At 41.1% G+C, this 72,089-nt stretch overlaps 1 protein-coding gene and 1 pseudogene across 1 annotated transcript; both read right to left on the bottom strand.

The window, feature by feature from the left end:
• Positions 1-23,529: 23,529 nt before the first annotated feature.
• On the bottom strand, positions 23,530-25,719 carry LOC145003849 (pseudouridine synthase and archaeosine transglycosylase (PUA) domain-containing protein). The gene is made up of 8 exons (XM_078962755.1): positions 25,558-25,719; positions 24,943-25,024; positions 24,787-24,854; positions 24,617-24,714; positions 24,412-24,548; positions 24,226-24,293; positions 23,930-23,993; positions 23,530-23,757 (listed from the first exon to the last, which is right to left on the bottom strand). Exons 1-8 carry the CDS (start codon positions 25,566-25,568, stop codon positions 23,740-23,742), a joined length of 546 nt encoding a protein of 181 aa, XP_078818881.1. The 5' UTR covers positions 25,569-25,719; the 3' UTR covers positions 23,530-23,739.
• A 3,088-nt stretch (positions 25,720-28,807) lies between these two features.
• On the bottom strand, positions 28,808-31,954 carry LOC145007162 (uncharacterized; annotated as a pseudogene).
• Positions 31,955-72,089: the final 40,135 nt, after the last annotated feature.

Here is a 72,089-nt window from a genome sequence, read left to right as displayed (position 1 = left end):
TAAGGTTGCCCAGAAGGACGAGTAAATGTCCTACCATTCAAAAAGGCCTAGTCGCGTAAACAAAACCCACATACTTCCTACCGAGCTACAAGAGTTGTCAGGTCAAACCTGTCGAACTACTCTATCACAACTGGAAATTTTGTGTTATGTAATCTATACACTCAAGTTAATGTGAATCCAAAACTTAAGAACATGATTGACACCTACTATTATGACATCAAAAACTCCAATCAAAGGCATCATACAAGTACTACAAATAGTCATCAAACAATTGGAGACCCTAGAAGTCCTTGTTTAAGTCCATTTTGGACTAGGACTTCCTTATTGGATCCAAATGGACCAATAAGCTTCCAATTAGACTATCATGGGCTTAGAACTCTAATTGGGCTCTAATTGGACCCACACTAATTTATTTCAACATTTTGGGCCATGTTGGGCCTAGAATGAAATGAATTAAAAGCTTTGATCCATGAATAACCTAAACTAGTCCAACAAAAATGTAAAAGTCATATCACATTCTTTTAGGTTAAAACACACCCAAACAAACTCTAATATTGGGCTTAGGGGCAAAAAGCCCAAATTTTTCCTTTTCCATTCAAAACTCTCGGCCCAAGGCCCAAACCCAAGAGGAGATGAAGAGAGTTGACTTTCAAGTGACACCTCACTATTACCTCATGGTTATCCATGCATTATATCTCATATACCCATGCATACATCACCTCAAAGTTCATTCCTTCTTCCCTCTCCCTCACTCACGGCCGAAACACACACACACATACACAAATATCTCTCAAACTCTCTCAAGAACACTCAAGAACATATCCTCCCTCTCCACTCAAAAATCTCGAGATTTAGGAAGCTTTCAAGAGGATATTTCCACAAACTCTTCATCTAAGGTAAGGTTATGTTTGGATCTATTACTTAGAGTCTTTGTTTATCAAAATCTCTTCATAATCCATGCAAAAATCGTGATCTTACATCCTAGAAGCACATCAAACTCGAGATCTTCAAGAAAAGGGTGCTAAGGCCAAAAATCACCAAACTTTCTTCCATTTCTCCTCCAAAACCGAAACCACACCCTAAGGTGAGCTTCATACCCCCTATTTTCTGTTTTTATGAGTTTTTTTGGGGGGAATACAAGTGAAATTGTAGATCTATATGTGTTTTGTATGCTTTGTATGATTTCCATGCTTATATGTGTGCTTTTGTGAGTTATAATGTTGGATTTAGCCATAAAACCCCTCAAAACCGAGATATACCTTATGTTAAATGATTTTAGCCTCTACTATATTTCTACATACTAAGTGTTTCTATAAAAATAGCTAAGTGGTTTAGTAATAATTTCTTTGGGCTAAAAACACAATTTTTGGACCTAAAATGTGAAAAATACAAAATTAAGGGCCCAAATTGATATATCACGAATTCTGATGGATAAGGTGTGTCAAAACAGTTTCAATAAAACCATTTCTGGAAATATACTCATTTAAAGAATTAAAAACATAAATTTCAAGCTTAATGGGCTAAAAATGACATTTTCGGCCCAATGAGGCCCATTATGCGAAATTTTCTGTTTTGGAGGGCCAAAACTGTGTTTTTCTGTAAAACAGTGGACTATAAGTGTTCCAAGTCCTTTTCAAAGGTTTAAAATGCTTTTTAAATTTAAAAAGGACCAAAGTTGCAAAATTTTACAATTTGGGCCAAAATTGTCAAAATTGCGAAAAAGAAGGGTTATAACCGAGAAAACTAAAATTTCAGGGACTTAAGCTGTTTTCTATGAAAAATATGCTGAAAAATATTAATTTCAATAATTTATGGTGTTAAAATGTCAAGAAAATTGATTTAAGGACCAAACCGGAAAGTATTTAAATAAAGGGTTGAAAAAGTAAATTTTACAAACAATGAGGGGCTGAAAACAGAAAACTTTCAAGGCTAATTCAATACATGCAATTTGACCAAATGATGGCACCGCGACTATCGATGAAATACAATACATTACAACACCAAAAGTCGTTGTTAAACGAATTGGTTCGGTCTCGAACCAATAAAAATCCGAAACTACTAACACGACGACACTATGACACTACGACACTACGATTCATACTAATAACGTTTGGGAATTCAATATACATGCGAGTGTGCACAGACGTCTACGCACCATCTTTGGGCCCCAAAAGTGTAAAATCTTGTTTGTTGAGCCTAGCTAGCCCAATGACCTGATCTTAAGGCCCGAATACCTCTATCTTACGAAGTGTTGGGTTTTACCGATCCGACACAACGTAAAAGGACTTTCAATGGCTTGTATACTACTGGTCCCCAAGGGTCCTTTGGTATTGCTAGTAGAGTCTACCTTTTTATGCGAGGCGGGTCTGGGACCCCTCGTACCTTTTTATCCCCAACCGGCTAATGGAGTCATCGAGGCCTTCGTGTCCTCTTTCTCTTCGGATGTGGGACTACACGTAGTCAGGGCGGTTGGATAACGTGATTAGTACGGACGACGCCTACGGGATCGTTAGTATTGCTATAGACTAGTCGTTTGTGTAACGCGCGTTTGTAGCAAATAATCATGCTCAAAAATAATCCAACGTCGCCTGGTATTGATAACTTCACGCGTTGCAATGGTTTCAATGTAAATTCATGTAATTCAAAGAATTAGGAAAACATCGGGTTTTCCTAGGGTTTTTCAATACATACATATTCGGAATGCATACAATTTTAAATGAACAATTTTTACAAGTATAGAAACAAACAAGCATACCTATGGATCTTCACACCTTTTTTACTATACTATTTTCAGAAAATATCGGATTTTCTGGTGGTTTTCAAACAATACAAAACATTGGATTTCAAACACTACTTATGAACTCACCAACATTTCATATGTTGACGTTTTTCAAAATACTTGTATTCTCAGGGAACCAGTGAATCATAGGAAATCATATTCAGTGATGGCTTGCAGTTTATTTATGTACGAAACGAACAATTTATTTTTGGGAATGTAATGTTTAAACAATGTACTTCATGTAAACTTTACTGGTTGTACTATATTAATGCATGGTGACGAATGTTGTTACGTTTCATATATATACAATGTTATGGTGTTCAATTGAGTCACAACAGCCCCCGGACGTTTCCGCCGTCTGGTTCGGGGGTGTGACAGGTTGGTATCAGAGCCTTGTTTATAGTGAACTAGCATGTCGAGCCACACATTGATATGCAACTATAAACCAAAAAGAGGGACTAACATAACTCTGAACAAAACAAGTAAATAAAACACGCTTGCTTGCATTAGGAATAAGAACATAACGCCGAATCAAACACAATAATGCTGGTATCTCGGTTACTTCGGGACTGTTCTTAGTGATACCAAGGAGTGAATGTAGCCTGATCAACTACATTCTCTCCAAAGTAAAACTAACACACATCCTAAGGAGATCGGGATAACTAGGGAACCTAAAACTATACCCCTTTTATCACTAAAAATAGAACGTCTGTTTAGTCTGCAATAGTGGAAGAGGCATAGGATAATATTAGTGAACTTTTACGTGTTTTGCTATGTGTTGCGAATCTATGATAGTATGCTAAATGATAGAGGTACTTAAGCTCATGCCATACACCTAGTCAGTAGAACCACAACCTCACGGAAACCACGTACACTCAACATCTTTCCGTTTCGTGACAAGAAGATGCCTCTCCGACCTACTCGTGGAAACCCAGGACCAACCCCACCTGAAGTTGATTCAGCCGCGTTCCAGGCAGCTGTATCTGCAGCAGTCACTGCAGCGATTGCGCAAATTCACCAAGGGAACAATGGAGGAGTCAATGGTCAGGGAGCCGGAAGTTCGAACAACAAAATGAACCAAGGACCCACTAAAACGTGCACCTACAAGGACTACACAAACGCTAAACCACGAACTTTCAACGGCACTGGAGGGGTGATCACTCTGAAGTGATGGATCGAGAAGGTAGAGTCGGTATTCGAGATATGCGATTGCCCCGAGCAGATGAAGGTGAAGTTCGCGGCCTACACTTTTGTGGACCAAGCACTCACTTGGTGGAACGGACACGTGGAAGCTATGACGCTCCCTGTCGCCAACTCTATCCCATGGGCAGAAATGAAAGAAATGTTAATGGCTGAGTACTGCCCCCGAGGCGAAATACAGAAGATGGAGCAAGAGCTATGGAATCTCACTGTGCAGAATGCGAACATCGATGCCTACATATCGAGATTTAGCGAACTATCTCTGATGCGCCCGGGTATGATCACAACCGAAGGAAAGAAGATTGAGCGATTCATCTGGGGACTGACACCTCCCATTTAAGGGAATGTGATAGCTGCGAACCCTGAAACGTTTGACAGTGCGAAGAGATTGGCGAAGAGGTTGTATGATCATAACAACAAAAAGGGCGAGAAGCCAGTAGAGGCTGAGAAGAAAAAGGAGGATGATGGCAAGAAAGAGAGGAACAACAAGAGAAAGGGGCGTCAGGGCCCTGAGACCTCTAAAAAGCAGCAAACAGTGGCAGTTAACATTGTCACCACACCGGTTCCAGCCACACCACATGCTCCAGCCTCAGCTGCATCAAATTCTTCAAGACCCTATTCCGGTAATCTTCCCAAATGCAATAAGTGCGGCCTCCACCATCACGGCGAATGTAGGGAACTCCATTGCACCAGTTGCAACCGAAGGGGACACACTGCAAGGTTCTGCAAGACATACCCTCCTCAGAACCAGAGTCAGGGAAACAACTAGAACAACAACAACAACAACAACTACCGCAATAACAACAACACCAATGCCGGCGGCAATAATGCAGGGCCTAGCCACACCTGCTTCGGGTGTGGAAGGACGGGGCATTTCCGCCGAGATTGCCCTAACAACAACTCAGGAAACAGAGGAGCAGGAAGAATGCTGACTATGGGTCAGAGTGATGCAGTTCAGGACCCCACAGTTGTGACCGGTACGTTCCTCCTAAACCACACTTATGCATGCATCTTATTTGATACCGGAGCGGAGCGAAGTTTCGTGAGCGAGAAGTTTAAACATTTATTAGAGCAACAACCCCAGAAGCTAAATGAAACCTATACGGTGGAAATGGCCAATGGGAAAACCGAATCCACTGGGGAGATCTACATCAGATGTACCCTAACCCTTAACCAGCACGTCTTTCGAATAGATCTAATGCCAGTGTTAATTAGGAGTTTCGATGTGATCATCGGCATGGACTGGTTAAGCCCCCACCATGCCGAAATTATGTGCCATGAGAAGGACGTTCGTCTTCGTCTTCCAAATCACAAAACCCTAGTAATTAACGGAGACAAATATAGCATGAACCTTCGCCTCGTTTCGTGCATCAAGGCACAGAAATATCTAAGATGGAACAATCTGGCGTTCCTGGCTCACGTGGTGGATAAAACCAAGGAGGAGATTAACGTTCGAGACATTCCCGTAGCATGTGAATTTCCGGACGTGTTTCCTGAAGATCTTCCGAGAGTACCCCCAGAGAGACAGGTTGAGTTCCGAATCGACCTTGTTCCAGGAGCGACCCCTCTCGCTAAATCACCATATCGGTTGGCTCCTGCTGAAATGCAGGAATTGTCCAGCCAACTCAGTGAGCTTCTGGACAAGGGATTTATCCGACCTAGCTACTCGCCATGGGGAGCTCCGGTGCTCTTTGTCAAAAAGAAGGACGGATCTTTCAGAATGTGCATCGATTACAGAGAGTTAAATAAACTCACTGTTAAAAACCGCTACCCACTCCCACGAATCGATGATCTATTCGACCAGCTCCAAGGAGCGAGTTATTTTTCTAAAATAGATCTACGGTCCGGATACCACCAACTCAAAGTCCGGGAAGAGGATATTCCTAAAACCGCTTTCCGAACCCGCTACGGACATTATGAATTCGTCGTAATGCCCTTTGGTCTAACAAATGCACCTGCCGCATTTATGGACCTAATGAATCGAATCTGTCGACCGTTCCTTGACAACTTCGTCATTGTGTTTATCGATGACATCCTCGTCTATTCTTGACGCAAAGAGGAGCATGGCCAACATCTCCAACAAGTCCTAGAAACACTGCGATCGGAAAAACTGTACCCCAAACTCTCCAAGTGTGAGTTCTGGCTCCGGAGTATGAATTTCTTAGGCCACGTAGTTAGCCAAGACGGAATTCATGTGGATCCCTCTAAGGTCAAAGCTGTGGAAGGATGGACAACTCCAACTATGCCCACAGAAATTCGTCACTTCTTAGGCCTAGCAGGCTACTATAGGAGATTCATCCAAAACTTCTCTAAGATCGCCAAGCCGCTTACCTTGCTTACGCAAAAGGGCGTGCCATTCAAGTGGACAAACCGACAAGAGATTGCGTTTCGAACCTTGAAGCAAGCTCTCTCTAGCGCTCCTGTACTATCTCTACCTGAAGGAACGGAAGATTTTGTAGTCTACTGTGACGCGTCGAATCAGGGCTTAGGTTGCGTTCTCATGCAACGTGGAAGAGTGATAGCATATGCGTCCTGCCAACTAAAGACGCACGAAGTAAATTACACGACCCATGACCTAGAACTGGGAGCCGTGGTCTTTGCTCTAAAAATTTGGAGGCACTACCTGTACGGTACAAAGTGCACCATCTTCACGGACCATAAGAGCCTCCAGCACATCTTGAATCAGAAGGAGCTGAACATGAGACAACGAAGATGGGTGGAATTGCTAAACGACTACGAATGCGAGATCAAGTACCATCCAGGTAAGGCCAACGTGGTAGCTGATGCATTAAGTCGGAAGGAGTACACTAATCGCCGTACGAAAACGCACTCGATAACCATTCAATCTCATCTGGCCACTCAAATCGCATCAGTCCAATCGGAGGCTATGAAAACGGAAAATAGAATTAGCGAGGCATTGCGCGGGATGGAAAAGAACCTAGAAGCAAGAGAGAATGGGGTATACTACTTCATGAACCGTATTTGGGTCCCAAAAATCGGAGGATTTAGGGAGACCGTTATGAAGGAAGCCCACAAGACACGATACTCCATTCATCCCAGTTCGGACAAGATGTATTTGGACATTAAACAACACTATTGGTGGCCTAACATGAAGGAGGAAATCGCGACCTATGTGGGTAAGTGCCTTACGTGCGCCAAAGTAAAGGTGGAGTACCAAAAACCTTCAGGATTGTTACATCAACCGGCAATCCCTGAGTGGAAATGGGAGGGGATTTCTATGGATTTCGTGACCAAGCTACCCAAAACGTCGGATGGATTAGACACCATATGGGTAATAATCGACCGACTGACGAAATCTGCCCATTTCCTGCCAATTAAAGAATCGTACAAGATGGAGAGATTGACGCGTTTATACATTCGAGAGATCGTGAGACTCCACGGAATACCAATATCTATCATCTCGGATAGGGACAGTAGATTCACGTCATGATTTTGGCAATCACTCCATAAGGCGATGGGAACAAACCTCGATATGAGCACCGCTTATCATCCACAAACGGATGGTCAAAGCAATCGAACCATCCAAACGCTCGAAGATATGCTCCGCGCATGCGTGATAGACTTTGGAAAGTCTTGGGATACCCACCTACCCTTAGGAGTTCTCATACAACAATAGTTACCATTCGAGCATCAAGGTGGCTCCTTTCGAAGCACTGTACGGGCGTAAATGTAGATCACCGTTATGTTGGGCTGAAGTAGGTGACACCCAGCTAGCAAAAACGCATACGTCGGACAGGGCACTAACAGGACCGGAGATCATTCGCGAAACCACAGAAAAGATCGTTCAGATCAGAGCTCGATTACAAGCATCGCGTGATCGACAAAAGAGCTACGCCGATAGACGGCAAAAGCCCTTAGAATTCCAGGTCGGTGATCGAGTATTGTTCAAAGTCTCACCCTGGAAAGGGGTTATACATTTCGGAAAACGGGGAAAGCTGAACCCGCGATACATTGGACCTTTCGAAATCGTCGCCTGAATAGGTCCGGTAGCCTACATACTACAACTACCCGCAGAGCTAAACAGTGTACACCCCGTGTTTCATGTCTCTAACCTAAAGAAGTGCCTATCAGACGAAACCCTTGTCATTCCTCTTGACAAAATCGAAATCAATGAGAATCTCCTGTTCGTCGAAGAACCAATCGAAATCATGGACAGGGAGGTGAAGCGTACTAAACAGAGTCGCATCCCGATCGTGAAGGTACGGTGGAACGCAAAGCGTGGGCCAGAATTCACTTGGGAACGCGAAGATCAAGTGAAGCAAAAGTACCCTCACCTATTCTAGCATTCTCAAATCTAGCTTTCAAACAGAATTTCGGGACGAAATTCCCTCTAACGGGGGGATGATGTCACAACTGGAAATTTTGTGTTATGTAATCTATACACTCAAGTTAATGTGAATCCAAAACTTAAGAACATGATTGACACCTACTATTATGACATCAAAAACTCCAATCAAAGGCATCATACAAATACTACAAATAGTCATCAAACAATTGGAGACCCTAGAAGTCCTTGTTTAAGTCCATTTTGGACTAGGACTTCCTTATTGGATCCAAATGGACCAATAAGCTTCCAATTAGACTATCATGGGCTTAGAACTCTAATTGGGCTCTAATTGGACCCACACTAATTTATTTCAACATTTTGGGCCATGTTGGGCCTAGAATGAAATGAATTAAAAGCTTTGATCCATGAATAACCTAAACTAGTCCAACAAAAATGTAAAAGTCATATCACATTCTTTTAGGTTAAAACACACCCAAACAAACTCTAATATTGGGCTTAGGGGCAAAAAGCCCAAATTTTTCCTTTTCCATTCAAAACTCTCGGCCCAAGGCCCAAACCCAAGAGGAGATGAAGAGAGTTGACTTTCAAGTGACACCTCACTATTACCTCATGGTTATCCATGCATTATATCTCATATACCCATGCATACATCACCTCAAAGTTCATTCCTTCTTCCCTCTCCCTCACTCACGGCCGAAACACACACACACATACACAAATATCTCTCAAACTCTCTCAAGAACACTCAAGAACATATCCTCCCTCTCCACTCAAAAATCTCGAGATTTAGGAAGCTTTCAAGAGGATATTTCCACAAACTCTTCATCTAAGGTAAGGTTATGTTTGGATCTATTACTTAGAGTCTTTGTTTATCAAAATCTCTTCATAATCCATGAAAAAATCATGATCTTACATCCTAGAAGCACATCAAACTCGAGATCTTCAAGAAAAGGGTGCTAAGGCCAAAAATCACCAAACTTTCTTCCATTTCTCCTCCAAAACCGAAACCACACCCTAAGGTGAGCTTCATACCCCCTATTTTCTGTTTTTATGAGTTTTTTTTTGGGGGGGAATACAAGTGAAATTGTAGATCTATATGTGTTTTGCATGCTTTGTATGATTTCCATGCTTATATGTGTGCTTTTGTGAGTTATAATGTTGGATTTAGCCATAAAACCCCTCAAAACCGAGATATACCTTATGTTAAATGATTTTAGCCTCTACTATATTTCTACATACTAAGTGTTTTTAGAAAAATAGCTAAGTGGTTTAGTAATAATTTCTTTGGGCTAAAAACACAATTTTTGGACCTAAAATGTGAAAAATACAAAATTAAGGGCCCAAATTGACATATCACGAATTCTGATGGATAAGGTGTGTCAAAACAGTTTCAATAAAACCATTTCTGGAAATATACTCATTTAGAGAATTAAAAACATAAATTTCAAGCTTAATGGGCTAAAAATGACATTTTCGGCCCAATGAGGCCCATTATGCGAAATTTTCTGTTTTGGAGGGCCAAAACTGTGTTTTTCTGTAAAACAGTGGACTATAAGTGTTCCAAGTCCTTTTCAAAGGTTTAAAATGCTTTTTAAATTTAAAAAGGACCAAAGTTGCAAAATTTTACAATTTGGGCCAAAATTGTCAAAATTGCGAAAAAGAAGGGTTATAACCGAGAAAACTAAAATTTCAGGGACTTAAGCTGTTTTCTATGAAAAATATGCTGAAAAATATTAATTTCAATAATTTATGGTGTTAAAATGTCAAGAAAATTGATTTAAGGACCAAACCGGAAAGTATTTAAATAAAGGGTTGAAAAAGTAAATTTTACAAACAATGAGGGGCTGAAAACAGAAAACTTTCAAGGCTAATTCAATACATGCAATTTGACCAAATGATGGCACCGCGACTATCGATGAAATACAATACATTACAACACCAAAAGTCGTTGTTAAACGAATTGGTTCGGTCTCGAACCAATAAAAATCCGAAACTACTAACACGACGACACTATGACACTACGACACTACGATTCATACTAATAACGTTTGGGAATTCAATATACATGCGAGTGTGCACAGACGTCTATGCACCATCTTTGGGCCCCAAAAGTGTAAAATCTTGTTTGTTGAGCCTAGCTAGCCCAATGACCTGATCTTAAGGCCCGAAGACCTCTATCTTACGAAGTGTTGGGTTTTACCGATCCAACACAACGTAAAAGGACTTTCAATGGCTTGTATACTACTGGTCCCCAAGGGTCCTTTGGTATTGCTAGTAGAGTCTACCTTTTTATGCGAGGCGGGTCTGGGACCCCTCGTACCTTTTTATCCCCAACCGGCTAATGGAGTCATCGAGGCCTTCGTGTCCTCTTTCTCTTCGGATGTGGGACTACACGTAGTCAGGGCGGTTGGATAACGTGATTAGCACGGACGACGCCTACGGGATCGTTAGTATTGCTATAGACTAGTCGTTTGTGTAACGCGCGTTTGTAGCAAATAATCATGCTCAAAAATAATCCAACGTCGCCTGGTATTGATAACTTCACGCGTTGCAATGGTTTCAATGTAAATTCATGTAATTCAAAGAATTAGGAAAACATCGGGTTTTCCTAGGGTTTTTCAATACATACAGATTCGGAATGCATACAATTTTAAATGAACAATTTTTACAAGTATAGAAACAAACAAGCATACCTATGGATCTTCACACCTTTTTTACTATACTATTTTCAGAAAATATCGGATTTTCTGGTGGTTTTCAAACAATACAAAACATTGGATTTCAAACACTACTTATGAACTCACCAACATTTCATATGTTGACGTTTTTCAAAATACTTGTATTCTCAGGGAACCAGTGAATCAAAGGAAATCATATTCAGTGATGGCTTGCAGTTTATTTATGTACGAAACGAACAATTTATTTTTGGGAATGTAATGTTTAAACAATGTACTTCATGTAAACTTTACTGGTTGTACTATATTAATGCATGGTGACGAATGTTGTTACGTTTCATATATATACAATGTTATGGTGTTCAATTGAGTCACAACAGCTCCCGGACGTTTCCGCCGTCTAGTTCGGGGGTGTGACATACTCGACAATGAAATTGAAGAACCAAGCTTCTCACCCTGGAAAACTCTGGTCTTATTCGTCAAATAGAAAAGCAAATTGCTCATAATTCCATCGATTTCAGAGGCCCCGACAACATCTCCAATAGAAACCTTTACTATCTGCCTCGCATAGACGAATAGGCCGACCAACCGCAAGGAACGAGGTACCCTTCAGGAATTGGACTTGAGATCTGAATATCACCAGTCACGAGTATTGAAGAAGGATGTCCGAGAATAATCCTCCAATTTCGATGAAGATGTTGAAAGTTCGTAGTGATAACCCTCGGATAGGACCAAACCCACTCGTTGGATTCATGAACGTAATAAATAGGATATGCCATTCTTGCTAGGATCAGTTCATCATCGTCATTACAAATGACTTACTTATCTACCCTCGTAGTAAGAAGGAAACCAAGGAGAGCAGCTACAACAAACCACGAAAACATTACGATCAGAGAAGTATTACCCGAAGTTTTCTAGATACGAGTTTTGGAATTGAGGAGTTCAATTCTCAAGACACATCGTTATCAAGGTGGAAATTCATAAGGACCCTTTCAATTGATCAAAACCGTTGAGAAACAGTCAGCACCGAAGGCGTTAGTAGAAATACGCCAAAATTCTGGGTCTCGCTGATCTACCGTCTTAGTTCCTTTGGAACTTCTCGAAAAATACGGACCCCCTCCCAACTTTGACCCTAAAGGGAGCAACCCTTGACAGGAAGAGAAGCAAGAGGAAGAAACCTTTAGAACACCGGTATAACCGACCAAATTCCTCTAGAGACACTCACTCTGGGAAGGCTTAGTACGCTTCGGAAAGCATGGAAAGCCAATACCCCAAATAATTGTGTCTTTCGAGATTCTTGTCAGAATCAGCCCTGTAACTCGCTACTTCAATCTACTCCCGCGAGCTTGGTAAAGTACACTCTACCCAACATGTCCCAAATTTACAAGAAGTATCTATCCGACGAGACTCTTGCAATTCCCCTCGACGAGACTCTTGCAATTCCACAAGAGCCTCACTTTCTTGGAAGAACCATAGTGACCATGGATCGAGGTCAAGCGGATGAAACAACGCCACTTCCCATTAGTGAAAGTTCGCTGGAATACTAACCAAGGACGTAGAGTCACATGGGAGCGCGTGAGTCAGTCGATTAGGAAGTATCCTCACTTCTCGGCTTGATTATTCATGCCTACTCCTTGCCTAAATTCAAATTTCGGGACGAAATTCCCTCTAACGGGGGGATGATGTGACAACCGTCAAATTTCGGTCAAGACAAAGTCAACCGAAGTCAACAAGTCAAACCGTTTGACTCAATTTGCCCGTGGGTACTAGAATTTACATTATGAAACTTCTACATAAATCTTTATTCTAATGAAAAATCATAAAGCAAAAAGTGCGAACACCTAGATCTCCTTAACCTAAAACTGTGGTACGTAGTGAGCCAAACCGATAAAACAATGTTGCATACTCATCGGGAGTGTGTAAGATCCTTAAACAAGGCTTAACAGGGTTTACGAACCATGCATTGTGATGTCGAACACTCACAATTGTCACACATGGAACCTCTCTCAATCGTTTTCACTCTCTCTCTCTCTCTCTATGTCAAATCTCTCCCAAATCTCTCCAAGTATGTGAAATCTCTCTCAAATATCTCTCTGTATTAGAAATCTCTCCAAGAATGTCAAATCTCTCCCAAATCCCTCTAAGTATGTGAAATCTATCTCAAATATCTCTTTGTATGAGAAATCTCTCCAAGAATGTCAAATCTCTCCAAGTATGTGAAATCTCTCTCAAATATCTCTCTGTATGAGAAATCTCTCCAAGAATGTCAAATCTCTCCCAAATCTCTCCAAGTATGTGAAAACTCTCGCAAATATCTCTGTGTATGAGAAATCTCTCCAAGAATGTCAAATCTCTCCCAAATCTCTCCAAGTGTGAGAAATCTCTCTCAAAAGTTTCCCGTAACTTTTTGGAATCATTCGGGTCATTCCGACCCTTAACCGGGTCAAAAACGGCTTAAAACGGGGTAAAAACGAGAAAACGGGACCTTAGGAACCGAAACCCTTCTTAAGGAGCCGAAGCTCCTTAAGGCCGAGACTAGGAACCGAAAAGGCCCCAGGACCGAACCGAGCCCCTGTAGCTGAGACCGAGTCTCGGTCTCTGTTGCCTCCTCTCGGTCGCTTCTCACTCTCTGTCGCTTCTCACTCTCTGTCGCTTCCTCTCCGCCTCTCTGTCTCTACTCCGCCTCTCTGTCTCTACCCGCCTCTCGGTCTCTATTCTCGCTTCTCTTCACGCTTCTCTTCTCTTCTCTCGGTCTCTATCCTCCCCTCTCGGTTCCTTCTCTCCCTCTTCTCCCCTCTCGGTTTATGCCCTCTCTCCTCTCGGTTTCAGCATCAGAAGCTCGAACCTCGGCCAGATTTCGGAAATTTATCACTTTTAGCCCCTTTTTGATATTTTTAACATTTTAAGCCCGTTTTTCGTGATTTTAAAGCGGGATTTTCTCCATAAATTATATTTTAACATAATAAACTCTAAATATTCATAATTTAAACATATTTTGATGAAAATCATTATTTAAATAATAAAAATCAAATGGGTGAATTATTAAATGTGGAGTGTTGACTTTGCCTTATCCAATGTCACAAGCAACCACCCCACACCCACTCTTTGACTAACCACACCTCCCCACCTTACCTAAGTCACATCAATGCCCCTTGCACTCATTTTCCACCCATTCCCACGTTTTTAGAGCTGGAACAAACATCCTCTCTCCTCATTTCCTTCATTTGCCTCATTTCACTAAGTATCAAACACCACTTTTCTCTCAAACTTTTTCTCCACCAAACTCGAGATTCAAGGCTGATTATCAAGTGTTCTTCCACATTTGGTAGGCATAATCCATTCTCCTTGTGATTATCTCACTTATTTCCACACAAATCAAAGATATCTTACACAAACTCCATCATATTTGAGTTAGATCTTCAAATCTTCAAGCAATCTTCCCAAGTGTTCTTGAGTTGAACACCCCTTCTCTCCATCATCCATCCACTGAAATCACTCAAGGTGAGTTCATACCCCTACATTTTCATGTTTTCTCAAGTTTTCAGGGGGGGAATACAAGTTAAAACACTAAGAACATAACTAAATTTTTCTAACAGCCTTCATCAGAAAAGTTCAGCTCCATTCACGGACTGTTTTGGGCATCTTAAACATTTTTGTTTTCAAAACTGTACGAGGTGCAAATAGCTCAAGTTTTTAGCTTTAAAATGACTACTTGCACATCTCCATGCGATTTTTCTACAATTTATGGTGATTTTTACAAAACTGCCTATCATTTCAAACAACAATCCGGACCAATCTGTGATTTTGGACTTATTCACCCAAGTTGGAGGTCGTTAAAAATCGTGATAAAAATTATGAGTAAACTAGACACATTTTGTGAACTCTCAGAATTTACGGATCTAGTTTTTGACTTCGTATGATTTTTCTATGATTTTTCCAAAACAGGGCAGAATGGCTAAAGTTAGCCAACAGCATGTAAATATCATAACACTTTGTATTATGTTGAGCAAAGTGTATAATCATAAGTTCTAATTATTGAATGTGTTTCTTTGTTAATTTATTATCATGAACTGAAACTAAGTCATTCATAATAAATATTATTCATTCATTTTAAAACACGTATATTAAACTATAAAAAGTATAGTTTGATAAATTCATAACACTAATACATTTCCATAAAAGAGTTCATACATATTACATACATTTTAGATAAACTATAATAGGTATAGTTTATGGTACATCACTCAACACACTCGTACAAAAAGGGTACATTCATACAAGAAAGATTTATATTCACACACATTTCACGTAAACTTGTTAACCTATATTGTGAGACTCTCTCTCTCTCTCTCCCCGTACGTCCGAGTGCGGGATATAATTCCTGGTAGTTATAATCAGAATCTCCTTGAGGGAGAACGTGATACTTGTATATAGATCTATATTGGGTTTGACACCCCACACCTTGCTGCTAGCTACAGTGGGACCTGCAGGTCTACGGGTGACAAATGTCATTTCAGGTTTCGCGACGCCTGAGAACGCTGTGGCAGGTTCACATAGTCATAGTATGATTATAGCGACTCACATAGGGATATAACAATCCATAAGTTTATGGGATTTTATTTTTAAAACCTAAATGAGTTTTATGTCGATTTAAAATCACTTTTTATCTCTATGAGTACAGATATTACTGTACACTTTTGGTTTTGGTAGTTACGACTACACATCATTTGAAACCACATTTATACCTTTAAGTATGGTCAATACTTGTTATTTCCCGATCCTCGGATTTTAGGACTACATATATATAAAGTATTAACAAACATGAGAACATACGGAAATTTTATTTAATTCAAACGCGTCCATGTCCATTTAAACACATAACATTTTCTATTAGTAAGACAGGTTAACATTTTCTATTAGTAAGAAAGGTTACTTATACATTTTGGTCTTCAGTCATAAGACTACATTACACAGATTTTAAAGAAAATATCGGATTTTCTGAATACATATTCTAACGCTTTTACATGGAAAATAGTTTACTTTTCTAACGAAATCTCTTATGAACTCACCAACCTTTGTGTTGACACTTTTCAAAACTACTTGTATTCTCAGGAATCCAGTGAAAACAAGAAATCAACAACGTTTTGAGGATGGGACGATAAATTGCCAAACAGTTCATTTTGTATCATAATGTAATTGATGTGAATCATGTAAACATGTGCTTTGATGTAACGTTTTCAATTATATTTGTGTTGGTTTTATTTACTTTGAGCACTATTATACTCATTGTTGTGATACTCTACATGAAGTCCTCCACCCCCGGACGTTTCCGCCATCCTTGGTTTGGGGGTGTGACATATAGTACCTTCCACACCGCATCAGCATTCATTCCAAGTCCTCCTCCTAGGATCCTAGATCATAAGTACTCTACTTCTCGCTAAGCACCAGCTACCCTTCGGTAGGCCCCTCATAAGCTTCTCACTGCTACCTTTTCACTCTCAAGCATCTCATAGCATCAGTAATCCTCTAGGCTAAGGCATCATAGATCAGGCCACTCTAGACCTAATATGAATACCTAGCCTACTCTAACACACATAGCATATCATATCATATCTCATAACACATAACGTAAGGGCATCTTGGGAAATCACCGTTCGGGCGTTGACTGATCGTACACACTGCTTCTTTCCGCTTTCTCAAATTCTCTTTACTTTTCAGAAAAAATGTTTCTTGTATGAAAACTTTTTCAAATCCACAGTTTGAGTTCAGATACGCCAGAAGGTGCATCCAAATCCCTCAAACCAAGGCTCTGATACCAACTTGTAACAACATGAATTTTCAAAACAATTTTTTCATTTTTCAAATATCATAAAACTCATTCAATATTCTCAAATCCCATGTTTAACAAATGTCATTATGATAAAAACATATCCCAAGATCATAAAATAAATCTCCTGCCAATGTGTACGCATCATGCTGGCACCTTCCTGCGATCATCACTAGTACCTGAAACACATAACACATAACCCTATAAGCGTAAATGTTTAGTGAGTTCCCAAAATACAACATACAACACATACACCACTCAAGGCCATAACTCTATGGGATCTTCCGATCCATGTGTCTCAGGGGCTTCCGTCCCAACTCTGGTAGACCTTTCGGCCCTACCCGTATGACCTTCCGGTCATCATCATGTTGACCTTCCGGTCCATACGCTGTTGATCTTCCGGTCCATATCATGGTACTCATAACATAGCATAGCACATACATATCACATAGAAACACATATCACATACTCCGTATAACATATAATACCTTCCAGTCACACATAGTTACCACTCTAGGTAAAGTATAGTGAGAAGACTCACCTTGTATATTGTCTAGTAACTCACATGCTCGATATCCTTGAACCTCGTAACAATGACCTAGCCCCGCCTAAACATATAAGCAATCATCTTAAATCAATAACGGCTCTCCGGGATAGACTAGTTCTTTCCAATGTTCTCTCAGAAGGCTAAAAGACCATTTTACCCTTCTAATGGTCCAAAAGTCCAAGTGTTGACCCAACCCTAAAAGTCAACGAAAGTCAATGGTCAAACATTGACCAGACTCGTCGAGTGCACATAGGTGACTCGGCAAGTCCAAGCATGTACTCTGTATCTTTCTAAACCTCACTCAAATCGTCGAGTGAACCTTCCACTCAACGGGTTACCACTGGACATGAATCGCGGGGCAACCCGACTCGACTCGTCGATTCCCCTTATGGACTCGGCGAGTTCCTTCCATGGCAACACTCAAACGACCTTCTGAAGTTAGATCTGCTTCTCTAACTGGTAGACCTAACCTTCTAGCACTCAAAAGTCACGTAAAGGTTCAAACTTTACGTTCATGCAACAAACACAAAGCCATAAATTGAGAAATAAAGCTGGAAGGTTGGGACCTTTTAGACCTCTCATGGTCCATATCTAACATCTACACCACCTTGGGACATCACATGCTTCATAATCTAACTCAAAATGGTGCAAATAAACCCTAGATTCAAGCAATCCATCAAATACACAAAAATAGGAAAGGATTTGTACCTCTAGAAGCAAATCTCAGTATGAATAACACAGATCCAAGCTCCACAATCGATCTATCTTGGACTTTCCCACTCCTTCTTGCAAGAACACACCAAAAGGATGATGAATTAGCCTTTCTCTTGATCTCTAAGCTCTCTTCGCTCACTAGGGTTTCTCAGGGGAGTAAGTGGCCGCAAATGAAGGCCATAAGGACTTTTAAATAGGTCCTAAACCCGACAAATTAGGTTTTTCCTCGTCAGCACCGACTCGTCGAGTCAGATACTCGACTCGGCGAGTCCAATCACTAAAACGCGTCAAAAGTCACGACCCTACTCGACGAGTTGAGGCACCAACTCGTCGACTCCCTCTAATAACTCCCAAAATTTTAAATGATCAAATAATCAAAATAGCATTCCTGCAATTCCGGATGTTACAGTGACAAGAGACGTTGGATGGCTACTTAGACTGAACAGAGTAGGAGATGCTAATTGCCTCGCTACGGTCGCTAAAGGAAGGAGGGAATTTTCCCCTAGCGCTCGCTGGGGGCTCGCTAAGATGCCTTCGTTACCGGCTTGGCGAGATAAGAGAGAAGGCAACAGATGAATGTGATTGGTTGCAATACATTTGACCGAAAAGATATTGTTTTCGTCATCTTCGTCACCATCATCGTCATCTTCATCGGATGATGTTTTTGATAGTGTGATACAGTCGGACGTCTCCATACGTAATAGGCTAGAACAACATCTTAACAACATTTAATCAAACAATACGCAACATAAACGAAGAAGATATATCTAAAGACAACTTGAAGCAGCCTACCAACATCTCATGCATGATTATTATAATGAGCATGCTCTATTTCAAGGATATTATTTATGCCAATGATTCTGGATGCATAAAGATTTGTTTATGTGTATTATAGAAGGTGTGAGTTTAGTGTCTGAGTATATATGGCAATGCTCAGATGCAAGAGGTGTATAGATGTATTTCGTATGTTGGCATATGTTACCCCCCCCCCCCCCTCTGATGAACTAGACGAGAGTTTTTGGATGTCTGCACTTACCGTACGATAAATTCTTAACGAATTTTACAGATCTGTCATTTCTTTGTACGTTCCATGATATTTGTGTCATCCTACATCTACTGACATAAAAAAGTTGTATGTTCATCATGCGAATGTGCGTCGTTTACGTGGGATGTTAGAAAATTTAGATTGTATGCATTGGAGATGAAATTTGTGTACTAACACATATCATGGAAAACACACAAAGGACAATTATCATTATCCTACGGTCGTACTTGAAGTTGTAGCCTCACAAGATTTGTGGATCTGGCATGCCTTTTTTGGTAGTTCTGGTTTTCGTAATGACATTAATATTCTCAATAACTCACTAATATTCAACAAGGTATATGATGGTACTACCCCAGATTTGTTATTTGTACTTAGAGGAACAAAATACAAATATGGATACTATCTTGTCGATGGGATCTATCATAACCTTTCAATTTTCATTAAAAGTTTGTCATGTTCGAACGACCCTCAATGGTCCATATTTAAGAGAATCCATGTCACAACCCGAAATCTCTAGCTTGTAAGTCAATCAAATCAATCAAAAGTCAGGCTTGTTTCTCTTATCTTTTGTTGCGTTAAGGGTCAGTTTATGAGTTTCTAAGCCTTGTACACGTAAGGGTTTCCTGTTAAGTGTTAGCTTGAGATCAGTACACTGCGTTCGGGCCTGAAACCTCATCAAGTGAGGTTCACGGCTGCAAACCTTATTCACGGTCGTGAATCCACCCTTGGCCGTGAACTCGTGCCATATATATGAGTCTAACTTCATTTTTCAGCCATTCCCCATCCTTGGCCGTGATCTCTCTCAAAACTCTCTCAGGTATCAACCTCGATAACTTCATCTTTCACTCTTCTTCATCCTTCTTCTTGTCTATCTTCTTGGACTACATCAAAGGACCTTCAAACACTCACCAATCCGTTGAAATCTTCAAGTGTTCTTGGTGTTCTTTAGCCCGTGAACACCCAGTGGGCCGTGAACCCTTCATGCTTGGGTCGTGAACACTCATGTGTTCTTGGGCCGTGATCCCTCCCTTAGGGTTGTGAACATCCTTCCAACTTGCTTCTAGCACTCTTTTGGATCTGTGTGTGCTCGGGACTTCACTGGTGAATCAAACACCCTTGCTTCAGCCTTCACTCGAATCACTCACTCAAGGTGAGTTCATGCCCCTACGTTTTAATGATTTCCAATGTTTTAGGGGGGAATAGAAGTAAACACACAAGGATATCTTGTGTTATCATTCAAATGATTGCAAACAGTTTTCAAACATGTCAAACTATTTCAATTGCTATAAATAATTTTAAAAGTATTTTCAAACCACTTAAATTGTTTTATGCTTATATCTTTCCCAAAAATACATGTGTGTGTGTGTGTGTGTGTGTGTGTGTGTGTGTATATATATATATATAGGTATATGATTAAGCTCTAACAGGCTTAGGACTATTGTGCCCACCTTACCTAATGTTCCTTGTCTGGTTATGGACTAAGGTTGGACGCATTTGTCCGAATGCCTACTTGATCTCAATCATATACATGTTATATCTATATCGGACATGAAATATATTTAAATAAAGTTTTAAACCCCTTTTGTAAACATGTCGAGCAAAAGGGTATTTTACTCAAGTAATTCCATTATGTTATGTAACAAGATTCTATACAACACTCAGAACATAAGTAAACTATAATAGGTATAGTTTAGGGTATACTAAAACTATCTTACAAGGTCAAGGTTATCATACTAAAAGGTTTAGTTAAATATAATTATTGTACACTACTAGTACAAGATAACATATACATTCTCAAGAGCAAAAAGGATGCTAATAATCTCTAAATATCTAGTTATACAAGGTCGTGAGTCACTATTTAGTTGTACCCATTTGGGTATAGCCTTCCGCCCAATCATTAATAACCAGAGTCTCCTAGAAGGAGAGCGTGAATTTATGTATAGATCTACACGGGACTGACAATCCCGCACATCGCTGTTAGCTATAGCCGGACCGGCAGGTCTACGCGTGACAAATGTCATATCAGCTTTTTGACATTTACAATACGTCGTGTTACACTAGTCGATCAAGTATGGTTATAGGAATACTCACAATAGTATTAACTATGGTGTCTAGATAACAGTATTTCATAACATAAAGAGTTTTCACAAATACAAGGACACTACATCACTACACTAGAACGTGAACATACATTTAGAAGGGATCTATATATAATGATTCAGGCTATGATTCGTTAGGTCATACATCAGGGTTATATGTGAGAGGGACCTGATAGATAGTAGAATGTGTGCCTTCCGCTTCATTTCCTGTTCCTTATTTGGTTGTGGGCTTAGAGCAGATACACATAGTTTACTATCTAATGGATCTTGGTCTTGTATAATACATAAACCCTAATAAATCATAGGAGGAATCAGGTATAGGTCAGGTCTATACATATACAAGAACAAAAAGGAACATACATATACATATACAAGAGCATTACCCTATTTTCTAGTACAAAACATACTTTTTGGAAAGAACAGTCCACTAGCTGCACATATATAAAAAGTTGCATACAAACACAATGGTACTACATCGCTTTCTAAGTTAGATGAAGATATATACAATGTAAATCAGACAAACTGTGGGATGTGTGGATTCCTCCCCATTCCATGTTCCTTGTTTGGTTGTGGGCTTAGGGCAGAACCACACAATCGACTGTTTGTGTGATATATACTGCATATAACTTGTATACACTAGGTAATTATAGAAGGAACTTTTATGGGTCACATTTTATTACATCGGGAAATATTGGATTTTCTAGAAGATCAAACTAAAGTCTTAAAAGAACATATCTTCTAAAACAAAACGCTTATGAACTCACCAACTTAAATGTTGATTCTCTCTTTCAAAACCACTTGTATTCTCTGGAACTAATAGACAGGTGCGCTCAAGGATTCTGGAAGACGGAGCATAGTAGCTTCTAGTCTTTAGTTTGCTATCTGCTTTTGTTGTTAATCATATGTGATAAAATACAATGTAAACTCTATTCTATTAATGCAATAGATGGTGTTGCTTGTTTTACTATTCTACAATTGTTGTGATACTCACATGATGTCCTCCACCCCCGAATGTTTCCGCCATCTCGGTGTGGGGGTGTGACAATCCAAGAAAAAACGAGAAAATATATCGAATGAGTGTTTGGAGCACTTAAAAAGCGTTGACAGATAGTTGCTAAAGCATCCACGTTTCATGATATTTCTACTATGATTGTGGTGATGTATATGTGTTCATATTGCATAATATGATACTAGAACATGAAGAAAATGTGATATGTGTGTACGACGAGAATGAAATCATCCCCAAGACACAAAAACCTGAATTTGGTGGTCAAGAATGCATATGGATATTGAGGATAGTCAACAATGCAGTAACCCATGTCGATCTTCGCCGTCATTTGACCCGTCATCTTTGGACAATGGACGATCTTGATCTAAATACGCAACCGGGACAGATTTGAATGTCAGTTTTCGAAGGAAGACCTGTTGCTTTAATGTGTTTTTTTATGAAGTTTTTTAGTTATAAATTGTCTTTTTTTACATATTAAGCCATGTTTCTAAGTATTAAATCATATTTGTCGTGATTTGAATAATTAACCTGTGCTTCTAGGTATTTTAAGTTTTAATTTATTGTAATTTTTTTAATTTAATATGAAATGTTTGTGATTTAGAGAATATAATTTATTTGATATTAATTGTTTGTGGTTTAAAAAAATAAAATTTATTTAATATTAATTATTTGTATTTTAAAAAAATATAATTCAATTAAATTTGAAAAAAAAAAAAAAAAAAAAAAAAAAAAAAAAAAAAAAAAAAAGTAAGTACTAGAGCACTCCCTCCATTTAAGTCAAAAATATTGATTTTAAGGAGGACCCTAACAGTTAAAATGATGGTGACCAATGTTATACACATGACATACTTTATTACCCTTATATTAATGTATCTCTTACCCTATCCTTTCCATTGAGCACAAGTCAAGCATTAAAATCAACTATAAAGTTACACTTTTCAGGATGGGAGCGTTAAATCCAATACTAATTATTTTCTGAAAACTCTTGTTTTCAAAGTCGTGCTTTAGTTTGATATCCGATGTTCAGGCATATAATCAAAAATATCAAAAACGGTCTAACATCAACAATAAGTAACAATATTATTCATCTCTAGATTAAGCCTCTTGAGCCTTGACAAAGGTTAATTTTGTCAATTCCCTAAAATGACATAATTCTACCAAATTAACCTTTTTTACATTTGGGACTTCAATAATCCTTCCATACAGAATATAGAATCGTCACTGAGTTGCATATCTTAAAACATAAAGGACTGACACTAAAAAACAAAGAAATATTTTCAGGAATCATTAAACACAACAAACAAAGATAACCCGCACCAAAAAAGTTAAAAGAGATTCGCAATTTTTAGCCTTATAGAAAAAGATATAACAATAATGCATTCCAAAATACACGGATACAAAACAGCAAACAAGTCATGAAAATGCCCTTTGAGATGACTAAAACTTACATGAAAAAAAAAAAAAAGATATCAAAGGACATGAGATAAGTGATGTCGTTTGTCTTGATATCGCAAAAACAGTATCAATTCATATGCTCAATCTAGACGTTGCATCTGCAAAACAGAACCAGTTTATTCTACAAATTATTCATGAAATAGCAATATAGCAATGAAAGTAGGGTGTTATAATATACAAATAAATAAAAGTACATTTTTATTTCATTCATATAGTGGGAAAAAGTAGTGGTCGTATTACTAATTTACTAATTTACTAATTTACTATTACCTTCCAGAGGCCATCATTAAGGTAATGCATGTTATCCACACCAATGCCCTTGTTAATTGCCTTTCTGCAGTAGTAACAAAACACACACCAATCTTACAAACAATTACTTTATTTAATACGATTTACACAAACTTGAATATTTAAAGTTACGATTCTTTAAGAAAACAATTTACGAGATTCCAACTCTTTTCTATAACCAGATACAACAAGTTCATAAAGCGCTTCACTTTTCAAAAGTTACCACATCTTCACAAGATCCCAACAATGAAAAAAAAAATTATACATATAAGACTTACATATCTTTCGCTGACATTTTTGTAAATCCAATAGCAAGCGCATGTTCCTTTCCTTCTGCCATTATAGCCTGAGAGCAATAAACTAGCATTATTAACAGAAATAGAAACAATAATACAAGCTACTACTGATATTAAGATTTAAGCAAATCAAGCGAAAAAATGATATAGGCTTTATGAATCACATACCACAGGAGTTTCTGCACCCACTTCCTCATCCAAGATACCTCCAGGAGACGTAAGGCCAGGACACATAATATTAGCACCAGCAAGGACATATTTTATTGCCCCCCTGTCTACTTGTAGTTTCTTCATTATAGTTGGATCTACATGCAAATAAGGAGATTGTTTTTAGATCTTTATAAATTAGTGTAGGAATTTTTTTTATACTTACATTGATGAAGGAGACGTAGTGTAGGCATATATGGTCCATCACGTATGTTGAAAAAAAGTGGGACGTTGTTCACCACAACCAGATTCAGATGGTTTTGACTAACAACATTAAAATAAGGATGTTAGAAAGGTGAAGAACAGATGTATGTTAGATGAGTTAAAAGGGAGAACCATTTAGCGACAATGAGAGGGGATTTCTTTGGAAGCAGATCATCCATAACTAGTTCTAGTCCTGGGTACTGAAGAAGAAAGACGTAAGTGTCAGATATTTGTAAAGTTAATCGGTATTGTTATAAGAATTTAAGGAAAAAGTGTTGATCGTAGAACCTCATCTGCAATACTTTGTCGAATTCTTCGTTGAACAGAAGCTTTGACTTGATTTTGCCCGGATACCTCTTCTGAAGTAAACCTAAGGAAAACATATAGTGTGCTTAAGTTAGTTTCTAACCCTAGAACACTATAATGTTTCCAAACATGTATAAAGCTTGATAAATTTCAAAGTTGGAAGTCGATCCAATGGACTCAGAGAAACCAGATGTAGACAGTATCATTCTATATACTTAAATTTTCAATTTATCAACGAAATCCAGATTAGAAGAACTCAAGAACCAGTTCTTTTAGCAATTTAATGCTGAATCGTCTTACAACGTTCTGATTTTCGGAATCTGAAATATCACTTTATAGACTATGATTCTGAAGCAATGAGTATTACTGAAGATTCCATCTTAAACGCCCAAAGTAATTTTTGCACTTGTGGTCGTAAACCTCACTCGCTTACCCAGAAAGAGCAATCACATTCAGCCAGATGATAGGATCAGTCGAAAGCACAATAATCAATGACACCCAATGCACAGATAATGAAAACATACAATATAAACAAATTCACAGGAAAACCATAGCCAGCAGCAAGAACGCGTGAAAATCGTTGAGAGAAGGACTCACTTTTTGAACATTTCAATCGGTAAAGCCGAACAGCACCCTCGGGAAGTTTTGTTTGTAGGGTTTAAGGAGGTGAAGGAAGTGCAGCCCACCGCGTAGTTGCGAAGCAAATCGTAGCACAGACTTGAAGACTTGATCGTATCTCAGACGGGTTTTCCGTGTGTATTGGATCATGGTTCATGGATAAAGTACTGTCGGGTCCAGGTCGGGTTGGTTTGAACCATGGAAGATCGGAAGGTAGGCCTCTAGACTCTAGTTACTTGGTAGGTATAATTGGGATTGGATGTTAGGAAGGTAAATGTGATCGTATTACATCTTCCGGTTTAAATTGTTTGTTTTATTTTTTTTATTTTTTTATTTTTTTTTTTGCATTTAAAGGGTACAAATTGTTATTTTAGTGACTAAATTGGTCCAATAACTTGTTTTAAAGGATTCAAATACAATTCACATTCCACATCAACAAAGGAGTTAACTCTTAGGCAACTCGTTATTCATGTCACTGAGTTGTGTCTGGTTCTTTGCTTGGGCCCTAAGGGTCACTGCAACCATATGTTCTTAAAAGGAATGCCATTTTCACTCAAACCCTAAATCTTTATTCTTATTTTCGGTTAAACCAATACGGACAAGCAAGAGACAAGTACACTTTCAATAAGAATCACGAGATGGCTACCTCATCACAATCACCGGATACCATTTCGTTAAATTCATGCAACATGCTAAACTTTGGTGACTTGTACTCTATATTCTGCGATCGCGGGGCAAAGAAAGTTGAACACCAGATTGAAGTCGGCCGAATCAAGGAGGAAATGGGTCACAATTTGGTGATTACCAAGGTCGATGCGCTCGTTATGCAACGTCGTTTAGAGTATACTGAGAAAAAGGTGCATTATTTAACTGTTTTTGTGGTGGGACTGGTGTTGGTGATGTTTGGTTTCCTGGTGGACAAAGTTCACTATCTAATGAACAAGTGATCTTTAGGCATCAATGTGTTTGTGATCTTTAGGTATCGATGTGTTTGTGATGTTTAGGTAGTGATGTGTTTATGTTAGGGTTAATGTGATGTGTTGTTGTCCAGTATTATCATTTTAATGTTGTGATGGTAGAGGTTGAAGACATGTACTTACACAGACAATTTTGTATAAACTGACTATATGTAACCGTATTCATTGAAATGGAAATGAAGACTTGTGTTAATCAATCTATGTATTATTTTATGGCATGTAAATGTTATGATTAATACTATTTTAAAAATTAAAATAAGCTTTTCTAAGACACTAACCATACTTCAGTACTGTCACACCTCCGGGCAGTTGCGAAAACTTCGGGTTGTGTAATGTTAGAATGTTGGATTTCAGGCCACAGACATACATTGAATAATACACTGATATATTAAGCAACATCACTTTTTATTCATTAAATAAAATTTATTAGAAAGTTGTTCGAGGTATATGTCACAAAAGCAAAGTACAATAATAGAGCACATAGACTTCGAGTTGCATCACCCGGGTTACCTCCTTCTTTAACCGGGCTCATTCTCTTGAGACTACATGTGGTTTGAAAGTTCAACATAATGTTGGTGAGTACATAGGTTTGATTATTATAAAACCTCATGTAGCTATTTAATTATCTTGTTTATCCTAAACTCACTTCCTCGAGTTTGTGTACATTACCACTACTTTCTTAGGTTATCTCCTAGTTGTAGTCTAAGGTAGTTAGTTTTAGTTTAACAATTTTACAATGAATTCCTGTAATTGAGCTACGACAGTTAAGTTCCCTGAAAAACCACGATGCTTCATCAGACGTCGCAAATATATTTATAAAGTTATGTCTGCTTTGACTTGTTGTCAAGTTGTAGCTAGCAACCACATATGGCAGTGTCAATCTCATATAGATCTATTCAAATATTTCCCGCTTACTTAAGATTTCACGATTATAGGTCGGGGGCTAACTGAAAATCTTTCAGCATGTTGATGAATTTTGTCTCATCTAACCCTTGTTGTGGGGGCCTCCCCTGGTCGGTCGTGTTGTTATTCCTTGTTGTATTTATGTGAGTTACTTATTATTATTATTATTATTATTATTATTATTATTATTATTATTATTATTATTATTATTATATATATATATATATATATATATATATATATATATATATATATATATATATATTGTGTCTTTTGTATAGCCGAATATTTAGGTAGAGTAACTACGAGGTACCAAGCTTATCCAAAGAGTGACTATAATAACGACTAAAGTATTGGTGTTTCATGGCAACTGGCCAGCATAATAACTAGATTTGACATTTTCTATTAGTGCGAATCAGTATACCAAGTAGGCATAATATTATTTTTAAAAGTTAGGTAGAGTGTCTACTAGTGTCACACCCCAAAACCTGAACGGCGGAAGCGTTCGGAGGCGGAGGACGTCATGTATAGTATCATAACAAATGCAAAGTAGTAAATAAGCAACAACATCATCTATTGCATTAATAGTATAATTTCATACAAGTGTGTTCTTTAATAGTAACTAGGTGGGGACCCCCGCGTTGCAGGGGTCGGATGCGACCGTTTTTTTGTTGTTTGTTCTTTGTAAATGTCATTTGATCAACTATTGATAAACACAGAATTCCTAAATACCCTGTAATGAAGAACACATAAATCAATTTTTCTAACCAAAATACTAAAAAAAATACATTTCAAAATAATCACAATTTAAGCCGCAACTTTCTATCTGACCATAGCAGCCTATTATTATGAAAAAAAAATTGCCTAAAATATCCCTTAAATTGTGATTATTTTGAAATCTATTTTTTTTAGTTAACTGTCCAAGTTACATGGTTGGAACTCAATAGGGGCTTAGGAGTTCCATGGTTGGAACTCAATATGCCACCTTTCTTGTGGATCATCCTGAAAACCACTTGTTGAATCAACCGAGGATCTCCCCATCAGCAGATCATCTGCTAAAAACAAATAAATAAATAAACTTTTGGACGAACGGGAACAGGGAATGTGAAAGTATGGAGGAAGCCATTGATGTTCCGTGTAAAAATAATCAAAAACTATTTATTATCTAATAATCATTACCCAGTTGAGAGCATGAACACCAAAATTAAAAAGCAATGCAGTTTTGAAGAACATGCATGTAATTCTTCACTTATCCTTAAAAGAAGCACACATGAAAAAAAAAAGCCTCATAGAATATTATTTATTACAAGTAAGAACATAAAATACTTAATTTAGCATAGCATAATCAGTCACCTGCATAGGTTATACATTCCACAAAGAATGTTTTTGAAAAAGATTTGCATGAATTTTTGCCTCTGACAGTTCTGACCCGGTTCCGGTTTAGCAAATTTTGGCTCTTCATGTCTTTGAAACCACGTGTTGTATTCTTTATGGTACCTCCATGATTGTTTCTTTAATTCTTTTGCAGCCAGATAGTGTTGATAAGCATTGTGCATGAAATCACACAAATTTCAAAAAAAAATTACAATAAAAATTACAAATGATATAAAAATAAAAATACCTATTGATAATAAACGGAAAAAATTAAGTATCGGTCCCAATGTTGTCGGATCCAAGACGTTCCCAAAAGGCCGAGTTGTTCATAATTGGAGCTTGCACATGCGGATAGCTATACGGGGTCATCGCAGGGTGCCTCTATAAAAGAGTTAAATAAAAAATAAAAAATGAAAGTATGATGTAATAATATTTACTGCAATGTAGCTTTTGGGACGTTCTGAGTCTCGGGGTTAGGGGAGTTTGTAGAAGGCGGACTCAAGTATTTGGAGGTTGTATTGTTGGTCGTGGGTCCCACCTAGGGACACAGCTAACCCACTAACGTTGTCTCCAATTGCACCCAAGTCAGGATTCTTCTACCAATCACACCCAGGCTAACCGACTGGTTTGATTGTAATGGCTGACCAGGTGATAGGTCAACATCGCGTGTGCTTTGTGCTGCTTCTGTTATAGTCCCAAATCCCTAAAAAAATTATATTATAAAATATAAACCCTAGAAGAAAAATGAATTAAAAGTAAATTATACCTGCTGCATGTCTAATGCATATGAGACGTTTGAATCTTCTTCATTGGAAGTGTTCTTGTTAAGGATAGGAGATTGTGCAGGATCAGGTATTGAGTCATCAGATGTAACGCTTTGTTGGTGTATTTGTTGTTGTTGTTGTTCAATGTCATCGACTTTTGAATTGTTATTTGCTGCTTCAAATCGTAATTTGTTTTTAAATTTCATTTATCTTTGACAATAATGTTAAAAAAAAAGTCAAAGAGTTTACCACTATCTTTAGAACTGGTTGACATTTGTTGACTTGACTGTAATTGGATTAGATTTTGTTGTTGTGCTGACGTGGCAGTGTTGGGACTTGCTGGCGGTGCCCCACCCCATCCACTTGAGCTTTGGGAATTAAACTGTGAACATATTAACATAACAATAACATCATTTATTTAAAATAAAAATAATTTGAAGAATTACAAAATATGAAATATGAAGGAGAAACCTGTTGTAGAAGAGAGTTTTGCTGTGTTGAAAATTGCTTATAAGTTCCTCAAGAAATAGGTGGCATTCCAGGAAGGGTGCCGCTTCGTTGTTGTTGTACTTATTGGAATTTCTGCAAAAGTTTCTCCCTTTGATCTGGTGCTATTTCAGTTCTACAACGGAGTCGTCCCTGTTAAAATTAAAATTAAAAAAAAAAGTAAATACATTAATAGTATTTTAGTTAATGTAGATACAATACAATGTACAAGTGTATTCATGCTGAGTTTGGAAGGAACTTTCAGGTCTCCACTGAATGTCAGGAACACCAGAAGGTGAAAAGACTCTTGTAGACCAAGTAGGTGATAGAACATGGTCCGAATTCTCATATTGTAAGGAACCAATAACTGAAACATGATAGTAGATACAGCCCGGTTCCACATTGCAACCTACATAATGAAAATAAATCTAAGCACATTATAAACATAATATCATAAGTAAAAGGAAATCTTAAAGAGGGGTAGAAATTTCTTTTTCAAAGTACTTATTTAACAAAACATGAATTAACTACTGAACTCTTAGAACTCATAACCAAGTAATAGAGTGGAAGTAGGTGTAAGCCTGCCATTTTCTTGAATTTGCACAAAAATAGACAAATAATAAATGAATTGATAAAATGATACGGTAAAACCCCAAAATCATATAAAATGTATTGTTACAAAAATTAATACCTTTTAAAGAAGGTTCATACAGAGCTTCTGAATCTCGTGACTTCAACTGCACACATTTTCCATAAGCTATTATGATTTCAATCACTACTAACATAACCAAAACAACATTAACTATAACTGAAGGAAAAAAAATTGTTGAGAAAAAAAATATTTAGAACACTAATTAATCTATCCAATAAAATAATATAAAATACAGGTAAAGCGATGATAACAACATAGAAAAAGAGACCTAGGAATTTCATCGAATACCTGGTGGGCAGCAGCCAAAACTTCATCCATAACAGTAAACATCTCTTTATTATCTCGAAATCTTGCTGGATTTTCTAGCTGGTAACGAAATGGAATACAAAAATAAAGACCCTGAATTGAATATATAGAGCAACTATAAAAAGATACAAGATTTGTAAAAGACTTGAATAAAAAAGTGCAAAAAAATTGATTAATTACCTCTGGCATCATCAACGACTGCAGTAAGCCTAATCAAGTTAGAGAACCAAAAATCCATGGATGAAGAAGCAGAAGCCCTAAAATTGAGAGCAATTAAATGGTTTGGTGATATTTTTTTTGTTGGTTCGGTGGTTCCACCGTGTATGTGTGTGTTTTTTTCCATGATCGACATAGGCCAGAAAAGAGAATTTTGTGTGCAAATTCATAGCAAAAACTAAAACTTACCTGATGGAGAAAGGGTGTGTCGTCGCCGGAGCCATTGGGGAGTGGTAGCTAGAAGAAGAAGCGAGAAGCGTATAGTTAATCACCCACCGGAACTGCAAAGCACCACAACTGAAGTGAGAGGAAGCGGTGGAGGTCAGAATGGAAGCAGGAAAACACACCTGTGCCACCAAATCCATGGCAAAAACTAAAACTTACCTGATGGAGAAAGGGTGTGCCGTCGCCGGAGCCATTGGGGAGTGGTAGCTAGAAGAAGAAGCGAGAAGCGTATACTTAATCAACCACCGGAACTCCAAAGCACCACAGCTGAAGTGAGAGGAGGCGGTGGAGGTCAGAATGGAAGCAGGAAAACACATCTGTGCCACCAAATCCATGGCAGCCATTAAAGGCATAGTAGAAGGAGCAATATCGATCGGTGGGGTGGGGGTGGTTTTAGGGCTTCTAGACGATTTTGATGGGAGAAGAAAAGGTTGGATAAGAACAAAGAAACTGAAACTGATATTCCTTACCATGGTCAAGGAGGAGCGAACCCGATGAACAGTAGTCTAGTTAGTAACTTGGTTAGGCACTATTCCTAAGAAGTGCTCTCCCTTAATATATATATATATATATATATATATATATATATATATATATATATATATATATATATATATATAAGAATAAGACACAAAAAATGAATAATCAAAATAAAAGACGAGTCTTGACTGTGCTCTGTCTTCTCAAAACCTGCCATCGGTACCTGTTTACTGATGACCTGAGAATACAAGTTATTTTGAAGGCGTAGATCAACATTTAAGTTGGTGAGTTCATAAGTAGTTAGTGTCAGTGTTTGTATAAGTTCGATGAAAATGTTTGTAAAGTGTTCAATGTAAATGTTTGTATATGTTTGAAAACTCCTAGAAAATCATATATTTTCTACTAGTGTAAAAAGTAGTCTTCTACCAAGACTCGACTGTTTTGTATGTTTGTTTCTTTGTAAAAGTGTATGCTTTTCCCAAATATGCCTATCATTACCAAAATATAGTTTTATTTACCCTTTATGTGAGAAGATCACAATTTGAATATAATGGGAAAATGTATGTGTACTGCAGTATTATTTGTATTAACTACTGAAGTAATAACTACCTTAAAACCAATGGTTTAATTAAGGAAAAACTTGATAAGATTGTTACCATACTAAACTGACTATAACACGACGATGAAAGACGTCAAAAGAAATGACGTTTGTAACACCGTAAATTTCAAAACAATTTTTCATTTAAATATAGTGGTTTAATTCTTAAAAACACTTTTGTTAAAATCTCATTCATAATCAAATTATAAAACATAACTCCATTTTCACTTGCATAATAAACCAGCATCCTCAAAACATGACTCTTTCGCTGGTGTGTACAATCAGGTCGGTGTTGTCCCGTGATCCTGAGAGAAACCTGAAACACATAACACAAAACACTGTAAGCACGAAGCTTAGTGAGTTCCCCGAAATACCACATATAACACATATTAGCCACTCGAGGCTATAACTCTTTGGGTTCGTGCACCCAAACTCTGTGAACCCTCAGGTTCTAACTCTACAAGCACGCACAGCATAAATCACATAGAAGAATGCAGTACAACAAACAATATATATAAAGTACTGTATCACATAACTCTATTTACCTACTCAAGGTAAAGTATAGTGACAAGACTCACCTCGCGTATCTCGGTAACTCGCAAATCCTTGAAATCACTAGTGCTCGATCTCCCGAGCTATAGTCCTCCTATGACATAATACATCTCTAATTAACACTTTCCCAACTAAGGTTGACTAACCCTATCAAGTCAACACCGGTCAACTCTGGTCAATGGTTAACGGTCAACCCCAACTCACCGAGTTTGGCGTGGACTCGTGGAGTCTCTATGGGACCCGATTCCTCTGAGTCCCTTCCGACTCACTGAGTCACTCACCCAACTCGGTTACTCAACCCCTGGTTCAAAATCTCTGAACAACCCGCACCAACTCGTCGAGTCTGCCAATGGACTCGGCGAGTGCATCCCATGCACAACCCCAAACGACCTTCTGAGGTCAGATCTGTTCCACTAACTCATAGATCCAGTCCTTCCAAGCTTATTTATCACGTAAAGTTCATGTCTTGGCGCTCATACCTCACCTAATGACTCATAAATGGTGTTTTGACCTCAAGTACAAAGATCCCAAACCAAAACCTCCATGGATTCATAAAAAGCTTGGACAAAGGGACACTCTGGACCTCCAAGGTTCCAGATCCAGAACCTAACTCGCTTAAGGGACCAAAGGAGCACTAGATCTAGCCACAAAAGGGCTCAATAAACCCTAAATCAAAATGAACATCACCTCAACAGAAAATGGTTCGAAAATAATACCTCAAATGTGATGTTTTGGACCTTAGATCTTTAGGGAGTTAACCTTCTTGCTTCCTCTTGGCTAAAGCTTTCTTTCCCTTGCTAGACAACACCTCCAAGGTTGATAATGGCTCCTTCTCTCACTCTAAACGCTCAAGTGCACTAGGGTTTCGCTCTGGGGGCTGGTGAGCACAAATGACGGCCATAAGGCCCTTTAAATAGGCCCCAAACCCGAGAAATTGGGGTTTCATTAAACAGCACGGACTCGCCGAGTCCACCAATGCGACTCGTCGAGTCCGGTCATTAATCCGGATGAGAAATCGCGTCTCTACTCGACGAGTCTACGCACCAACTCGCCGAGTTCTTCCTCAAAACTCAAAATAAAAAGAATAAATATAATACCTGAAATTCCGGATGTTACAATTCTCCCCCACTTGAATCTGACTTCACCCTCGAAGGCTCACCCCTGAAATAGCTCCGGATGTTGCACACGCATCTCACGCTCCAGTTCCCAAGTAAGCTCCGACCTTTTCCGATGTTTCCACTGGACCTATACCAGAGGCACCTCCTTGTTCCTCAAAACCTTGATCTTCCGATCCACAATCGCAACTCTATTTACCTACTCAAGGTAAAGTATAGTGACAAGACTCACCTCGCGTATCTCGGTAACTCGTAAATCCCTGAAATCACTAGTGCTCGATCTCCCGAGCTATAGTCCTCCTATGACATAATACATCTCTAATTAACACTTTCCCAACTAAGGTTGACTAACCCTATCAAGTCAACACCGGTAAACTCTGGTCAATGGTTAACGGTCAACCCCAACTCACCGAGTTTGGCGTGGACTCGTGGAGTCTCTATGGGGACCCGATTCCTCTGAGTCCCTTCCGACTCACCGAGTCACTCACCCAACTCGGTTACTCAACCCCTGGTTCAAAATCTCTGAACAACCCGCACCAACTCGTCAAGTCTGCCAATGGACTCGGCGAGTGCATCCCATGCACAACCCCAAACGACCTTCTGAGGTCAGATCTGTTCCACTAACTCATAGATCCAGTCCTTCCAAGCTTATTTATCACGTAAAGTTCATGTCTTGGCGCTCATACCTCACCTAATGACTCATAAATGGTGTTTTGACCTCAAGCACAAAGATCCCAAACCAAAACCTCCATGGATTTATAAAAAGCTTGGACAAAGGGACACTCTGGACCTCCAAGGGTCCAGATCCAGAACCTAACTCGCTTAAGGGACCAAAGGAGCACTAGATCTAGCTACAAAAGGGCTCAATAAACCCTAAATCAATATGAACATCACCTCAATAGAAAATGGTTCGAAAATAATACCTCAAATGTGATGTTCTGGACCTTAGATCTTCAGGGAGTTAACCTTCTTGCTTCCTCTTGGCTAAAGCTTTCTTTCCCTTGCTAGACAACACCTCCAAGGTTGATAATGGCTCCTTCTCTCACTCTAAACGCTCAAGTGCACTAGGGTTTCGCTCTGGGGGCTGGTGAGCACAAATGACGGCCATAAGGCCCTTTAAATAGGCCCCAAACCCGAGAAATTAGGGTTTCATTAAACAGCGCAGACTCGCCGAGTCCACCAATGCTGAAACGACCCAAAAACACGACCCAAAAATTTTCGTTTTTCCATATAATCAAAACCATAATATAAGTATCATAACATAAAACATACGCGATGTATCCCCAAAACATAACAAAATATTGTGCGGAAAACTGTATCATACTACATCAATCCAAAACATCAAGAGACATCCCCAGGATAAAAGCTATGCTGTGGTGTGTGCGATGCTGTCACCCCGAGCTCTTCCCTTTGCTTGCGGAAGTACCTGAAACCAAAACTGAAACTGTAAGCACGAAGCTTAGTGAGCTCCCCCAAACTACCACATACCATACAATAACATATAAACACATATTGGGCCTTGCCCACTGCATCGGGCCGAAACCCGGAAACTGCATCGGACCGAAGTCCGGAACTGACTGGGACCTTGTCCCCTGCATCGGACCCAAGTCCGGAACTAACCGCATCAGACCGAAGTCCGGAACTGACCGGGACCTTGTCCCCTGCATCGGACCGAAGTCCGGAACTAACTGCATCGGACCGAAGTCCGGAACTAACTGGGACCTTGTCCCCTGCATCGGACCGAAGTCCGGAACTAACTGCATCGGACCGAAGTCCAAAACTGACTGCATCGGACCGAAGTCTGGAACTGTCTGACTGAACATGGCATAGCATAACACATCAACTAGCATAACACATATACGACATGCTACATCGGGCCGTGGCCCGGAACACATGGTACTTAACATATAAAACATAGCACATAAATCCTGTTCGAACCACGAAGGCATCGAACATACCAACTACTGCATCGGACCTAAATCCGGAAACTACTGCTAACTGAACGGGCCGGCATTGTGGCCTTAGACCCGTTCCTACTGGAAGGAAACTCACCTCATAAGTTGGCTGCTGAGTGTGTGGCTCGGGAAGCTAACGGTGGCTGCTCCTGAATCTCCTCGGCTACAAGTCCATAAACACACTCAATCAAATACTAAACACTGCGCTTGGGGTAAAATGACTCTTTTACCCTCGGTCAAAGTCAACTCTCCTTTGGGCTGACTCGCCGAGTTGGGCCACCCAACTCGCTGAGTCCTACTCTTACTTTTCACTTTTACTCACTGCTACTCGTCGAGTCTGGCATCGACTCGACGAGTACCCTCTTGATCCAAGAACTCAGACAATCTTCATCCGACTCGCCGAGTCGGATGAACAGACTCGATGAGTTGTTCTTGATCCCAAGCAGATTGCCTTGGACTCGCCGAGTTGTATGAACAAACTCGTCGAGTCCCTCCATCACTGAGTCTACTCTCAACTCGCTGAGTCCACTTCCTGACTCACCTCGACCACTCAACACTGATAAAACTGAAGGACTCGGGACTCGCGACCCGACTCGTCGAGTCGTTCTTCCGACTCGCCGAGTCGCCGCCATGCAACTGATTTTTACTTGATTTTGTTTGAATCCAATGCATACAATCGATAGATCTGAGTCCAATAAGCTGTTTTACCACGTAAAGTTTCCAACTTTACGTGCACAACCTCATGAATAAGGGAAATAAGGCTAAAAGATGCATAAAATGGGTAGATCTATGGTTATCATGCAATATAACTCCAAAAAGACAGTAGATCTGGGCTCTACAACACCCCAACATTCAGATCCATAGATATATCGACTTAATAAGACGTTCATGCAAATGTAAGGCTTGAAACAAGCACCAACTAGCTCTTAGGAGAGCTCTAATGGAAGTTTAAAGCATATAATAAGATGGAACTCCGAAAATACCTCAATAAACTCTGATTTGGCCTTGGATCTTTGCACTACAACCCTTCTCCTTGCTTCTTTCTTCTTCTCCTTCTTCACACCTTCACAAAGAGGGCACCAAAACACATATAAGCTCTTCAATGGAGGTTTGGGGCTCTATCACTGCGTTCTCAGGGTGAGGGAGGCGAGAATGGGGGCTATAAGGTGGTATAAATAGTGGGCAACCCGGGGATTTTAGGGTTTCACCCAGACAGATGGACTCGCCGAGTCGGGGATATGGACTCGTCGAGTCCCCGGCTCACGCGTGCCCTCAGACGCGACCCGACTCGGCGAGTCAGGCTAGAACTCGCCGAGTCCCTCTAGAAAAACTCACTATAATTACCAATAAATCAACATACCGGGAACGGGTCGTTGCAATTCTCCCCCACTTGTCTCAGACTTCGTCCTCGAAGTCAGCTACGGCTGGATCTGCAAATAACTCCGGGTAGTGCGCTCTCATCTCCTCCTCGGCCTCCCACGTCCATTCAGACCCCTTCCGGTGCTGCCACTGCACCTTTACTAGCTGAATTACCTTGTTCCTCAAGGTCTTGGTCTTCCGTTCCAGAATCACGACCGGCTTCTCGATATAATTTAGGCCGCTATCAACCTGAATGTCCTCTAAGGGAACGACTGCTGTCTCATCCACCAAACACTTCCTCAACTGCGACACGTGGAAGGTGTTATGTATCAGACTAAGCTCCTCAGGAAGATCTAACCGATAAGCAACCCGACCCACCCGGGCCAAAACCCTGAAGGGACCAATAAATCTGGGGCCCAATTTGCCCCTCTTCCGGAACCTGATGACACCTTTCCAAGGTGAGAATTTCAGAAGAACCATATCTCCCACCTGGAACTCCAAGTCCGAACGCCTCCTGTCGGCGTAGCTCTTCTGCCGACTCTGCGCAGTCTGCAGCCTACTACGGACCTGCTGGATCAACTCAGTCGTCTTGAGCACCACTTCGGTGCTCCCGATGACTCGCTGACCGACCTCGCCCCAACAAATCGGGGTCCTGCACTTCCTGCCATATAACATCTCAAAAGGAGGTCGATCAATGCTCGCATGATAACTATTGTTATACGAGAATTCTACTAACGGAAGATACGTATCCCAACTGCCCCTAAAATCTAGAACACATGCCCTAAGCATGTCCTCGAGAGTCTGAATCGTCCTCTCGCTCTGCCCGTCAGTCTGAGGATGAAAAGCGGTGTTGAAATGGAGACGAGTACCCATCTCGTCGTGGAATCGCTTCCAGAATCTGGACGTGAAACGAACATCTCGGTCCGACACTACCGATACCGGCACTCCATGACGTGCCACAATCTCTCGCACATAGATATCGGCTAACTTTTCCGCCGATATACTCTCCTGAATCGGAATAAAATGGGCACTCTTCGTCAACCGATCCACTACTACCCATATCGAGTCCACCCCGCGTGCGGTCCTAGGGAGTTTGGTGACAAAATCCATGGTGATATCCTCCCATTTCCACACGGGAATGTCTAATGGCTGCATCTTGCCGTGAGGTCTCTGGTGCTCCGCCTTGACCTTCCGGTAGGTCAAACATCTCTCCACATACCAAGCGACATCTCGCTTCAGGCAGGGCCACCAATAATCAGGTCGAAGATCTCGATACATCTTCGTCGCTCCTGGGTGGATAGAAAATCGAGACTTATGAGCCTCGTCCATCAATACTTGCCGTACCCCACCCCAGTACGGTACCCATATCCTACCATGAAGCGTCAACAAACCACGACTGTCGTAATCAAACGAAGCTACTCGGCCCACTATCCTCTCGCACTTCTGCCTCTCCTCCTTGAGGCCCTCCATCTGAGCCTCCTTGATCCGCTCCAACAACGGAGTGATCACTGTCATCCTCATACACAGATCTCTGATAGGGGCCATCGATACCTTGCGGCTCAGGGCGTCGGCCACCACATTGGCCTTCCCTGGATGATAAAGGATCTCACAGTCATAGTCCTTCAGCACGTCTAACCATCTCCTCTGTCTCATGTTCAAACTCGGCTGATCCATAAGATATCGCAAACTCTTGTGATCCGTGTAAATAGTACAGTGGACCCCATAAAGGTAATGTCTCCAAATCTTTAGGGCAAACACAACTGCCCCCAGCTCCAAATTGTGGGTAGGATAATTAGCCTCGTGAGGCTTCAACTGTCTCGAGGCATAAGCTACTACATGGCCTCGCTGCATTAATACTGCTCCCATACCTGTGATCGAAGCATCACAATAGACTACGAAATCCTCTACTCCTTCTGGCAAGGTAAGGATCGGAGCCTCGCACAATCTCTGCCTGAGAGTCTCGAACGCTGCCTGCTGCTCAGGCCCCCAGCGAAAAACCACCGACTTCTTGGTTAGCCGGGTGAGCGGCACTGCTATCTTGGAGAAGTCCTGAATAAATCTCCGATAATACCCTGCCAGCCCCAGGAAGCTCCGAATCTCAGATGGAGACCTCGGGACCTCCCACTGCATCACGACCTCAATCTTGGCCGGATCTACCAAAATACCCTTCTGGTTGACGAGATGACCAAGAAACTGCACCTCGCGCAACCAGAACTCACACTTGGAGAACTTTGCGAAAAGTCTCTCCCTCCTCAAAGTCTCCAACACCTCCCGCAGGTGCTCCTCGTGCTGCCCCTGTGTCTTGGAATACACCAAGATGTCATCTATAAACACTATCACCGACCGATCCAGCATCGGTCTGCACACGCGGTTCATGAGATCCATGAATGCGGCTGGGGCATTGGTGAGCCCAAATGGCATCACCACGAACTCATAATGACCATACCGGGTCCTGAAAGCAGTCTTCTGTACATCCTCATCTCTAACCCTCATCTGATGATAACTGGAGCGTAGATCGATCTTGGAGAACCAAGACGCTCCCTGAAGCTGATCAAACAAGTCATCTATCCTCGGAAGTGGGTAACGGTTCTTCACCGTTACTTTGTTCAACTCCCGATAATCAATGCACATACGATGCGACCCATCCTTCTTCCTCACAAATAAGATCGGCGCTCCCCAAGGCGAACTGCTCGGCCGAATGAAACCCTTGTCTAACAGCTCCTGAAGCTGTGTAGACAACTCCTGCATCTCAGGGGGAGCAAGTTGATACGGTGCTTTGGCTATCGGAGCCGCACCAGGAACTAGGTCGATCCTGAACTCAACCTGCCTCTCTGGAGGTATCCCCGGCAAATCCTCGGGAAACACATCCGGGTAGTCACGAACAACAGGAACATCATCAATCGCCGTCTTGCCCTTCTCCCGGGCATCCAAGACGTAAGCTACAAAACCGGCGCAACCCTGCTGAACATAGCGCCTCGCCCTCGCGGCGGAACAAAAGATCGGTCCTCGCTGGGGCCTCTCGCCCTGAATCACTATCTCTCCCCCACTGGAAGTGCGAACCCTCACTAGCTGTAGCTCACAATCAATCACCGCCCCATTGGGGCTCAGCCAATCCATGCCCACAATGACTTTATTCCCACGCAGGGGAATAGGAATCAGGTCCACTGAAAACTGCTCATCAAATATCTGAAGGGAACACCCTCTATGTACTCTGCCGACCCTCACGGTCCTATCATCTGCTATCTCAACCTCTAGTGGACAATCCAGCTCCCCTGGAGCTCTGCTAAATCTCTTGCTAAGCGCAAGCGATACAAATGATCGGGTAGCCCCCGAATCGAACAATACCAAAGCAGGGATGCCGTTCACCGAGAACGACCCTAAATAAAACATATCATCAAGTAATATTCAAATGATATAATAACAATTAAAGATGAAGGAAAGATTCATACCCGTCACCACATCAGGAGTCGCTCGCGCCTCCTCTGCTGTCATCTGAAATGCCCTGCTCTTCGCCACCGGCGCATCAGCTCGGCCCTGCCGGCCATCCGTAATCCTCAGGGTGGCAGGGGCAGGTGCAACCACCTTCCCTGCTGCAGCTAAACTGGGACACTGGGACCTTTTATGTCCCCTCTGATTGCACTGAAAGCAAATCAGATCTGATGCTGTAACCGTAGTAGCAGGGGCCGTAAAATCCCTACTCAAATGCCCAGTCCGACCGCACTTGTAGCAGCCGGAACTCCCTGCCTTGCACGCCCCCTCGTGCAACCTCCCACACTTGCCACACCGACCGTGGCTCTGCTGACCCCTGGACCTGTGATCTGAAACCTTGGGCTTTTTGCCCACACTGCCTAAACCCGAAACCGCCTCCGGTTTCCTCTTCTTCTCCATCTCGAGATCAATCTCCCTCTCTCTGGCTCTAGCAATCATGTCGTCCAGTGTTTTACAACTGGACCGGCTCACAAACATGCGAATGTCACTCCGCAGCATCTCATGATAACGGGCCTTCTTCATCTCCTCATCGGCTGCATACTGAGGAACAAGAAGGGCCCTCTCCCTGAACTTGGCGGTGATCTCCGCCACTGTCTCGGTAGTCTGGGTAAGATCCTGGAACTCCCTAGCTAGCTGTTGCACCTCAATGACCGGTGCAAACTCCGCTCTGAACCTGGTAGAGAAATCAGCCCAGGTCATGGCATCTAGTGCCGCATCATCCCCAATGGCATGTCCGACCTCCTCCCACCAGTCTCGTGCCCTGTCCTTCAGAAGACAGGACGCCAATCTGACCTTGTCCCCCTCGGGACATCTGCTAGTGCGGAATGCGTTGGCCACATCTGCCAACCACCTGGTACTCGCTATGGGGTCTTGTGCTCCATGATAGTCAGGAGCCCCGCATGCCCTGAACTCCCTGAACGTAAGTGTGCGCGACCCCATCACGGCCGCCATCTCGGCACGGAAAGTACTCAATCTCTCATCCATCAGCTCTAAAATACCCTCCTTGATCGAACCGAAGATCACAGGAGTCTGCTCTAGTATGATGCAGGTAACCTCAGAAGAAAGGAACTCCCTAGTCTGCTCATCCATCTGCCCGGCCTCCGGGCCTGATCCCGATCCTGATCCCCCTCCGGCATCTGAACTGCCGGCTGTTGGCCTCGGACGCAAAACTACCATTCTGAAACATATCATAACAACATCAGAACACTAAAATATCTTAAGGGATCATGATACTACTACTAGCTTCCTGGTCTTGTCTTGGCCTTCCTTAATTCGAGTACGGATCCTCTGCTTTCAGTAGTATGGGCCCCTACTACCTTCCACATCTATCCGTACTTTCCTCAAGAACTGCCTTGACTCCACCAAGTCACTTCTACTACTGCCATTCTCTGCTACTCTCATCCTAGGCTTGCCCTAGGGAAACTTCAAGCTCAACGCGACTGGTCCTCAGCTGCTGTAGGTCTCCTCATAATGCCAGTTAGCCACCACCTAAACACCATCACATGTGATGAGGATCAGATAATCCTTCAAGTAAAAGATCCGTCCCTACAACGGTTGGACTCAAACAAGAGCTGCGCAGTAGAGCCAGTTCCAGTACTCTGGGATTATTCAAACCTGATCACATGTGGTGTGACGTGTTCACCTAATGGCTAACTCCCACTACTCAGAACCCCACTAAGCACGAAGCAAGCAGCATTCGGACACGGGAAATAGACTCAAGCAAAACTATTCTTATAACAAGAAACTGCACTAGCATAGGATGCTAAGCTCATACTATCAGGCATAACCTAAACAGGCTATCCTACTGATGTCTACTCAATTCTAGCATGCAATACTCATAAAGCTGTAACACATAAGCAGGCACATAAGGCATTCTCCTAAATCCTTAGCCCTATACTAGCATGCTGTTCTACTGAAACTGAAACTGAACAAATAACTTGTATGGGTAATTTGGGAGTACTTACTTGAGCTCGGCTGACCGCATGCACACACCTCTATCTTGTTAAAAACAATTCTTTCTTTCCAAGTGCTTTCAAAATTCTTTTTGTAAAACATTTTTATTTTACTAAAATCTTTTATTTCCCTTAGTTTGAGTTCAGATACACCCGGAAGTGTATCCGAATCCCTCAAACCAGGGCTCTGATACCAACTTGAAACGACCCAAAAATTTTCGTTTTTCCATATAATCAAAACCATAATATAAGTATCATAACATAAAACATACGCGATGTATCCCCAAAACATAATAAAATATTATGCGGAAAACTGTATCATACTACATCAATCCAAAACATCAAGAGACATCCCCAGGATAAAAGCTATGTTGTGGTGTGTGCGATGCTGTCACCCCGAGCTCTTCCCTTTGTTTGCGGAAGTACCTGAAACCAAAACTGAAACTGTAAGCACGAAGCTTAGTGAGCTCCCCCAAACTACCACATACCATACAATAACATATAAACACATATTGGGCCTTGCCCACTGCATCGGGCCGAAACCCGGAAACTACATCGGACCGAAGTCCGAAACTGACTGGGACCTTGTCCCCTGCATCGGACCCAAGTCCGGAACTAACTGCATCGGACCGAAGTCCGGAACTGACTGGGACCTTGTCCCCTGCATCGGACTGAAGTCCGGAACTAACTGCATCGGACCGAAGTCCGGAACTGACTGGGACCTTGTCCCCTGCATCGGACCGAAGTCCGGAACTAACTGCATCGGACCGAAGCCAGAACTGACTGCATCGGACCGAAGTCCAGAACTGTCTGACTGAACATGGCATAGCATAACACATCAACTAGCATAACACATATACGACATGCTACATCGGGCCGTGGCCCAGAACACATGGTACTTAACACATAAAACATAGCACACAAATCCTGTTCGAACCACGCAGGCATCGAACATACCAACTACTGCATCGGACCTAAATCCGGAAACTACTGCTAACTGAACGGGCCGGCATTGTGGCCTTAGACCCGTTCCTACTGGAAGGAAACTCACCTCGTAAGCTGGCTGCTGAGTGTGTGGCTCGGGAAGCTAACGGCGACTGCTCCTGAATCTCCTCGGCTACAAGTCCATAAACACACTCAATCAAATACTAAACACTGCGCTTGGGGTAAAATGACTCTTTTACCCTCAGTCAAAGTCAACTCTCCTTTGGGCTGACTCGCCGAGTTGGGCCACCCAACTCGCCGAGTCCTACTCTTACTTTTCACTTTTACTCACTGCTACTCGTCGAGTCTGGCATCGACTCGACGAGTACCCTCTTGATCCAAGAACTCAGACAATCTTCATCCGACTCGCCGAGTCGGATGAACAGACTCGACGAGTTGTTCTTGATCCCAAGAAGATTGCCTTGGACTCGCCGAGTTGTATGAACAAACTCGTCGAGTCCCTCCATCACTGAGTCTACTCTCAACTCGCTGAGTCCACTTCCTGACTCACCTCGACCACTCGACACTGATAAAACTGAAGGACTCGGGACTCGCGACCCGACTCGTCGAGTCGTTCTTCCGACTCGCCGAGTCGCCGCCATGCAACTGATTTTTACTTGATTTTGTTTGAATCCAATGCATACAATCGATAGATCTGAGTCCAGTAAGCTGTTTTACCACGTAAAGTTTCCAACTTTACGTGCACAACCTCATGAATAAGGGAAATAAGGCTAAAAGATGCATAAAATGGGTAGATCTATGGTTATCATGCAATATAACTCCAAAAAGACAGTAGATCTGGGCTCTACAACACCCCAACATTCAGATCCATAGATATATCGACTTAATAAGACGTTCATGCAAATGTAAGGCTTGAAACAAGCACCAACTAGCTCTTAGGAGAGCTCTAATGGAAGTTTAAAGCATATAATAAGATGGAACTCCAAAAATACCTCAATAAACTCTGATTTGGCCTTGGATCTTTGCACTACAACCCTTCTCCTTGCTTCTTTCTTCTTCTCCTACTTCACACCTTCACAAAGAGGGCACCAAAACACATATAAGCTCTTCAATGGAGGTTTGGGGCTCTATCACTGCGTTCTCAGGGTGAGGGAGGCGAGAATGGGGGCTATAAGGTGGTATAAATAGTGGGCAACCCGGGGATTTTAGGGTTTCACCCAGACAGATGGACTCGCCGAGTCGGGGATATGGACTCGTCGAGTCCCCGGCTCACGCGTTCCCTCAGACGCGACCCGACTCGGCGAGTCAGGCTAGAACTCGCCGAGTCCCTCTAGAAAAACTCACTATAATTACCAATAAATCAACATACCGGGAACGGGTCGTTGCAAATGCGACTCGTCGAGTTCGGTCATTAATCCGGATGAGAAATCGCGTCTCTACTCGATGAGTCTACGCACCAACTCGCCGAGTTCTTCCTCAAAACTCAAAATAAAAAGAATAAATATAATACCTGAAATTCCGGATGTTACAATTCTCCCCCACTTGAATCTGACTTCACCCTCGAAGGCTCACCCCTGAAATAGCTCCGGATGTTGCACACGCATATCACGCTCCGTTTCCCAAGTAAGCTCCGATGCTTTCCGATGTTGCCACTGGACCTATACCAAAGGCACCTCCTTGTTCCTCAAAACCTTGATCTTCCGATCCACAATCGCAACTGGTCTCTCCGCGTAGTTCAGGCTCGCATCCACCTGAATTTTCTCTAACGGCACTACCGCCGACTCGTCGGCTATACACTTCCTCAACTGAGACACATGGAAAGTATTATGAATCCGCTCCAATTCCGCATGTAGCTCCAAGCGATACGCTACCTTGCCCACCCTCGCGATTACTCTAAATGGCCTGATATACCAGGGTCCCTAGCTTGCCCCTCTTCCTGAATCAAATCACTCCTTTCCAAGGAGATACCTTCAGGAGAACATAGTCACCGATCTGAAACTCAAGCTCGGATCGTCGTCTATCCGCATAACTCTTCTGGTGGCTCTGAGCGGTCAACAATCTATGTGTGACCCACTGTATCTGCTCTGTTATCTGAAGCACGATCTCTGTACTTCCCATTACACGTTGCCCTACCTCTCCCCAGCAAATGGGGTCCGATACCTCCTCCCTTACAACAGCTCAAAGGGTGGCATACTGATGCACTAATGATGGTTGTTGTTGTAGGAAAACTCTGCCAAGGGCAATTACGAGCCACAATCCCCCCCCCCCCCGAAATCTAATACACATGCCTGAAGCATATCCTTGAGCGTCTGAATCGTTTGCTCGCTCTGAAGTGTCCACAGACATCACTATGGCAAACTCTAGCTTATTTCTCATATTCATCTTCGATACCGAGCACCATGTTAGCTTTTGGCCCCACAGCTGAACCCCCACATAATATGATCCAAAATATCTCACTAGCTTCCTCCCGGTGACCAATATCACGGCCGAGTGACACGCAAGTCACGAAATTCCCTTTCCCTCATAAAAATACAATCCAATCGAAGATCGACTCCGCTCTAACCTCTGGCGTCTGCTGCGCATATTCTCCCGCGCACCTCGCTGACCCTCCCGACAGAGACGGAGACCCCAGTCTCACCCTGGTTTAACCACTAGGCTCCATAAACTCAACACTAGGGCTACTCAAGCCTAAAACTCTTCTGCATCGTGCACTTATCAGAGAACACTCCATCATCATACTCTCTTGCCATCTAGTGGGTACTATGGCTTCCCGCAACATTACGACAACCTATGACTAGTGATAATACGGCTCCCCGTAGTACCACGACTCCCTCCCTCTGACTTGTGAGTACTACGGCTCCTCGTAGCATCACAACACCCTCTGACTGGAGAATACTACGACTCCCCGTAGCATTACAACTCTCTCTCTCTCTCTCTGACTTATGAGTACTACGACTCCCCATAGCATCACAACACCCTCTGGCTGGTGAATACTACGGCTCCCCGTAGCTTCACCCTATACTCTCATTCTCATTACAACGCCACACTATGTTCACTAACTCATGCACCGAAGACTATCATAGATAGTTACACACACACTTGCCCCGATATGTATTACAGACTCTGGCGGCAACCGCCATAAGACAGAACCTACCTCTGCAAAGATCCACTTCCTTAAATAATCCCTCTTGATGACAATACACGAAGGGCTCCCACTGGAATCGTAGATACATAATACATCACTAGTCGTCTTAAACCCAAGACTCTAAATAACTCCGAAATCGGGACGCTATACGCGGAAACCACGGAACACCATAACAGAGCATCACAATGTCCTGCCTCTACCACTGATTCCCTCACTCCCAGCACCATACACATACATCAATACATTTCCTCTTAATTCCATAATAATTTCCTATTAATGCACAACTTCAGTGCAGCCAAACACTCAATTGGAATATAAGGAAGGCGCTAACTCTTCAGGACACACTGATGATCCTCCGAAACCCTTTCCATTACTGCTTAAAATCCAAGCAAGAATACACATCCCAGCCCGGGAGTTGGCTACTCAACAATCTTATACGCATATTTCAACCCAGAAGTTCTCGACTGCCCCTGCCATCATTACGAGTCTTCCGCTTGAAACGACTCTAACCACCACCAGGTTCCTGACCATTGACCACCCGCCGTGGAGACACCCATCCTTCTATCAGACATATACCACATGCATTATCTCGCCCTGCACCTTTCCTTGATCACCAACGACCCTGATCTCATGAATTCAAGCCGCAGGTTTCTCTATCCAATCCCCTAACCGCTCTTGCACAATTCTTTGGTTCTCTCGATAAACCACCTGGTTCTCCCCCACTTAGGGTTCGAACCATCACTATCTGACACATCAACAATCTCACAAACTATTTTCACCAGCAATAACGCACCAACCCCTGGAAATTGCTACGCAACGCCCGATAATCACCTTTAAGGAAATCAATCGATCTGATATACTCTGAACCTCAGATGAATTCCTCAAGAACTTCTCGTCACGACTGCCTCTAGTCGTTCCAAGTCTCGTACCAATCCAAAACCAAACAACTCAACTATCCAATAACATCACTGCCTCATAGACTAGACCACTAAATCATCATACTCCTCCACCTCGACTCATCAACTGACGTTTCATCACATGGATCTTCCCAAGAACAGGGACCCACTCCCATATTCAATACCCAACATAGATAGAAAAACCACTGCACTGATAAACTCGACTGGACTCCCCACTGATACCTCTACAATATGCCCTACTATACTCAAATAGGTGTAACGTGGTCCTCGACTATCTCAGTCCCAACTGACTATCTGCGCATGGTAAATTATTGCCTTGCGGCACACATGTTACCTGATACTCTGATCGAAAATCATCCTCAATAACAACCTGCAGGGTTTACCCCCAAACCCAAAACTTAAACATCATGCCTCTCATGTTTCGTACACGAACATAAATAGCACCACCCAGGTCATAGAAGGTGACATCTCCTCTATCGACTGATTGCTCAACTCAGACCGAAATTCTCCCTTCCCCCTGGCTCCTTACCAAAATACTCTGAAAGGCTCTCGACCTCCCTCTCAAGGAACGCCTCTTCAAACTCAATCATGGCCCACTGGCCTAAAGACCATAACGTCCAATCTCTACCTCATCAATCATGATCGGATAACCGAAGAACCATGAGCATCATTCACTACGAACCATGGTACTGATCCCATGACATCTTTTCTCAATATGCTCCGGTGTATGGTACATGAACCATAGCATCACTCCTTCATCTGCTCTGATGTATGGTACTCGAACCATAACATCACTCCTCCATCCGCTCTGATGTATAGTACTCGAACCATAACTTCACTCCTCGATTCGCTCCGATGTATGGTACTCGAACCATAACTTCACTCCTCGATTCGCTCCAATGTATGGTACTCGAACCGTAACATCAATCCTCAATCCGCTCTGATGCATGGTACTCGAACCATAACGTCAATCCTCCATCTGCTCCGATGTATGGTACTCGAACCATAACATCACTCTTCCATCTGCTCTGATGTATGGTACTCGAACCATAACGTCACTCCTCCATCTGCTCCGATGTATGGCACTCAAACCATAACATCACTCTTCCATCTACTCCGATGTATGGTACTCGAACCATAACATCACTCCTCCCTCTGCTCCTTAGAACCTTCAAAATACTCCATGTATCAAGTATGGGTCCTCTGCTTTCAGTAGTACAGGCCCATACTACCTGCCACATCTACCCATACTTTCCACACAGACTATCCCAGAGCTTCTAAGTAGCTGCTCGACCTTCTCGTTCACCAATTCCGTCGCACGTGCTCGCTCCCCAGCGAAGTTCTCTACTCTTCCCGCGCACTCATCTGGATAAGGTTACTCCCTAGGATCTTCCTAGATTCCCACACTTCTCTTCCATCAGTTGCTGAAGAGCTCCAAATGATGCCAGCCATCTACCTCCTGAATATCATCATATTCGCTTGGTAGCTGACTCCTATCATCGAGAGTTCCACGAAGCACGAAGCAAGAAGCATTCAAGCATCGAAGAATACATAGGACTCACTCTATGTGATAAATCCGCTTGCTCTGCTCATCCTCGAAAGTACCACCGAACTCTGCAACTCTTCCCCTCGCGGGTTCTAACTATTCTTTCGCTAAGTACCACGGTACTCATCTAGGTATCTCCCCTAGATTACTCCTCTAATCAAATCCCCTAAAGGATTCCAACTAAATATTCTCACTCATCTCATACTCAAAAGCACATCGCATATAATAGCAATTCCTAGGCTAAGGCATCACAAATCAGGCCACTCTAGTCCTAAGATATGAAATACCTAGCCTATCTCTAGCATGCAATAATATCTCATAAAGTGCATCATAAAGATCTCATAACACAGAAGCAATGGTATTTTGGGAAATCACCGTTTGGGCTCTGGCTGATTGTACACACTGCTCTTTCTCGCTTTCTCTTGGAACTCTTATTCGCTTTAGAAAATTTATTTCTTTGAAAACTTTTCTTATTTCCTCAGTTTGAGTCCATATTTACCCGAAGGTGCATCTGAATCCCTCAAACCAATGCTCTGATACCAACTTGTAACACCGTAAATTTCAAAACAATTTTTCATTTAAATATAGTGGTTTAATTCTTAAAAACACTTTTCTTAAAATCTCATTCATAATCAAATTACAAAACATAACTCCATTTTCACTTGCATAATAAACCACGATCCTCAAAACATGACTCTTTCGCTGGTGTGTAAAATCAAGCCAGTGTCGTCCCGTGATCCTAAGAGAAACCTGAAACACATAACACAAAACATTGTAAGCACGAAGCTTAGTGAGTTCCCCAAAATACCACATATAACACATATTAGCCACTTGAGGCTATAACTCTGTGGGTCCGTGCACCCAAACTCTGTGAACCCTCAGGTTCTAACTCTGCAAGCATGCACAACATAAATCACATAGAAGAATGCAGTACAACAAACAATATATGTAAAGTACTGTATCACATAACTCTATTTACCTACTCAAGGTAAAGTATATTGAGAAGACTCACCTCGTGTATCTCGGTAACTCGTAAATCCCTGAAATCACTAGTGCTCGATCTCCTGAGCTATAGCCCTCCTATAACACAATACATCTTTAATTAACACTTTCCCAACTAAGGTTGACTAACCCTATCAAGTCAACACCGGTCAACTCTGGTCAATGGTCAACGCTCAACCCTAACTCGCCGAGTCTGGCATGGACTCGCCGAGTCTCTATGGGGACCCGATTCCTCTGAGTCCCTTCCGACTCACCGAGTCACTCACCCAACTCGATTACTCAACCCCTGGTTCGAAATCTCTGAACAAACCGTACCAACTCGTCAAGTCTGCCAATGGACTCGGCGAGTGCATCCCATGCACAACCCCAAACGACCTTCTGAGGTCAAATCTGTTCCACTAACTCATAGATCCAGTCCTTCCAAGCTTATTTATCACGTAAAGTTCATGTCTTGGCGCTCATACCTCACCTAATGACTCATAAATGGTGTTTTGACCTCAAGCACAAAGATCCCAAACCAAAACCTCCATGGATTCATAAAAAGCTTGGACAAAGGGACACTCTGGACCTCCAAGGGTCCAGATCCAGAACCTAACTCGCTTAAGGGACCAAAGGAGCACTAGATCTAGCTACAAAAGGGCTCAATAAACCCTAAATCAATATGAACATCACCTCAATAGAAAATGGTTCGAAAATAATACCTCAAATGTGATGTTCTGGACCTTAGATCTTTAGGGAGTTAACCTTCTTGCTTCCTCTTGGCTAAAGCTTTCTTTCCCTTGCTAGAAAACACCTCCAAGGTTGATAATGGCTCCTTCTCTCACTCTAAACACTCAAGTGCACTAGGGTTTCGCTCTGGGGGCTGGTGAGCACAAATGACGGCCATAAGGCCCTTTAAATAGGCCCCAAACCCGAGAAATTAGGGTTTCATTAAACAGCACGGACTCGCCGAGTCCACCAATGCGACTCGTCGAGTCCGGTCATTAATCCGGATGATAAATCGCGTCTCTACTCGGCGATTCTACGCACCAACTCGCCGAGTTCTTCCTCAAAACTCAAAATAAAAAGAATAAATATAATACCTGAAATTCCGGATGTTACAACGTTTGCACCCGTAGACTTGCAAATCCCACTGTAGCGAACAACAAGGGTGTAGGATAATCAATCCAGTATAGATCTATATACAAACTCACGCTCTCCCACTAAGAGATTCTAGTTACAAAATGTGACACAACGAAATGGTCAATGTGTCATGAAGTAGTATCTCACATTATGTTATTTCTGAACCTTGTTATAGTCTACTTGTTATAGTAATAGTATTCTATGTATATTATTCTATGTACAGTATTCTCTGTATAGTATGCTCTGTATAGTATTCTCCGTTATAGTATTCTCTGTTATAGTATTCTCTGTTATAGTATTTGTATATGATAGTATTCTCCTAAACTATACCTATTATAGTTTACTAGTGATTTCTGTAATTGAATAAATGACTGAATGTATACCTTTGCTACCCAAAGGTATTGAACTAATTGATAGTACTTTTATATCTACATATGTATACATAATATATATCTTAATATTTAGACGACCTTCGGACAAATAACCGATAACCTAAGTCCCCATCCAAATAAGGAAAAGGAAATAAAGCGAGTTAGTAGTCCTAAGTCCTTTAAACATTATTTATATAACTATACATATATAGACATGCTTTTGACAGTATATAAGTTTAAAAGAGGTTTTGTAATATATTTTAAGAGTTTTGAACAATAAATAATAATGACTTGGTGTCAGTTTATAAAATGATTTAAAAGTAGTTTGTTTGATAACACAGTTTAAATTATATGAAATCCTTTGTTTGAAACATAGTTATAAATCACATGTGATTGATTACATAACTAGCAGATAATTTAAGGGGAATGAACTCACCTGTAGTGAGTGATGTGAATGAAAGATCCATTTGCAGGATTGTTATGTGCCTAGTGAAGACTCGAGCACAATGGATCCTAAATAGCATATAATGACACATATATGTATCTAATTAGTGTTTATAACATCTAATCATGAAATGGAACAACCTTAAGGACTAGGTAACACTTGTATTGAAGTGTTAAACCACGTAGGATTGCATATAAGGGAAGTATGGCCTCACATAGGAGTTTACGGCCACAAGGATGTCTCACATGAGTTTACGGCCAAGGGGTTCATGGCCCTATGAGTTTACGGTCGTAAACTCATGGTATTTTGTACCAAATTGTGTGTTAAGGTCTTACAATCCATTAGGAAGTGTTCTAGGTTCAAGTCTAAGCCTTAGGAAGGAGTGGTGGCACAAATGCACCACAAATTAGGGTTTACGGCCCAAGGAGATTGCTTTGGCAGTAAACACCTTTTGTTCTTCAGTTTCTTGATGTTTTCTAAGTGTTTAACAAGTGATTCAAGCATATAACAAGCTAAGGGTAGTGTACTTACCTATAAGAAGCTTGTAAGGGTGTTTAAGGTCCAAGAACACTAGTGTGTGTTCTTGGTGAAATGAAGAACACTTGAAGATCTATCAAAATTAAGAGATTTCATGGATGAAATCATGTACAATCACTAGATAAAGAGATGTAACAACAAATCAAGAGAAAGAATTCTTACATTTTTGGAAGGTCAATATGACGATCTTATGATACTTGAGAGAGAAATTGGGTTTCTAGTCTTGAAAGGGAAGAGAAATGAGGAAAATCATGAAAACTCATGTATTTAACATGAGTTCATGACCAAACATGAGTTTACGGTCAAAACATGAAGGTTTGGCCGTAAACTCCTCATAATGGGCTTAAAGTTTGATTAGGGTACAATGAACTCAAGAAGATACTTCCTAACACCCGATTCTTGAATATACTAGGCTTAGAACACTCAAACAGACTCTAAACAATGCTAAAAGATAGTAGAAACAAGTCTGACTTTGGTTGAATTGGTTAAATGTGTAAGATAGAAATTTTGGGTTGTCACACTAGTATAATATCTAAAGTTATGAGCATAATTATCTAACTAATACTATAAAATTAGTAATAAATATGTAATAGTTGCATTTTAACATCTATCCCCTCCACCCCCCCCCCCAAAAAAAAGGTTTAGAAAATGGAGTCGTGAACTCACGTGTGAGTTATGATACCGTTGTTGTAGGGTGGAAATCGAAAGATCAAACTTCGAGAGGCGCTCGGGGGCAGTAGCACGAGGAACAAGAGAGTTTGTGAGTTGTGAGGGGAAAGGATTGTCGAAGCCTGCTATTTATAGCAAGTTTTAGTGTGCACTTTGTGCAATTGCGTGTGAGCCATAAGGAGCTGCCACATGTTGCCCTATCCTTGTGCCACGTCACCCCATATCTAGACGGATCGAGTGTGAGATTGCACACAACGCACTACACGCGGGCATGCATGATGGTAAAAATCAAACTTTGAAATTCCTTAAGTCTCTCATACAAACTTCATTTTCAATGACTCTTATATATCTATGTAGGTCTCGACGTTCCCTACAACTTTCCTTCTGGTCGTTTTGGTTAGTTTTGACTTTCATTTTTTAACTAGTTTTTTTTACTACCATTATGATTCTATAAAAATCATAAATCTCTCATACAATTTCTGTTTTAGGTGTTCTTCGTCTCATAATTCCTACTTTGAGTAGTACTACGATTATCCTTTTGGTGATTTTTTGTAACATCATGTTTCGAGAAGTTCTTATTTTAGGATTATGGACAATACATTGATTAAATGGAGGCCTTGGGATTCAATGGAATTGTAACGCCTGGTTCCCTGGTAAGCATTTAATTTATTTATTTTATTATTTTCAGAGAAGGACTCGACGAGTTGGTGGCCCTAACTCGTCGAGTAGAGGGCAGTCTATGTGCAGGGTTTAAGTTATCGACTCGGCTAGTAGCCCGGCCAGGGTGAAACCCTAATTTCGGGGTTTTCCACCCTATTTAAGCATCCTAATTCCCACCCATTGGCCTCATTTACAGCCTGCTTGTCCCAAACCCTCATCCATGAAACCTTAGAGTGTTCCTTGAGTGTGAGATCCAATTTGAGTGTTCTTTGTGTCTTTTGAAGCTTGTGAAAGAAGAGGAAGGTAGAGGAATCAAGATAGAAGGAGTAGATTCAGAAGCTTCATCCCTTAGTTGTAATTCCTTGTAATAAAGCCTCAAACTTGATCATCCTTTTCTTAGATCTATTCATTCCCATTTTATGTGAGTTTTTAGTCCAAGATTGATAGTTGTTGGTAAAGGATGGATCTTGGTGGGTTTTCTTCCGGATCTAGTGTCTAGATGGGCTATTGGGACATAAAGGTGCAAACGTTATGCCCTTAGAGTCCCCATGCAAGTTCTAAGGACGTTATAATCAACTTTTGAGCTTAAAAAGGACATGCATGGAAGCAAGCTTGAGATTTTTCATGGTTAACTTGTACCTAGGCCCTAGATCTAGGTTTGTATGTTTTGGTTTGAGATGCTAAGGCTTTTTGGAGAAGATCTATGTCCTAAAGGAATTAGGGTTTTGTCTAAACCCTTCAAGAAGATCTATCAACAGGTAAAGTTGGAAACTTTACCCTTAGAAAGATCATTTCAATGAACAGGCGAGCTATGGACCTGGAATCTAGAAAATAAGGGCTTAATCTGTTAGGATGGCCAATTCAGACAGAAGTACTCGTCGAGCCCATAAAGGAACCCGACGAGTCGGGTCGTGTTGTCCCGTTTTAGTTTATGGTAGAACTCGACGAGCAGATTCGCCAAGTCGCAACTATGAGCAGCTCGATATGACTCAACGAGTCGGAGGAACGACTTGGCGAGTTGAGTCGCGATTTCGGGATTTCTGAGTTATAGAACTTGACAAGTTGAAGGGTTGACTCGGCGATTTGGTCAACCCAAAATGTTGAATTTGACCAAAGCATTGACTTTGACCAGGGGTAAAATGGTCATTTCACCCTTAAATGGATTTTTAGATTTCCTACTAAGTATTATTGTATAGAGTTAGTTGGGGAGTCATGGAAGCAGCCAGCAGAGCTTCCTCGCGTATGAGATCAACATCCAGTTTGAAAGGTGAGTTTTCCTCTGGTAGGAACGGGTCGAAGGCACCAGTACCAGCTCGTTTATGTACGTTAGTATGTGCCGGACTTCGATCCGATGTCGGGGCTAGCCCGATGTAGAGTAAGTGTTCCGGACTTCGGTTCGATGCGGGGCGGTCCTGAGAAGTAGTTATGTTTGCTTGATGTCTTTGTGATTCATGCATCTTATGTGTTATGTGTTCCGGACCTAGGTCCGATGTCGGGGTAAGCCCGATGTATGTTAGTTATTATGTTATGTGTTATGTGTTCCGGGCTTCGGTCTAATGTTGGGGCAACCCTGATGTATGTCATATGTTTATGTTATGTGTTTATGATATATGTTATGCATTGTCGAGTTATCCTCCACCGCCTCTGATCTCGATTTCTTGGCTCCAACCTCCTCAATTCTCTTTCAGCTTTATGTCTCCCCCATTCTATTTTGCCCTAAATTCATCGGGGTTAGTTCAACATCGCTACCATCACTGCCTTTGACGCTTACCCCCGCCACTTCAATCGTTGAATTCCATCCAGCATCTCCACCAAGCGAATCAATTCGACCGCTCCACAAACCCTACTCTGCAATCCAGGTTCGATTCCATTGTCAACCGCCATCGCCTCCTACATTTTACTCCTCATTTTGTTCTTCGTTGTTCGTCTTTCCACCATCGCCCTCATGCATACCTTCACCGCTGACACTATTGATCCAATTTACTTTTTTTTTTATGAATGTTCTCCAACAATCGTTGCATACGAGTTCCATGATTCTATCCCCTTTGTTGGAACCATAATTAGAGCTATGCCGGTAAATAAAAATCATTAAAAGTTTAATTAGCTTCCAATTTCCCAACCATATCCTCCTCCACTGCTTCTCTTCTGCTTTTCATCTATACTCTCCATTTCTCTTTTATTTTCTCCCGAGAGCACGAGAATCGTTTACTGTTCCGGGTCGCATCAAGGTTCCTTCGATATGATCCCCTAATTTTGTCGTTGTCGGTATGTCTAATTTTTGGCCAGTGTACCCTCCATAGCAAGCGATTGTTGGAAAAGATCTCCACATGTTAGTTCCGAGATTTGGGGCTTAAGCACATGGTCTGGAAAACCCTACCGTAGAATCGACCTGCTAGAAGAGTAGGCATCGGATTCGATTTTGGGGTTTTATTGAAAGTGTAATCCTGGGTTTTCCAACACACATCTAAAAGAACTGAAGATGGAAACCTGATTTTAGACAGAAGAGGTAACTCGATATCTCCTCCCCCAAATTTCATACATACCTCCTCCCCCAAATTTCGTCGATATATACTCCAACTTCTTAGGCCTGTTTGGAATGAACTTCGTATAATCGATCTGCTAGAATAGTAAGTAGTGGATTTGATTTTGGGATTTTCTTGAAGGTTTAATTACGCGTTTTCGAACACTTATCTAAAAGAGATGGAAACTTAACTTTATACAAAAGAGGTAAAGTCTCACCATTTGTCCCATTAGTTTTTTAGTTATTATGATTTATGATATTTTATTGAAATAAAAACTTTCTTTTCACACAAACCATTTGCTTTTTCAGTAACAATGTTAATTTCCTTCAATTGGTTTGCATAAGCCATTTAAATAAATGGATTTTCTCATATTTGATGGTGGGTCATTAACTAATAAAAAATAGTGTTGTTATACTTGTATATTGAATCTAATTTGAATAAAAATATATTATTAATGAATAGGCTCTATGGTTTACTCCAACAAATGTAAAAGGCTTCGGCAAAAATTCGGTGGCAACATTATACGTTAATCATGCAGCTATATTACAGGTTCTTTTGAATCTCATTGTTAATTGAATGATTCATTTTTTTAGACTAACATGTGAGGATTCATTTTTTTAGACTAACATGTGAGGTCCATGAGCTTTTTTTGCTTCTATGTGGACGTAAATGGAACATATGATTGACATCATTTGATATTATAGGTTTTGGGTGCAATTTGTTTTTCAAGAGTTGATATAATATATTTGTTGTGTATCTCATCTCGGTTACAGAAAGGTCTCATGAATCTTTATTTGTCAAAAATGTATGTTTTTTGTTCTTTTTTTCCATTTTTGCTTTCTACTTCTTGAAAAAAGCAACTCACCATTAAAGCATATATGATATATTAACTATTATTTGTTGTCTTTTAAATATTATACTTTTATTTGATATTATTTATGCGCTTCAAGCCCAATGTCCGTTCAAAACGATCTCCAAGTTATTCACCGATTGCTTTTTTGTTAATTTGAGGTATTATTACAACAAAAATAAACTTTTATTGATTGCTAATTTCGAAACATATGTAAATTGAGGATTTATTTATTTGTTTATTCATTTATTTGTTTTGTTTTTTGTGGATGAAGCTACCAAAGTTAGCAAGATCGGAACATAAAAAGCTTCTTGCATGATTGGAACTATGAAGGTGAAGTAGCCCAGGTTGTTTATTGACCATTATGCCCCGGTCATTTAAAAGTTTTTTTTATATCATTTTGGTTTTTACTTTTTTTAGGTTCATATTTTTTTCACAATAAAAAGTACACAACTCATAAACTATTTTTTTGGCTATTACAATATTTTTTTTTTTTACCAAAAACGATTATGTATTTTAGTTTTTTTTTTATAAAAAATTGAAGAGCGTGTGCTTTTTACTATTAATCAGGTTTTTATAAATTATTCTATCACAATGTATAAAGGTTGGTGATTATTTAACTATTTTCAGGTTGGGAAAAATTTAAGTGATGTGAGATTGAATGATGCATTTGATAATAATAATTGATGAGATTTAACAATCTTTAAATCTATAAAGATCGATTAGATCTTGAACAAGTAAGTAAACAAAGACGATAAAAACACAATAATAATAACGAGACAAGATTGAATCAAACGTGTCGAATGATTAAACAAAATCCTCAGAAGAGCTCGATTAAGAACATCAACTGTAGAGGATTGGAAGGTTACAAGAACTATCAAAGAAACCTGTTGTCGTCTAGATGTATCGCTATTCTCAGATCTCTAAAACCTTAACCTAATATGCATGCAAGCGTAAATATATATACAAAACATAAAAGGTTCACGGTTGGACAGGCCCAAACCGGTACACAAAAAGCCTTAGGCTAAGTGAGCCCAAAAGACGCAATCTACAAAGCCCAACAATCTCCCCCTTTGCGTCAATTTGGAGCGAGACCTTCACTTATTACTTGGGCCAGCAGCTGAAACCGGTACCTTCTTCACGGTACTAAACAGACATTTGGTGATTGAAAGAATGGTCTGTCTAAACCGGATGTACCAGTTAATCATATCTTCAAAATACTTGACATCATCGGCCGAGTTCTCTTTACACCGTTTGACAATGAACAGCACATGCTCCAAACAGGTTGTGGTGTAAAGATGCTTGTCAGCTAAAGCGAAGAGACATTTCTGTCCTTCCGCTCGAGTGAACATGACTGTGTTGCGTCTCGGGTCGATCCTGCCCAGTAGCATTTGATTGAGATCACTGGCCGATCCCACAGGAGCAATTTTGGGTTTCTTCTTGAAGACTGTGGCGACCTCCTGATCCATTAGGGCAACCTCCATGATGTAGCAGATTAACATCCTTTTGACATGGTCTAGAATGGGACCATATTCAGCTTCATTAGTCAAAAGGATATTATACAGGACGATCCAATCATGAGGAATTAGATTCGGTAGATCTGCCAGGGAGATAAGATGAGCAGTTTTTGCAGATCCCCGAATCAATTTGAACCGAACGTTTATAAAACGTCCCTCAGTATAAGGTTTTAGCACCCGAACGTTTACAATCTTCTGGGCGCTCCATGTAAGGAATTGTGGACGAGCAGCCGCCAGATAGAAGCCAATGAGCTCCCTGTCAAGCTCAGCGTTCGGGTGAGGGACTTCAAAGATGTTAGAGAAGACGTGGAAGATGAACGCCTTTCGAGTCAGCGGCATATCGAACTGCGAATCGACAGTGTTGTTGCAGTCGAACGATATAACCGGCTCGAGCCATAAGATGCTGGGAGTTTCAATGGCCTCTTTGATTAAGCGTTCCCTGGTCCAGGCAGGGAAGAGAGTCTTTCGGCTCTCAAGGAGATCGTGGGCTTCTTTTTGTTTGCGTTCGGCTTCGGCAGCCTCACGCGCCACACGACTGGCATCTTCACCATCCTTGCGACTGTTCTTTCGTTTTAAAATGTCAGCAATGGTCTCCTTATCGCCTTCTTCGTCTTCGTCCTCAGCTATGTTTTTGCCTTTGTTCTTCACACCCGAACCTAAAGTTTGATCAGTTGGAGATGGTTCAGTCGTGTGAGTAGCTTTGGAGGAAGGAGGTGGTTTTGATCCTATCTTCTCATCTCCCCCTTGTTTCGGAATGGACACAAAACTTGGGAGGCCCTCTACTTTGTTGAGAAGATCGATGGCTGGAGAGAGCTTTTCAGCAAGGGAACGCCTCACCGAAAAGTTTAGGATGGGATCGTGTGCTTCCAGAATGTTGGACATAACAGCGTGGACATCCGAAACACACGTCTTGACCACCTCCCGTTCAGATCGAAGATCTTCCAGTTGTTGTTGGGATTGAGAGAGTTGAGTTGTCTTAACCTCAAGTGCAGTTGTTTTGATTGCCAGATCGTCCATTAACGAACGCTCGGTTGCTAGATCTTCTTGTAGCTTGGCGAGGCGAGCATCAATGGAGGCAGTAAAGGCCGAGTTGTCATCGCGTATGGTTTGACGTAGAGTTGCGAACGAAGGCAAATCCGATGAGACAAAATTGACCAATTATTGGACAATTGGTTCCAAAGATGCCTTTGTGGCATCTGCACTTTCCTGCAGGGACTGCAGCAGGGTAGAGGCATCAGAAAATAGTTTATCGACTTTTTCGGTCGCTGCCTCGCATGCCCTGGTAGATGCCTGAATTGCAGCAGTTGCTGAGGCTGCTGAATCATGTTGAGCCCTGGAGAAGGCATCAACAATCTTCTGAAGGGCAGCTTCAGACAAAGTGGATTGTTGGTTAGACGAGGAGGTGAGAAGTAGGTCAATCTTCTCGTTGAGCTCTTTGAGATGTTTCTTGGTTACTGGAGCATCATCCTCCTCGTCACTTTGAACTTGAAACGGACTATAGTAGACCGAATCAAAGATCATGTTTTCTCCCCCAAGATAAGGGTTTTCACCCTCAGATGCATTTTCATGAGATGAAGAGGGTGGAGAGGTTGGGGGTGTTGAGGGTTTGGTAGGAGCAGGTTGAGTGGGTGATGGTATAGTTTCGGTTGGTGGTTGAGTATGAGTAGTTTCGGTTGTGTGGGTTTTGGGTTGAGGAGGTTCGGTTACATGTGGTGATTCGGTTGTAGTTGTAAAGATTGGTGGAGGGGAAGGAATTGGGGAAATGGGTAGTTCAATCTCTGGGGTAGGGGACCGAGGTGGTGTATTGCCTCGTTGAGGAGATGCATCCCCTTGAGAGTCGTCAGAACCCGAACTCTCACCCTCAGAGTCACTCGAAGAAGAGGGTATAACAAGCTTTCGCTTCGGTTGGGTCTTCCTCTTCTTCGGTGGTGGGGATGGTGTGGCTTTTGGTTGTTTCCTCTTTTTAGAAGAAGGTCCCTTTGAAGCTTTGGAGGCTTGCTTTCCTTTTTCTGCCTTTTTACCTCTGCTCACCGGTTTATCTGCATCATGAATAGACCTGAGCATATCCGGGGTCAGATCCCTTGGACCAGATGGCCTTAGCTCCTTGAGCTTCCGAATCAACCTGCTATCCGAAGGCACATCACCATACATTGACTCCGGGATAGAGCCAATAAAGGAGAATTTTGATGCATCTGAGACGATGATCTTCTTGGTATGGAAAGTACCAACAGAAGACATCGATGCACCTTCAGCAGTGGGAACATCGAATCTGTCCATGGCCCATTTGGTTATCAGTATCCAGAATCGGGCCAACAAAACTTCAGAGTGTCGGGATGAAGAAGAAAGGCTTTGAATAAGTTGTTGCCATAGAACAAACCCATAATCCAGGTTGATCCCATTATAAACTCCGTACATGATGGTGAGGAACAGACGACTTGCACCATCTGAACCTGAACTTCTCTCCGACAATCCCTTGAAAAGGACTGTAAATAAACCGTTCCATTGTGGCGGCAAGCATGACTTTTTGAATTTTGCAACGGAGGTAAGAACTTCTGTGTATCCCATGTTGTAAAACATGTTATACAGATGACCAATCTGTATCGACTCCGGATGAACTCTGGAATGGTCAGTAGCAAATCCGAGCAAAGTGCAGAAACGCGGGCGAGAGACAGAGGTTTTGTGGTCTCCAATCTCGAAAAATACCCGGTTGACAGCCTTGTCGTAATATGCAGTCGCGTAGACCTGCGATAGGGCCGCCATCGGCACCGATTCGATTCTGGAAAGTGCTGGAACGAGTTGGGAATACTTTAAGCACTCTATGACCGGCGACATGTAGGAGTCGTATGCCATTGGGTTAAGATCAATGACCAAACATTGCTGTGGGCGAATGGGAAGAATCTGTGAGGTAGCATGAACTGAAGAGGAGTCAGCCATTGATGCAGGTGAGAAGAAGATGATGAACAGGAAACTGTATGGGAGTATTTGCGGTTCGGAAATTTTGAAAGTGGTAAAGAGGTAAAAGGAGGTGTAACGGGCTATTTATAGTGGGTGATAAGAGAGAGAAAAATCGTGTCAAATCTCTTATGGATGACAGTTGGGACGTGCGATGATCACGTAGGAGAGAGAGTGTCAGGTTCATAGGACCACGCCGCCCAATAATCGCCGTTTCATAGGGACAAGCCGTTACTGTTTAACCACGCGCATTAAATGCCACAGGACAAGAAAGAACTTAAGGTTTAAAAGAATGTCCGTTAAAATTACGATCAACCAGTTATAAAGAAATGTTAAAAGGCTTCTTTTAATTAGGCTAAAAACGACTAGCTTGAAAATAAAATCTCAGATAGAAAAATAAGAACTAGATCCCAAGGGAAGAAATGTTATGGGTTTGTAACAATTTCATAGGAATCACATAAAATTGGAGATTTTAATAGGGTACTTTCATCAATTCTTTAGTGAGAACTTGATCAATTTAATTGTTCACCGTCAATTCGTTAGGTGTGGAATTTTGGGTTTCACTTAGTTCGTAGTGACACAATACTAAGATCATAAACACAGATGTTGTGTAACCATAAACCTCAGTGGTAATTTTTGAGAGTCTCAAGGGTTACCATGATGGAATGAGTGTAGTGGAGAAGTAATGTAGAGATGGTGTAAGAGAACAAAGTACCTCTACTGCGAAAAGAAGGACCAAGCAGGAAACTCTTAACTCATGTGAGAAAAGAGTGAGGTAGCTCACGATTAGAATAAATGAAGTGGCCTTATTGGGAAGACAAGGTTTGTGTATACCAGGTCATGAAGGCCATTATTCAAAATCTTATGAGGCTTGAGACACATACAGCAGCATGCTTCTAGGGACATTTAGGTATTTCATCAAATGTATCCCCATAAACGAACACTAACACACAAGAAAAAAAATTTGGAATTTTTGAGATAAACCGAACCCGAACCTTCGGTTGGTTTCGGTTGAGAAAAGTTTTGAAAAACCGAACCCGAACCTTCGGTTGGTTTCGGTTCTAGAAAATTTTGAAAAACCGAACCCGAACCTTTGGTTGGTTTCGGTTCTAGAAAATTTTGAAAAACCGAACCTGGAAATGTAAGAAAACAAGAATTTTTTTTTTTTTTTTGAATCAAACGAGGAAAAACAGAATTGTACAAGAAATATACAACATTGAAAAACTACCTTTGAAGAAATGAGTGGGTCAGATAGTTGAACCGAACCCGAACGTTCGGTTGGTTTCGGTTCTTATGTTTGAGTTTGAGAGGTAGCGTGAGGTACTGACTCTGATTCCAGCATACCTAGTCCTTGCAATATTTTATTGAATGATGCTTCAGGAAGAGCTTTTGTAAAGACGTCAGCCAGTTGATCAGTGGTTCTTACGAAGTGAACTTCGACGTTTCCATCTTCCACGTGATCTTTGATGAAGTGATACCTCAGTGCTATGTGTTTGGTTTTGGAGTGTTGCACTGGGTTATGACAGATCCTAATTGCACTTTCAAAGTCACAATATAGTGGGATCTTCTTCATATTGAGTCCGTAGTCTCGAAGTTGACTTTGGATCCAAATCACTTGTGACGTGCATGATGCAGCTGCAATGTATTCCGCTTCGGCAGTAGATAGCGACACGCACGTTTGTTTCTTGGATTGCCAGCTGACTAACTTCCCGTCAAGAAATTGACAGCCACCAGTTGTGCTTTTACGGTCGAGTCCACATCCTCCAAGGTCAGCATCAGAATAGGCTTGAACAAAGAAGCCTGAGTTGGATGGATACCATAGACCTAAGGAGGTGGTTCACTTGAGGTAGCGTAGGATGTTCTTCACTGCAAGCATGTGAGGTTCGCGTGGGTTTGCCTGAAATCGAGCACAGTAACAAACAGAAAACATGATATCAGGTCTGCTAGCGGTTAGATACATTAATGAGCCAATCATTTGACGATAGAGCGTGATATCAACAGCCGGTTTGTCTAGGGATGGGGTAAGCTTGGTGCCGAATGCCATTGGGACTTTGACTTTTGAGTCTCCCATCATTCCAATCTTTGCTAGGAGAGTCTTCGTGTAGGCTTCCTGATTAATAAAGATGCCTTCGGGTCCCTGTCTTATGTTTAAACCGAGGAAAAAATTAATAGGACCAATTGAGCTCATTTCAAACTTAGTCTCCATCAGCTTTCTGAATTCAGCTGTTAAGCTAGGATTCGTGGAACCAAAGATGATGTCATCGACATAAATTTGAACTATCATAAGGTGGTTACCTTCCTTTTTGCGAAAGAAGGTTGGGTCAACCGAACCTTGTTTGAATTTAGACATCTTTAAAAATTTTGTAAGCGTTTCATACCAGGCTCTCGGAGCTTGCTAAGGCCGTACACAGCTTTATCCAGAATATAGCAATGATTTGGATGCCTTTCGTTCACGAACCCAGGAGGTTGCTCCACGTACACCGTTTCTTCGAGTTCTCCATTGAGAAATGCACACTTGATGTCCATTTGGAAAACCTCAAAGTTCTTGTGAGCAGCATAAGCCAGAAATATTCTAACAGATTCTAGCCGAGCTACTGGAGCGAAAGTCTCTTCATAGTCTATCCCTTCCTCCTGACAGTATCCCTTTACCACCAGACGAGCCTTGTTCCGTATAACATTACCTTCCTTGTCCATTTTGTTCCTAAATACCCATTTGAGACCAACAACCGAAGCATCTGGAGGAGTTGGAATGAGGCGCCAGACTTTGTTCCTTTCAAATTCGTTCAGCTCATCTTGCATTGCTTGAACCCAATCAGAGTGATCGAGGGCAGTATTAACTGTCTTTGGTTCAACTTTTGATACGAATGAGTTGAACATGCAAAACTCAACCTTTGAAAATAAGGAAGCCTGTTTTGCTTTCAGTTGTGATCGGGTCAAGACCTTTTCAGAGACATCTCCAACTACTTGAGAGACAGGATGATCTCTGGTCCATTTGATAAGAGGAGGGTAATTTGGATCAAAGGTTGGGTCTAGTTCAGCATTAATTATTTCGTCTGGCTCAGATTGGCTATCGTAACCGAGTGTCATATCATTATGTTCCCCCTCAGTTGATGAGCTTTGAAAGACATGAGGTTCAGGTGTTTCGTGTGATTCTGAGCTTTCTGGTGTTGAGACCTCTTTGGTTGAAGTTGTAGAACTTGGCTCCCCCTGGACTTGAGCGCTTGGCTCCCCCTCGACTTGAGCACTTGGCTCCCCCTCGACTTGAGCATCGTTGGAAGGAGAGTCGTTAGAGATTGATGCTTCTTCATGCATTCTCCTTGCAGCGTCTTCGACAATCTGCTCCATGTGATCAACTTTGTTGTCTGCTGCACCTGCTTCGGAAAGTGAAGCGTTCTCCGGTTCGTCAAAGATGTCCATTAATGTCTCGAATAAGTTGGCGACCGAGACTGTAACCTGGCCATTTAGAGGAAAGATTTCCCCAGTGATGTCTTCTTTAGCCTGTAGCTTCTTAACATAGTTGTCGTCAAAGGTCACATAGTATGTCTCTTCAATCTTTCTCGAACGCTTGTTTAGGACCCTGTATGCCTTGGATGTGAGCGAGTAACCCAGAAATATTCCCTCGTCGGCTTTGACATCAAACTTGTTGCGTTGTTCTTTAGAATTAAAGATGAAGCACCTTGAGCCGAACACATGGAAAAATTTCACATTTGGCTTTCTGTTGTTCAGTATCTCATATGGAGTGAGCGTGAACCTCTTGTTGAGATATGACCTGTTCTGTGTAAAACAAGCAGCCGAAATAGCGTCAGCCCAAAAATAAAGAGGTAAGGAAGCGAAACTTAGCATAGTTCGGGCAGCTTCACACAAAGATCGGTTTCGTCTTTCGACTATTCCGTTCTGTTGCAGTGTGTAGGGAGCTGAGAAATTATGACTAATTCCCTTTTCTGCAAGAAATTCTTCAAACTCCCTGTTCTTGAATTCGAGACCATTGTCGCTTCTGATGTTACGAACAACCTTCTTAAGCTGTACTTCAATTAGCTTGATAAACACTTTCAGCTTTTGAGTCGCTTCAGATTTGAGCTTTATAAAGAACACCCATGTAAATCGTGAAAAGTCATCAACAATAACAAGAATATACTTGCTACCACCGATGCTTTCGATAGATGAAGGACCACACAAATCGATATGAAGTAATTCGAGTGGTTCAACAACTTTTGTGTTGATTATAGATGGATGACTTTGACGACTCTGCTTCCCCATTTCGCATGCATCGCACAGATGATCCCTGTCGAACTTGAGCAATGGAAGGCCCCTAACATGACCTCCAGTAACAAGACGGTTGATATCTTTAAAATTAAGATGAGATAATCTTCGGTGCCACAACCAACTTTCGTCGGATTGAGCTTTTGACAACAAGCATATAGCTGGGTTTCCTTTGATGGGTTTAAGGTTTAAGGGAAACATTTCACCCTTTCGCTCTGACTTGAGAATCACTTTCTTTGACTTTTTCTCTATGATTTCAGAACCTTCATCATCGAATGAGACTTTGAGACCTGTACCTCCAACAAGCTGAGATACACTAATGAGGTTGTGTTGGAGTCCTTCCACATAAGCCACCTTCCTTATAGTAAAGTCTCCATTTGTTATAATCCAGTATCCCTTTATGGTGCCAAAAGAATTGTTTCCAAACTTGACGTTGCCACCATTTGCAAGAGATCTGTATTCCCTAAGCTCCTCTTTCCTCCCTGTCATGTGACGTGAGCAGCCACTATCGATGTACCATTCTTCGTCGAACTGCTCGTCACTTATAACCTGCAAAAATTAGACAGATTTAGGAACCCAAAATTTCTTGGGTCCACGTGAGCTTTGCATGGGAACGGGAACAATAAGAGAGACATCAACAAGATAAGTTCGTTTTATAAGAGTTGTTGCATCTTTCCTTTTAATGGTAAAAACTTTTATTTTGTTAGGATTGGGTGAATTATGTTTGGATTCAGGTTGGGATTCATTGACCTTTTTCTTCCACTTTTGCTCAGTTGACGAATGAGATTTTTGAAAACAAGAGAAATCAGCTTTAGAGTAAGATGGAGACGAATCGGTGGGAGTAGAAGAATTATGAGACTGAGAAGAGGAATTAGAAGAACGAGAAGAATTTGAACAAGAGGGTTTGGATTGAGAGAAGTTCCGGGCTTGAGACTCCAGGTGACCCTTTTGCTTTTGATCATTGGAGGGAATGACCTTAGAGTTTTGTTCTCTTTTGACTTCAGAACCGAACCTTTGCGTTCGGTTGGGACTGTCTTTGGAACCGAACCTTTGGTTTCGGTTGAAGTCCTTTTTAGAACCGAACTTTTGCCTTCGGTTGATATCTTCTTGTGAACCGAACCTTGGCTTTCGGTTTTTGTGACTTTCAAGCTTTCCTACAAGATTGTTTTCATACTTTAGATTCTTGTCTTGATGAGAGAAATATGCATTCTGGGAATGCCAGAATTGTTTCCTTTCAGAAAGGTTCTTCCTGTATCTATTGTTCCTTTCTATCTTCCTATTCCTCATCTGAGAAGGTTGATGATGAACATTTGCTTTCGTTTTTGGTGACTCCTTGGCTGGTTCCTTTTGAACTGCAGGAGTTTTACTTTGAGCTGAAGGAGCCGAGGGAATGTCTTCTTTTGCCGAGTGATCATTCTTCTGAGGAATATCTTTTGTACCACTGGTGCTCGGCTCATCGAAGTTGTTCGGCTTATTCAAGGGTTCAGCTATGTATCTTCCTTTGCTCTTCCAGGAAGTTCTTTCAGATAAACCAATGGTTTCGTCTGCATTATCAATTGGAGCTTCCCAGAAGTACTCATCACAGCCATCAACATTGTCTTCGTTTACAATGGCTACAAGTTCAGTTGTTTGATGTTCGGTTACTCCTGTTACCTTGTATACTTGATTTGGAGTGGTCCTGACCTTTTGATACACAACAGCTTTCTCAACTAATTTTTGGGACTTTTGATGGGACAACCGAGCGAACTCCACTGAATTTTTAGAAATTAGATTCTTGTGATTTTCAGGCTCGATTTTAATAAATTCTGAGCAGTCAACCGTGTCCTCTACAGAAATTCCGCTCATGTTATCATCCTCGTTAAGCTCAGATGTATTTTCAACATCAATTTTGTTTTCTGAGCTTACGTTGGCGTTTAAAGAGTCAAATTTTTGCATGGTTTCGGTTCTCAGTTTAAGTCTGTCATTTTCATCCAAAAGATTTTTAAGCATGTTCTTGTGGTCTTTGGATTTAATGAAGGACTCAATTTTGTCCAGTCCATACATGTAGGTTGGATTGACATCATCAGACGATATCACACTCTCACAATTATAGGCTTCGGCATCGATTTCATCTTCCTTAAACTCTAGGAAGGGCAAGATCATGCGGTGGATCTTTTGGCCTATTTCACAATCCAAATGAAGCTGAGTAATATTAGAATACAGACGTTTAGCGATTAAACAAAAAACATTTCGTTGTTTTAACAATTTTAAATTGTCTCTTTGCAAATAAATGTTTTCATCTTTAACTTTGACTAAGTCTGACTCCTTTAACTCTATCCACATTCTCCGCTCCTCACTCTTCGACGCCACCCTGCTCAATTGATCAGTTAGGTTAGAATTTGTGACTCGAGTTTGAGTTAAGCTACTATCTAGATGTGAAATTCTCGTATTGACGTCTTTTAGTTCTTTCTCATAAGAGGATGATGGTACTTTGCATGAAATAAAAATAGATTGTACCTTCTTTATCATTCATCGAGCTCATTGAACTGCTGGCTGAGCGGTTTGGCCGTAAAGCACATATCCTCCTTTGCCTTTGGTCCATCACTTCCTCCATCGGTGTTATATCCCCTCATTTGAGATACGTCAGTTACCATGAAGCACTTTCCACCACTAGTTTCTTCCTTAGTCACGTAGGCTTTTCCATGGGTAGGCTGCCTCACTTCCTCGTCTTCTAAGTCGGTAGACCAAACTTCTGTGCTGCCGAATTCATCACCTTTAACCAATCCCTGCACAATAAGAGCATTAATAGAAGGGTTAACGGCAGACTTCTTCTTTCTCAACTCATCCAGTCTTTTCTGCAACACGGCTTCCTCGTCATTCCCATCATCTTTTTCAGCCATCTTCTTAAGGACACAGTCCTTAGCATAGTGATTCTTCCCACCACAGTAGAAACAGCTTACTCCAGAATCGCCATCCACTTTTGGTTCCTTTTTGTGCTCCTCAGCTTTCGGTTCATTAATCACTTTTCAGAGCTGTAACTCCCCTGCCAGCTTCGGTTTTTGTTGCTGGGGAATCTCTTCTTTATGAACCTCTTGGGATTGGACACCATCATGGCATAATCCTCAGACGTGAGATCATATTTCTCCAGGTTGAGATCTTCATCCTCCATCGCAGCTTTACTTTTAGATAGGAGGGCCAACGAACCGAGACTGGAAACGACGTTCTTTTCTTGCAACACAATCTTCTCTTGGGACTTGAGAATACCCACCAGTTTCGCCAAAGAGTATGATTTAAACTGCTCATGGGCTTTAACTGTGGAAACCACTGCTCTCCATTCAGACCTCATACCATTCAGGAATGTAACCTTCTGTTCGATAAGCTTCCTTTCAATATCGTGTTTGATCATCTTGCTGAGAAGATGATTGAAGCGATCGAACGTCTGGGTCACAGTTTCTTCAACCCCTTTCCTGAATTCTCCAAACTCAGATAGGAGCAAAGTTTGAATAGAATGTTCAAGATCCTCGTCTGTAGAATACAGTTCGCGAAGTCTATCCCAAACATCCTTTGCCGTCGTGCATGAGCTAACCAATCTGAATGTATCGGACTGAAGGGCGAACCTAATCAACCTTAATGCCTTGATATTGCACTGGAACTTATCCTTTTCATCTTGTGCAATATCTTTCACGTCCTTTAGCAGATCATTGTACTCTTTTTGTGTCTTGATGATACTGGACGTTGCAGAATGAGAAAATGGTCCATTGGTGACGGCTTCCCAAATGAGATACCCATTATCCTCCAATCCAATAACGTAGTCTTCGAAGTGATGTGCCCATACTTCATAGTCATGGGTGTATAAGATCGGAATCTTTGTCGTCGAACCAATGCTGTTGGAAATATTAATAAGGTTTGATTGTGTCGCGTCCATTATGATCGTAAAAACCTGTTCAAAGATCAGACTTGTAATAAAGCAGATTAGGGCAAAGTAATAAATATCAAGATATGTCAATAAAGAGATGACGGCTCAATAAATATTGATGATTGCGGAAAAACCCTAATGGAAATCTTTTTCACAGAAAAGATGTGTATCAATTACACAACCTCCTGCTCTGATACCAATTGATGAGATTTAACAATCTTTTAATCTATAAAGATCGATTAGATCTTGAACAAGTAAGTAAACAAAGACGATAAAAACACAATAATAATAACGAGACAAGATTGAATCAAACGTGTCGAATGATTAAACAAAATCCTCAGAAGATCTCGATTAAGAACATCAACTGTAGAGGATTGGAAGGTTACAAGAACTATCAAAGAAACCTGTTGTCGTCTAGATGTATCGCTATTCTCAGATCTCTAAAACCTTAACCTAATATGCATGCAAGCGTAAATATATATACAAAACATAAAAGGTTCACGGTTGGACAGGCCCAAACCGGTACACAAAAAGCCTTAGGCTAAGCGAGCCCAAAAGACGCAATCTACAAAGCCCAACAATAATCATTACAAGTTTGTTAAAATTTGAGGTGTAATATGCATTTGATAATAATAATCATTACAAGTTTGTTAAAATTTGAGGTGTTATTACAGTAAAAATAAACATTTCTTGATTGCTAATATTGAAAACATGTGTGAATTGAAGGTTTTTTTAATGAAGCTACCGAAGTTAGCAAGATCAGAAGATAATAAGCTTTTTGCATGATTGGAACTATGAAAGCGAAGTAGTGCAGGCTGTTTATTGACCATTATGCCCCTGGTAATTAATAAGTTTTTTGGCATCCTTTTGGCTTTTACTGTGTTTACTAAAAACCACAATGCATTTTAGTTTTTTTTATAAAAAAATGAAGATCGTATACTTTTTACTACTAAGCAGGTTTTTATAAATTATCTTATCAATGAATCTAAAAATTAGTTGGAATGGTTACAGGAAAAGGATGAGAAGAAATTGAATTTTGTGAAGGCATCAAATGGCACCTTCGGGTAAGCAACATAATATATTTCTCTATTTTTTTAGCCGATTTAATAACTATTATCCCCTTGGCCGTTTAAGAGTCTTTTGATGTCATTCAAAAAAGTGAAGTGATTCATATTTAGTTGGTTTCATTTTGATTTACTTATACTTACTTTCATTCTAGTGATTTTTACTGGAATTTTGCTTATTTGAATACACACAGTCAATTGGAAGAGACAAAAAGTGGACATGATTATTGGGAAAAGTAATGACCGGTGGTTCACCATGGGCTCATCATTTAGAATCAAATCTGTCAATTATGTGACTTTCATATATTATAGTGGATTATAGGTGTAATGAACTGTGTTTATACCATAATCTCTTTCTATTGGACCAAACTTTTAATTTTTTTACCTGCTCATTCCTACCGACTCCAATTCCAATGGCACCGGCTGTCTAAGCTAATAGTAATTGGATTGCTGTCCACCGCTTTTTCTTTGCCTTATTAGCAACCCACTTCATGAGTGGATAGTTCATATCAGTGGAATAAATTGGCAAATTGTTGTCTTTTTTGTGTATTGTGATGTCTTCACATGCTATTCCACATGATGTAGCTTTGGTTAGATAGCATCTTGGGTAGGTAATTGTTTATTTATAGGACCACCATATTTGTGTTGTTGTCAAATTCTAAATATTTCCATGATTATGGTAAATGCAA

The sequence above is a fragment of the Lactuca saligna genome, chromosome 7 (assembly GCF_052625555.1).
Source record: "Lactuca saligna cultivar CGN05327 chromosome 7, ASM5262555v1, whole genome shotgun sequence".
Classification (NCBI taxonomy): Eukaryota; Viridiplantae; Streptophyta; class Magnoliopsida; order Asterales; family Asteraceae; genus Lactuca; species Lactuca saligna.
The sequence above is the reverse complement of the archived record's forward strand: the minus strand, read 5'-3'. Positions and strand labels throughout refer to the sequence as shown.

Excerpts from the sequence above, each read along its gene's own strand:
- LOC145003849 (XM_078962755.1), bottom strand. Across the intron at positions 24,549-24,616 it reads ACTACGTCTCCTTCATCAAT|ATCCAACTATAATGAAGAAA; the intron begins GTAAGTATAAAA and ends ATTTGCATGTAG. Across the intron at positions 23,994-24,225 it reads AAAATGTCAGCGAAAGATAT|AAAGGCAATTAACAAGGGCA; the intron begins GTAAGTCTTATA and ends TTACTACTGCAG.